The sequence below is a fragment of the Scomber japonicus genome, chromosome 17 (assembly GCF_027409825.1).
Source record: "Scomber japonicus isolate fScoJap1 chromosome 17, fScoJap1.pri, whole genome shotgun sequence".
Lineage (NCBI taxonomy): Eukaryota > Metazoa > Chordata > Actinopteri > Scombriformes > Scombridae > Scomber > Scomber japonicus.
Genome location: NC_070594.1, coordinates 11,117,275 through 11,189,363, shown reverse-complemented (window position 1 = coordinate 11,189,363; position 72,089 = coordinate 11,117,275). Strand labels below are relative to the sequence as shown.

The following is a 72,089-nucleotide window of genomic DNA, read 5'->3' as shown; positions in this document are numbered from 1 at the left end:
AGCCTACATGTGACAGCTGGAGTTCCCATTTTTCACTGCAAGATGTTACATATAAAACATTTTTATTAACTACCTCCTTAACTACTTATTAAATTTAATGAAGTTGACTAACATAAATGCAACAATATGAATGAATAGAATATAAAGTAATCAGCCATCATTTAGATTTCTATGCAAACTCTTTTTTTCAATTAAAAAAATAGATTTTAGGTCAAGGGAAGCTATTCAGGATACTTTCAAGGGACTGAAAAATATGTGTAAAATGGTGGTTACATGGCAGGAACAGCCAAATGCAACCACTGGCTACTTTTCAGAGGCCTAGCTAAAGTGTAAACATTCAGTTTACTGTAAAAATGCAATAAGCGCCAGTGAAGAACCTCCATCATTGGTCATGTGACCCCCGTCTTGCAAGTTGTAATTAGCCTTATCCCAGAGCGATGCTGCTGTATGGGCTCTAATTATTATTATATCATTATAATCAGGCAGCTTGAGATAGCAGGAAGAGGCAGAGTTAGCTGATTTATTCTGTGGATTTTTTTCCCTTGAGCGTGTGGCCAAACTTTACAGATTGCATTAACACCTGGCTGAGATTCAATCATCATCTCCAGTGGACCATTAACATGTTTTTTCCTTATCCAGCTAAGATATTCAAATACAGATTGCATGTTAATGCCACATGTAAATTGGGGCTTTATGACTCTTCCCTACTTGTTTTATATCACATTTAAACATTGCAATGGAGTCATCAAAGATGTAAAACAAGAAGAAAACAAACCAGTGCCTCAGCAGGAGACATGTTAACTGTTTCCAACTTGTGGTCCTGTTCCACTCACTCTCAGTCGAGTTGCCTACTCATGATGTTTTTAAAGAAACTGACTCAAGATAATCTTAGTAAATCCAGGGAAATCAAATGTAACATTAGCCTGTCATTACCACTGCCACTTGTGGCCAGACTGGCTGTTCTTTAACAAAAGTTGTTGGCAACAAGTAACTTTGTTTTTGTCTTCATCTGCCACTCTCTCATTTTTTCTTGTCCGTCAGCTGCACCACATGCTGTCCATGTCTTCAGACTTTGATCACAACCATCATTTTATTAGTAGAGTTCTTATTACTTGGAGATAGATGTGAGATAGTTCACCACTAACTGCAGTTTGATTACCTCATCATAATTTGGCTCACTGGTGTCACTCTGGACCCTCGTGGAGCCAAAGTACTTGATATGTGCGTGTGTGTATGTGTATGTGTGTGTGTGTGTGTGTGTGTGTGTGTGTGTATATGAGTTTGGCACATTATTTTTGGAGTTTGTGGGTTCCAACAGAGGTGTGTGTGCTCGTATGTGTTTGTGTGTGCATATGTGCATGTGTGTGTGTTTTGGCTGAGTCACAGTGGTGCTGGCAGGGTCGAGACGGGCTGGGCTGCGATGCGTTAAGTTTGGACGGGGTGGAGGAGCGGACGTGGGAACCCTCTCTCCTGTTCTCCCATCTGTTCTGCTCCATGGAGATGCAAGAGGTGATAGAGGTGCTGTGAGTGTATGTGTGTGTATGTGATGGGTAGAGCTATAGGCACATAAAATCACACAGACATGTACAAAAGTATAGAGGTATGCAGGGAAACACACAGAAAACACACACGCTGTTAATCATATTCATGAGGTGCAAATGTTGCACACTGCACATGCAGATGCACACACACACATGCCCACTAAAATATTAATCAACAACCGACTAAAACTACTAAAATTAACTCCATATTGTGCTCAAACTGCGCACATTCCTACACACATATGCACACAGACACACACAAATGACCACTCTCTCACATACACACACACACACACATACACACAGACACCTCTGAGCCACAGATGGTAGAGTGAAGGGGTTAGGGCTTCCTGAGGTCTGTGCCTGAGCATCCTGTGGGCAACATCTCCAGAGCCAAATCTCGTCTTCCTCCTCCTCCTCCTCCTCCTCCTCCTCCTCCTCCTCCCATTCCTCTTCCCTCGTGACATGACACTCATTCATCACCTGCAGGCAGGGATCCTGCTTTACAGCCATTTGGATGCAGGTGGTGCATCACTCTAACCTTGGCTGAAGGTTCGACTCCTTCAGCGGAGGTTGTGACGTGGCAGAGTCCACCCTCTTCTACCGTTTTCACCTGTTTTTTTTTAGGTTTTTTTTACTTTATTTAGACTTACAGAGAGAAACAATTAAAGGGAGATTATATTTTATTGCAGCTTAGGGCTTGTAAGGCCATCATTTCAATCAGTTATCATTTTTTAATGATCATAACTAATTTTTTAATTAAAAAAGTTAATTGCTGTGATTTGGGGACATTGTGACATTGCTACAACAGAGTCTGACAAAGCAAAAATCACAAGCACTCAGATGATGAGACAGGTCAGGCTGAAAGTGAGCATCTCAAAAAATGGAAACAGGAAAAAGTGTACAGCTGTGATAACTAGAGTACAATAGAGTGCAGCAGGTCACACTTGAACAAGGAAGTCAATCTGCAACCTGTGATGGATATTTACAACGGGCAGTGGATACCATGTGCCTTAGTTTGACAAATTTAAAACCTACCAATCATATAACTGTTAATGTCATGTCAAAGTTGCTTTTACTCATGATCTGGTGTTCTCACATTTCAGCAACTAACTACAAGAGTACAATGTTATCATAAAAGACACTGAGAAAAAAGAAAACCGATGAGATCCTTACAATAGATAATCATTTCTGTGATGCATTGTGGTGCACAGGGGCATCATGGAGTCAGTTTTCATAGGGGGAGCATGTAACAAGTTGTTACCACTAATTATCTGCTTTGGTTTCTATGCTTATTATCAAACTTCCCTCCTATCAGTAACTAGAACTGTAGCTGAATTACAGTTACTAATACTACTGTATATTGTATACCAATATTAAACAAAAAGATGTTAGTGAGAAGATGTTAAACTCAGGGGGAACTATAGCTGGTTAACTAGCCAACACTGTCAATTATTTAAAGTGAAGTAAAGAATGCTCACAAAGAAGTAACTACTGCTTTGGCTGACACTATTTAGTTTCTGAATCTTTGTAAAATAAAAATCTCGTCATGGCCATCCTGTTTTGTAGGACACATTTAAGTAGTGCAAATTTGTTTTGACAAAAGCAATAATTTAGTTGCTGATAATAGCAAAGGACAACTGCTTTCTAGCTGGAAGGAACAAAGGACTGTGTATAGCATAGTTAAATATGAATAAAAGAAAGGCAGCTTTTGTTGTTAATTAGGCTAATTAAAACAATTATGGTGACAATTTCTAAAATTCATACAATCTCAAATATTTGAGGGGGCATGTGCCTCACGCCTCAGGTGGTGCACATCCCATGTAATTATAAAACACTTTGTTGACAATTTTGTAAATGAACTTAGTTGTATGGCTTTATCCAAAGTGCATCTCATTCACCCCTTTACACAGTCTCACACCGATGGCATGCAAGGTGCTGGTCTAAGCATTGAGAGGTGTTAGGGTTCAGTGTCTAGATTAAGGACACTTGTGCATAGGAGGAACCAGGGATCGAACCATCACCCAATACGATGAATGACATGACTGCTCCAGGAGGAAAAGTCTGCCATGTGGGTTGGGCAGGCAAAGAACAATGCTGCTGGAGACTTCAAAGACAACCAAATGTAAAGTTGGGAGATGAAATCAACGCTGACATTAGTTAAATACTGCTAGCAGCTGCTTGTGGTGTCCTGTAGTCATTTTGGGTGCATCTGCCCATTTCCTGCATACATTAGATTAGATTAGACGTTCACAGTTTGTTGGGGGAAATTGCAAAGAACTGGATGTACTATATAAAAATAGGGCATATCTAGATTGTTGAATATATGAAAGCACTGCAAGAAACAATATATAGAGATATACCAACAATAAAATAAAGGGTGCTACATCTTCTTCCTCTTACAGATATGCTGACTATAAGCACATTTATATGTTTGCAGGTGTACCGGCAAATATAGAGAATCACATTAAACACACATACATATATTCAACTGTGACTACATAAGATGAGAGAAAACATGTAGTCTTAAGAAATTCACCTCTAACCCCCCCACCCCCCACCCCCACCGACACACACACACACAGATATGTACACACACCCTTCTCCTCATAATCCCACCTCCCCTGAGTCTCTCCAAACAGGTGACATCCTGTGCTGTTCCTGGTTTGAAATAATCTCATACAACAGATGGGTCCTTTTCCCCGAGCCTGCCAGCCAGCCCCGCACTGCACCGCGGGCATTCATGGCAGAGAAAATACGAATACTACCCACGCCAAGAGAGTGGTCCAATTCTCATAGCAGTGCCCACCATTGCCGCCACCACCGCACACAGCCACGTACCACTTCAACAGTATAGGTTTCTTGCTGGGCTGAGGTGTTAATGCATGTGTGGATTTTTTTCATTGTGAAATGGTCAGTGAAACTCAAAAGAGCTGCAGGTATAATGCAGCAGCGACCGGTAAGAAACCATGCAATAGCACAGCATAGAAACAAGCAGAAGACCAGCAGACGGGCAAGCAAGCAGGCAATCAGTAATGAACTGAAAAGCAGGTATGTGTCTTGAGTGCGACTTAATTCATCTGTCCCCTTGGGTTTGCCCAATCAGCTAAGCCCCAATCTGCCTTTACTAACACCATAAGGAAGAAGATAATAAAGAAACTGAGAGACATGGTGAGGGAGGGACATAAAATGGGCTTAGGATGTCCAAAATTTGAAAAGGGATTTCCCTCACTTTTTGTGTAAGGAGATATAAACTGTGCTGTTGGACATGTGGACACAATGTCTAAGCTTCAAGTTGACTGCTATTTGAGACCAATATTGCTTCCAACTTTCATGGAGCACCCTATAGTCTTGTTTACCCAAAGAACACTAATCCAAGACCAAGTGTTGCCCCTTTTATTCAAGAAGCCCATGTTGTGCTGTCCCCTTTATAACATTCAACAAGTGGGAGGACACAGTACAGTACAGTTTGTATTCCACTTCCAAGCTGCTAAGCCAAGCTTTTTACCATTGGCTTCCACTTCACTTGTTGTTCATGTCATTTCAACATTTACTTGAACTGGCAGCTCCTGTACACTCAGTGCTATGATTGTCCTGCATAATAGAATAGAGTTGAAACTTGTGAAGTGTTAGGCATTTTTTAGGGTGTACCTGGTTTTAGTAAAAATCCCAATCAATTGTCCAACAGACAACATTACAATGCCTCACAGTTTGAGTACTTCTATGGCTTGGATAAGCAAAAACTTCTCCTGGTTAAATCATCAGTACAAAGGTTCTCATGTACTTGATGCACATCAGTCAACTATGATCGAACAAAACCTCAAATTACAGAGCTTAAAATTCTGTGATATACTAAATATTATGATGTTGAGAAAACTGAAAACATTCACGAAGCATTTTGAATACACCCGCACGTTGATTTGCACCCGACTGGCCCATTGCACTGTTGATGAGGCTCATGGCTATTGTAGTATTTATATGTCCGTCATGCCAAAGTGACAGACATCACAATTTCTCAGAAAAGATCCATCAGAGTCCCGTGTTTTTGTATGTTGAGTAACGCTGAAGATAGCATATAAAGAAAAATTTAGAAATGGGAATACTCCTTCTCATCCTCCCACTTTACAACCTTACGTAGGAGGGTCTAACTAGTTCTAGCGGTCTCTTTTTCATGGGCTCAGTTGTGGTGATGCCAAATGTCCAGACTATATCAAAACTCACAACAGCAGGTGGTGCGACACTCCTTACGGTACTCCAGCTGTGCCCTTCTGATAAGTCTGAACTGAAGTTTTCTTTATGTCGTGTTGATAGCCAACTGTTAAAGCTGATGGATATTGCATACAGATACATTCCAGTTTGAAAGGCCATTTCTCTACAACTGCTACCTCCATTCAGATGCTGAAGTGCGAGGTTGAGTGGGAGTGTGTGCGTGCGTGTGTGTGTGTGTGTGTGTGTGTGTATGTGGGTGTGGGCGCTGGCCAAAAAAGCTCACTGCATCCTAAATTAATCACGCCACTTTAACATCTATGTGTTCTCTGCTGAGCCAGCTCTAAAGTTAGAGTGTGTGTGTGTGTGTGTGTGTGTGTGTGTGAGAGAGAGAGAGGGAGAGAGAGAGAGAGAAAATGCTAAGCAGCTTCCCAGAGTCTTAGCATCAAAAGGGAAACTCAACACAGTTAACAAAACACTCCTCCTTGTCCTCATCTTCCATTATATCCTTTTATATTCTTCTTCGAGCCAACCACCTCCTCGCTCCACCTGCCTCACCTCCTCATCTCACCAACTTATATGCTTCTCCATCAATCCTCTGTCCTCCTCCTCATATCCCGCCTGTTACTTGATTAATATCACCTCAAATCTTCCCTCCTCCCCAATATTATCCCGCCCTCCTCTTTCTACCTCCTCCCTTCACCCCTCTCTGCCATCCTCCATTTGCTCCCTCTTTTCTTACTCCCCTGTCCTCGACCCGCATCCTCCTCCCTCCTCCGTGCCCTCTGAGCACTGTTGTGTTACAGCTCAGCTGGTGATGGCGTGCCAGGAGACTGCTCCTTTTGTGCCCCGCTGAAAGGGACTCAAGGCTTGTGAGTGTGTGTGTACGAGTGTGTCTGTGTATGTGTGAATGAAAGGGTGTTTGGGGAGGAGTGGGAGGGGAGGGAGGGGGTCAGAAAGATTGACATGGGCATCCATCAACGGTGAGCGTGCAATGTGCCTCTTGCTGTCACAGAGATTTCAGTCGAGCTTGTCCGCATCAATTATCTGTGGTAGATAACTGGCAAATAACTACACACACACACACCTACTACTACTCCCCTTCCACGCCAAATACCACATGCTGCTGAACCTGCAGCTTCCCTAAAATTTTATTGATGCCTGGCCCCCTTCTCACCAGCACACACGCATATAAAAGCTCAACAACCTTAAACTCATCTCTCTTTCAGCACCAGTCATAATAAAGACACAAAAGAGGGCTGCGTGTTTTGAAGCCCAGTAGAGCATGACACTAAAGAGAAGAAGTAGCCTTGTTAAAAGCTCAAGCAACTCTGTCTTCTTCTGTGTCTCCCGCTAATGGATGGGTAAATTTAGAAATATAGTCAAAAGAGAAGAGAGGAGCAAGGGAGGAGGAAATTGTTTCAGCCTGAGGAGTCTTCTTCTTCTTCGTGCAGTTGAGGATTGTAAAGAGCTTTCCTTAATATGCTGGAAAAGAGTTTAAAAAGAACAACCTGCTCAAAGTGTTTTAATCTAGAGCAAAAAATAGACACTTTTCCTCAACACTGTATCTGCTGTTGGCATGTAAGAACAATACCTGCTGGTGAGTTGAAGTTAAAGTGCACATGGCAAAATGGCGGTATGATGGTTAACCATAAAATATGACAAGATGAAAATGACAGAGGAAAGAAAGGACCTGTGGGGGATGATATCATCATAATGATATTCATCCTAATGTACCATCTGGAGTAATGGCTTTTGGATGGTCCTTTGACCAAGCCCCAAGCTACAGTGATTTAATGATTTATTGACAGTGGCATGTCTTATAGCTATATGACTAAATAAAAGCTTATAATCACACCATTCTGAAATCATTATTTCATGCACGTGTAATGTAGGCCGTTTGGCCAGAAAATGGGGCAAAGAAACACCTAATCCTGATCCAGGATCATACGTGTCCTGGATAGTACAACTACTGGACGGCCATCTCTCATAATTCAGACAATTCAGACTCTCTTGGGCTCATAAAATTCATTACTGGGAACAATGTTGAAAGAATGAACTCACCAGATGGCAGGGAATCTTCTTAGCGCTTTCAAGGTGGAAAGAACAATGTTAGGTTGTAAAGTAACAAAAAACACAATGTACTCCAATTGAGGTGTTTCTTTCTGGTGGAAAATTAGATGAGAAAATCACTCCCTATCTGTTAAATACAAGGCTAGCAGCTGGTTTGGTTAGCTTAGCTTAGCTAAAAGACCTTAAACAAGGGGAACAAATAGGCTGGCTCTGTCTGAAGATGACAAAATCCACTGTCCAGCACTTATAAAGCTCACTACTACAGTTATGGCTCTACTGTTTCACTTCCTGAAGACTCCTGAAGTCAATGCTCCTGGCCAAGAAAGAGTATACAACATACTACAACCTCTCCTAAAACTACAACTTGTTTTTACCATTTGGTGGTTAAACCAACAATATAACAGGCTTATTACCCTCAGACAGAGCCAGGCTATTTGTTTCTCTCTGTTTACTGTCTCTTTATCTAATTGGCTGCTCACATTTAAAGGACCAGTGTGTAAGATTTAATGGTATGTAGCGGAGAGGTTGCAGATTACAAAAAAGTGAATACCCCTCACCCTCACCCTCACCCCTCCCTTTCAGGTGAACCTACAGTGACTGTGAAACTCACAAAAAAATGTGAAAAGCCCTCTCTAGAGCCAGTGTTGTTCTTGGCTACTCTAGAAACATGGCAGCGCAAGATGGTGGTGTAACTTGGCGAAAAGACTGTAAACAGTGGGAAACAAATAGCCTGGATCAGTCTGAGGGTAACAACCTTGTTATATCATTTGTTTAACATTATATTCCATTTGTTATACAAATGGTAAAAACAACTTGTAGTTTTAGGGGAGGTTGTAGTACTATGTGGTATGCTATTTCTTTGCATTAACTTAAGGAGTCTTCAGGAAGTTACATGAAAGAGCTTTTTTGGGGAGCTTTATAAATGCTGGTCAGTGGATTTTGTCACCTTTGGACAGAGGCCACACCGAGCCAGGCTAGCCTTTCTTCCCTGTTTCAAGTCATTATGCTAAGCTAAGCTAAATAGCTGCTGGCTGTAGTCTCATTTAACAAACAGTGAGGGTGGCATCAATCTTCTCAACTAAACAAAACAATTTTATAAGCCAATGGGTGAATGAAATTACTACGTTTGGTTATCAGACATAGTGCAACAGTCCTAGATCTGTCATAGAAACTCCTTGAGCTGGACAAAGAGGCTCAAACTTTAGGGAAGTGGGCTTGTGGAGATAAAGTAGATCCGTGCTGAACACATTCTCTCCTCCCTATGAAAATACCACACAGATACCCTTGAACAAGGCATCTGTGCTAGGAGCTGCTCCAGTGAAGTTGCTCTATGTCAAAAGGATATGTAGCAGCTCCCAGGTGTGTTCAGTTCTGCAACTGAGTAAAGAAAAGCAGGACATTGCTCAAAGAGCAAATGCGTTTTTCAATCCATGAAGGTGCAGCTTAGAACATTTCCACACCATTTAGATATCTAGATAACAAACATTCCCTTTATGCATGTGATCCAAAGCTAAAATATGTCACATCTGTGAAAAAGGTAAACGTGGCATGTTTCATTTCATTCCCAATGAAATGTTCCAGTGCGATTGTAATGGTTTCGGCGACAGCCTGCACGCATGTCTCCTGCCTGCCATAAGACACTCAGGCACAAAGACGCACGCCACAGCCATGCAAACAGGATTTTTACACTCCCAGAGAAAATGAGATTATTTTTTGCCATTGAGATTATTCCAGGCAAGCATTCATGTTGTGTCTCAGCCCTGCTCGAGCACATATTGCACTTCTGTATATCCAAGAAAAAAAAAGAGAAGATAATATAATAAGAATGAGAGTCAATTGCCTGGTTTCACCTACAGGGCTGAGCGGACTCGGCCAGGGCTTGCTCATTATTCACGTCATTCATTCTCCCTCTGAACATGTTTTTGTGCATCTCAATGCGAGGAGAAATGAATTGTCTGCCGGGCTGTAGTTTAAAATAAACAAGCTGAGCTTTCAATCCATTTCTAAGTCGGAGATGGTAAGCCCTGGCAATGGCCACTTTAGCCTGTGGTTGATAAGTGGTTATTGTGGACAGGGGATGATACAGTGACGGCAAATGAGCAGCTGCAGACAGAATCCCATCCTCCAAGCCCCATCATAAACACAGCAGTTCATCTTCTTAACATCCCTCCTGGTGAATATGAACAAATTAAACCCCAACTGTGGCTCATCATAACTTTAAACCATTTTTATTCTATTTCATACACAGATTACAGCTCAAGCAATTTAACTCTTTACACTAAGATTCATTAAGCTCTGCACCTGGAAGTATTGATAAAGCACGTAGATGGAAACACTAAATAACTATTTAAGTGTCATCTGTCAGCTTTCTTTTATGTTAAGAATTCTACTGTTACTGTTAATCTTCAATTGGTTTTTTCTCAAGCTTGGAAGCAAAATATACATTTTTGAGTCGCTCAATCTCAGTTTCTAGGGGTGACACTGATTAAAAGATCACCATTTAACAGGTATGCCTAGTGTAGACAGCAGTACAGACACTGTAGTAGTTAATTTCCCATACTACTCCTGTGTGGCTTCAAATTGCAGCAATTGGATTTTAATCTGTGTACCACTGATTAGTCATTTGGCTCCCCAGCCGCCGTGTAATTTGTTCCACAACAGAGAGCGGAACAGGCACGTGCGCACACGCAGTTACACACCCACACATACAGTACACACAGTTAATAGTGACACACAGGCAAGCATGCAAACGCACACACAAATACACACACACACACACACACACACACACTCATACACCCAGACGCTGAGAAAGTTGGACGTATGAGAAGGGGACTGGCAGAAAGAAGAGCAGACAGAGAGAAAGAGCAAACAATGGTTTTGTTCTGAGAGATTCAAGAGTATCTCAGCACCCTCTCATGGTGACTAAGTGCACATGATACACTTAAAAACTAGATTGATTGTCTGCTCTGAGTGAGCGTACAGATGTCCAGAGGGGATGGACAAGGTCGTTCACTCGAGTCAATCCGTTTGGACTGTCACAGCAAAGTGGCTGGGACTCCTCCAGCCGTAGGTCAAGAGCCTAGCAGGAAGCCACAATGGAGAAGAAGAGAGTCATTACACCTGACAGGCAAGGGCATAAGGGTGGGCTTTATGTGTGTGATTGAGTGTTAGTGAACTCAGCGTATGATCCTTTGCCTTTTTTGGGACAGCCATTAAACTTTGCTGTTGATAGATTCAGCTCAAACTGCTTAAAACTTAGCATGAAGTTACTCTTCAGCACAGTGACTGTCAATTGTGTTCCTGCATCAGTGAGACCTACACACATGGTTTCAGCATGCTTAAGCATCCTAGTATATACTTTTAAAGTTTGACATTTCAGAAGTGAATTACATACTTTTAATTGATCTGAATTTGTAGTGTGTACTTAGTTTTCTTTCTCCAATTAACTAATTATTTGCAACACATAGACATATTATCCAAAACACATGGCAGCTCACTGATGTATTTTCTGGGTAACTTACTTGTTGCTAACCAGTATTAAATCTACTGGAATATCTTTGCAGGATTTACAGTTCAATGATTTATTTATCTGAAACTTTTCGACTTGCAGGGAGCATTTTCACATAAATTGACCTAAGATTTTGGGCTACAGTATAAAAATCACATAAAGCATGGTACATCCCCTTTTAGATGCTGAGATTACTCTGGATACCCTGGCTCAGTTGGATTTGAAATAAATGTTTTCAAGCTCTGCAGTGCACAAGTTTAAAAAGGAGTGGGACTTGTTTCCTTTCACTATATTAACTTGCCATTTCAGAATTTCTGGTACTTTGGTGCTTATTTCATGTTAAGTACACACTAGAAAACCCAGCATAGGAAAAATTAGGTAAGTAATAAGAGTGAGGTAAGAGATAAGAGATAAGAAGTCGATTATTAATGGTGTACAGCATGGCTTTGACCACTAGATGGCAACAGTAACCTGCTCACTGTCACTTCTACTACTGTGCAGCTCCATAGCAGCAGTATTATTACTGGGCGAAGTGCTCACTGTCTCACACTGCTTGGTAACTTTTGAATGATTGGACGTTAGATGTTAATTCTCCTGCAAGGGCTGGAGATTAACACGTGCAGCCCTCTGCTGTCTAGACTGGTTTAGAAAATAAATAAATCAAATTTGAATAATGATAAATTAATGTTGCATTTACTTGGGTCAAATAATGCACTTGTGAATAATTATGAAGGCATAACACCCATTTAAAAACCCATTTCTGCAGGTCAAATGGTAAAATGTTAGGTAAAACTCAAAGTATCACAGCATACCATGAGGCATTATGAGGCTAATATTTTCAAAGTGATTTGCTGACCTATATTAAAAGACTTTTTAGCCAATTTAGGTCAGCAGAAATTAGTTGTAAACAGAACATTAGCATGTTCTGATGTTAAGTGGATATGGCAAATGTGTCAGGAAACAGTTGCCTGTTTACACATCTGGCAGACATGGAGCGGCTACGCTTCAGCTCCAATATTCATGGTAGTTTCAGCTACAGTCTTCAGCTTTAGTGTTCACCTACTACTAAGGCTCTTGCTACATATTTATATTCACCATAGTCTATATGTTGTTCTATTGTGGTGCTAGGCAGGTGGCGTACAGCAGGTTTTTAGAGCTTTTTCACTGTTGTCAGAAAGAGATAAGGAATTATTAGTGGCATAGGCGAGATTCCACTCATTAGCTCTAACATAGCAAGAACAAAGTAACTAATATAATAATGTGTAGAGTGCATTACTTGCATCACTACAACATCATCAATTGTCTTTGACGTACAAACCAATTAATTATATGACTCACACAGTGTTAGTGGTTACATAGCAAAAGAGGTTAACAACATTATTCCTTCAGTTCAAGGATTTTAAATAGATTGTTGATTGAGTGGGACCTTGCTGAACAAAAAAAACTTCCCCGTGGACCCTGTGGACCGCTACTTAGCAACAGCTTTTGCAGGTTTTATCCAAGTTGGAACATTTAGAAAGCGGTTACGGTCTTTCAGTGTTTGAAACTTTGTGAAAATGCATCATCATACCAGGTCTGGGAACAATGGTATCCAAGGCATCACATTTGACTTTACAATTTTGACCTTTAATTGTACAGGAGCTAGCAAGGTTTTTAATCTGTCAGTTTGGTTAAAAATAAACCTTTCAGAGATAGAATTTTAATTATGATTCAGTTTTAAATGCTGGAACATGCGTAGGATACAACATTTTGGCCAAAATCAGACCTACCTTGTCTATAAAATATAAGATTTGGAAAATATACTGAAAGCCTGTCGTCCATTCCTCTTCACACAGTACATTCCTCTGTTGTTACCTGATTAGTGTGATTCCCAGGGGATCTCTCCACAACCATGTTTTCCTTCCTTTTCCAGAGATACCTGTTTGAATACACCTTTTTCTCCTCAATAACATCACATGTGTAATTTCCCCAGAGCCTCTATAGAGGGCCTGTCATGATCACATGATGTCCCAAGTCCTCAGCAAGGATGAGAGGCTGATATCACGCTGCTCCGCTTCCTCACGAACCATGTCCAATTTGAAGAGCTCCTCCTCCCTAAACAATGAAACTGTGAACAGTCATATACAAATCTATGTTGTACCTGGTAACATTACTCGCTTTAATGAGAACGTTCTCATTGCAAGCGACTAGTTACATCAAAGCTTCCTGTGTTGCATATATTTAATGTGTCTCTTTGTTATTCAATATCTCTTAAAATGGTTTGTATCCTTAAGAATGGTATTGTATAATTCTGTATTTCCTGTTTAATGTTGCTTTGAATCACCTTTGTTTAAAAGGTACTGTAAAAATATTTCTGGAAGATACAGAGATTAGTTATGTCTAAATGTTTGCTTTTCCTTGGTTCGTAAGCTTTGACTTCATCACTTTGTTTACTCACCCTCAGCGTCCAATACTAAGGGTCATGCTTGTAAGATACTGAGAACCTTTCAAGATACCACACTCATGTCTGAGAGTGGCATCAATCTTCTCATCTCACACTTGTCAAGAAAGCGAATGAGTGTATTTCCCAAAATGCTGAAGTCTCCCTTTGATTTTTGGGAAGCACATTGGTCTCTGATGTGCCAGCATCATTTTCAGGGTGTGCTGTTGCTTTTTTGCACAAGGCTCAGCCTTCACTTGTTGGTAACTGCCCAGAGCTTTTTTCTCACATCTAAAAAAAAACACAAGAGACACAAAGCAACCCTCAGGATATTCACACTCATTAAAATGGCAGTCCTCCAAGTTCTCCCACTGTCCCATTTGATGTATGCTTAACTCCTAAAGGAAGCATCAATACCAGTGCCAGTACCAATTGTAATGGTTCATAATGGGTCCAAAGCCAAATTTGTGACTATCAAACAGTGTTTTTCTCCATTATGTGTCACAAAGGCTGGCAATCAAGGCACTATTATTTTGATTTATTACACGCTGCATTGAGGTGGTAATGTGCTTTAGCAATGGGAATAATATGCAATCCTTTATTCTATAAATGCTGTATTTCATTACCATACAACCCAGTTTCTGATGTCAGTATATTAGACAGCTTTTTCTATTTCCTGAGTGCAGCCATTCACCCGTTTCAACAAGAAGAGGTCCCTCTTTGACTCTCAAAACCTCTGTCTGGATTATTCTTTCATTTTCAACGCTACATAATTTACTTTCACCTTGTGATATATGATTTTGCTGTCAGTCAGATGTCTGACATCTTTTCTAGTCTCTCTTTTTTTGTTTTGCGCACTGACTCACACATTGCTACATAATTAGATCTAGCAAATCCCAAACGCAGCCACTTGCAAGCTGTTGAGCGCTTAGCAACTTCATGGTAGATGTATTTATTTTCAATATCTGCAGCAGATTCACCCTAATCCTCACCCTTTCTTTCTCTCTCTCTCTGTCACACACACACACAAGGACGTTAAATCAGGATACAATCAGTCCTCACCGCCCATTACTTCAGAAGCTCAATAGCTCTGTTAAGACACTCAAAACTCCATAAGCCAATCACAAACTTTCTTTTCTCACAGTGTCACATGAAGATGTTAATTGGACAGGCAGTCGAGGTGGATACCTAAAAATAGAGATGACACGGTAACACCTTTGCCAAATGCTGGGCCTACATCTGGGATCCTTCAGGAATAGAGGCTTTGAGGGATAAGAAGATCAAAATAGCACTTGTGGCTGAAACGTGAACTGCCTTAAACAGTGCAATCATACACATATACACACACTCACGCACGTATACACACACGCACATTTCTATCAGTAATATGAGCAATTTTTGGCTCTTCAGCAGCAGGGTAGACCAGACTCATTTCTCCCGCACAAGAGTCATTTATGTCTGTAAGCTCTTTCTCATCATAACCACTTGTTATCTTGTTCAATCTAGTTTCTGTTCAGTTTTCATCTGTTTCATGTCTTTGCTGCATTTCCACTCTTTCGGTGTGTGCAACCTCCTCTGATGCCTGAACTGTTTGATTGACAAGCCAACTGATAATGAAGTGCCAATTCACGTTTCTGTCAGGTAAATTGAAGACAACGGGACAGCCACTACTGGCATTACTTACATGTGCATTTGTGATTATGGGAGAGCAAATTCATAATTTTTTCCATGTTTCTGAACACACTTCACACTACACTTCACACTGCCTTAAAATCTGCTGACCTTAATAACACAGGAGGGTTACCATGGTGCTTTTAAAAAGCTCAATCAGGCCTTGAAATTCATCTTCAGAGGCCTTGAAAGGGCTTCTGATTCCCAACCCCCTTCCCCTTCTAGACACAGATGTATCTCCACCTTCGTCCTTCCCAACCTTTGGCTCCTCCATCACTGCCACACCTCCTACACCATGTTGCCAGGGAACAGTGACTCCTTGAAGTTGTGTGGGCGGATGGCTGGACAAGTGGAGGGGTGGATGGAGACAGTAGTGTGAGGTAGGGGGAGATAAAGGGCCCCTAGCTCCTATGCTCTTGGTTCTGCTTTGCTTTTTAATCTTCGCGCAGTCCCCATTGACAGTCAGAGACTGTGTGAGCCCAATTTCTCTCGCACCACATGAGCTGATGACTTTGAACCCATTTTGTTATTATGTGCTCGTGCAGAAAGTATTGTTTTTTTTATAAATATTCGTGGTGCATTGAGTTCAGAATCTGTCTAATGAGTCAATCATTTCATTGGGGGATTTTCTGTTTACTCTATACCAAAAAACAAGTAGTCCTGTCAATGTGAGGGAGGAGAGCAATGAACCACCAACAGCGACAGGGTGAAAAGATCAGTTCCCTCTGTTACTACTACCCAAAAATATGCTCTCATCAGACTCTATATCACATTACATTAATGAAGTTTTTAATCATATTACCATTGTTAATATTTTGATAACACAGTAATAATATAATTTGATCCATTGATCAAATGACCATGTGGAATGTGAAAAGGGTCACAAATAGTGACAAACCCACAGAAAATGATCAACCTACACTGCAGTTCCACTCAATTCTACTGTCTAGTGTTTTAGTGTCTTTCAGCTCAGTATTTTGGTTTTGCCCACACCACAATTATTACACACATCATTAGCATAATTCCAGATGCATTTAACAACTGTTTTCAGCACAAAAAAACCCCCACCACATTTGATAAATCTACTCCATGCCAAATGCCCAACACCAAAAACAACAAGGTAGAGACTAGCTGGGGAATATGAAGGCAGAGTGAATATTGGACTTACTTTCATGTGTAAATACTGTAGGCAACTGTTTGCTAACACATCAACTATATCCACTTAAAAGGTGATGATGCCAGTGTAGTGTTTGCTGCTTTTTCTGCTGCCCTTAAGTGGCCAAAAAAAATCAGTTAATGCAGGTTCAGGCATATTTAAACTGACTTAAAAAGCATTTTCTCCCAAACATCATCAGTTCCACAGAAAGGCCAGTCTTCTGCCCATTATATCAGTGATGCTTACCCATGATGAATCAATAAACATATCAATAGTCCTACTGCTTATGAGCAACTCATGCTTAGTTGTAAACGCTCCCTGTGAGTTGCTATGGACAACACGTGCTACAAGCAACACGTGCCTGAAGTGCTGACTATTAGGAAATTATAATATTGCTATGAAATTAACTTGCTTTTGGTATTTATTGGCTGCTTCTGTTGCTTTTAATACTTAGCATTAGAGGCATTGGCCTAATGAAGTCAGATTGGTTTGTGACATGCTTGAGTGTGGCTGATTTGAGGTAAACCCTGAGTAGAAGTTACTTGAGTAAAGGTTTGTTGAGCTTTCTCAGTTAACACCTGTGGTATTTATTAGTTATAGATGCTGTAATTTCATAGCTCCACTTCTAGTTACACCAAAAACCTCACATATTTCACTGATTAGTTGGGTTATTTTCACCTAATCAATTTTGTAAATGGATTTTCGTAGTACCTGATGTCTACATACTGAAATCTTGAGTGCAACTATTGAAATCAAATAATTCTTTATGAAATAGTCAAGAATCATTGGCAAAAAAGAAAAGATGCATTACCATACATATCTAATCAAAGTAAAGTTATTTTAACTTTCGGGAAAGATAAATGGAAGAAACAGTTATAGTATCTCCCAATAAGCATTTCTAAAGCTTACTAATTAACATATTATATCCAGTGTAAGATGTGATTGAATGAGATTGATGTGCTGTAAAAATGTCTTGACCAAGTCTAGTGATTTCCTGGAGTCTCCGTTGGTTTCTTTGCTCCAATTTGTCTGCAGATTAAACAAAAAAGATATAATGTGTTAATTACTAAACTTTAGAGATGATGGTAGGTCGATTCTTTTAAAACTTTGGACAGAGCTAAGCTAGCTGTTTGCCCCTACTTCCAGTCTTTATGCTAAGCTAGGCTAATCGTCCGCTGGCTCTAAGCTCATATTTAGTGTACAGACATGACAGTTGTATTGATCTTAAGCAATAAAACAAATAACCTTTTTTTCCCCAAATTGATGGTGTCACTGAACATGTTAAAGGCAGCTAAAAGAAAGCAGTGAACTGCAATTGAATACCTTCTAGTAAATCTTAAATCTTGGTTTACACATGTGAATACATTAGACAAGTTTTTTAAAATTTTGTCATTTTCATTGTACAAACATGCAGTACAGTTCAAACATAGCTGTAAAGAGAGGACACAGGAGCATTGGTACAGCTTGTGAGCTCAATCCCCTGTTGTAATATCAATTCAATAGCTTTGGATCCCTGGGTCCCTAAGAAGGTTTATTACAGCGCAGTGCTCATGGCTAAATGCTAAGAGGCTGGATGAGGAAGGGAGAAGTGTTAATTTACAGCTGTTGCAGTGACAGCACAATCACTGAGGCTGGGAGAGAACATAAGTTGCTTTCATTCCAGCTGGATTGCGGTGATGATGATGATGATGCTTGGTTGGTTAGTTAAGTTAATAATACAGCTCGGCACTGTAATTGATTTCTTAGTGCTTAATTAGTTGTTTATCATTCAGGAAAAACACTCTTTGACGCAAAGCCTAGCTGATTTGAATATTGCAGTTTGATTAATACATTGGTCAGACATTCTGAAAAAAAAGCTTTTTTGTTCTTTGTGCTTTCAGTTGAGTTTGCAATGACAAACTGTGTTTGGTAATAAACTCATTCCACAAACAAACATTTGATAGTCTTAAAGTTTCAGATTAGAGGTTTTCCTACATGCCATATATGTATCACCTATTAAAGGGCTGATAGACATTTGTGTTCAGTTGCTTTCATTCTATGTGTATTAACAGATATTATAGTGTTCAGTTGATTGTGATTGTAACCCACTTAATATTCCTACATGTTCATAATTCCTGCTAAACAACGCTTGTTTAGTGGTCTTTTCTCCAGGCTCTAGTTCTAACAATAAGCTTACTTGCACAACAACATCAAAGGTGATCTTTGGGGACTGTTCCTCTTCATTTTGCCTCATCCAATCTGTTGGAGGTCACTGCTAGACTTGTTGTTGACTTTCACCAAATTGCTGCACAAAGCTTACTTGCATGCACTACTGTATCATTGTAGGAAAAAACATTTTAGTGCTGCACCTAGAAATGAGAGAGAGAGAATAAGAATGGTTTGGTTCATTTCAAAAGTTGTTCTCATGACAGTGATTTGATACTTTATGAAGAGCATTGTATTTCTGCAGCAGGAAGATATTACCCTCTCAAAAGTGTATTCTGTCTTGTATATTGCACTATCAAATGTTTCAAATTTAAAACAGTGCACAGCCCTCAAGATAGGCAGCACTTAAAGAACCAGTGAGCAGGATTTAGTGGCGCCAAACAGTAAGATTGCAGATTGCTCACAGCTGAAAAATTCTCCCCTTCCCCTTCAAAGAGTGGACAACAGTGACCACAAAACTTGCAAAAGGCCCCCTCTAGGACCAGCATTTGGTTATCCATTCTTGGCTACTGTACAAACTTGATGGTGCAACATGGCAGACTCCGTGAAAGAGGACTCACTCCCTATGTAGTTATAAAGGGCTCACTCTAAGGTAGTAAAAACACAACAATTTGTATTTTCAGATGATCACACACTGAATTAAACGTACTTATGTATATCATTTTCCATTGCTGCCAAGTTTGTTTCACTATATGCCACACACAGTACCTTTAAATGATGAATGGAAGTGATTAAAAATTATTCCACACCAATAATTTTCCATAAAGTATGCACTCAACAAAAGAGCCATATTCCAATCATGGTATTTGTTCAACAATTGGGGAAATATGTGTATTTGCTTAGCTGAGGTTTGGCTGAGGAGATCAATACCACTCTTGTGTCAGTTGCTCTTCTAAATATGAGGCCATAGCTTAGCATGAATACTTAATGCAGGGTTAAACAGCTATCATGGCACTCAGTATTTAGCATGCATCTGGTTTGTTTGCTAAAAACTTAAGTGTAAATCTGACAAGTTGTGTTGCCAATTAACAGAACGCTAGCCATTTCCCCCAGCTTCCAGTCTCCATGCTAAGATAAACCAACTGGCTATAACACATTTCTCACAATGTCCAACTATTATTTTAAGAACAACAGATATTTAAGATTGATGAAGGAACTATTCTGACACCGTGGGGGTCAGTTTGTTCACTGTTTACAAAAAAAGAGACATCTTTTGTACAGCATCTCTATATTGATTGCTTTTGCAAGCATAAATCTGTTGAACACATGCAATCAATGCAATCAGCTCTGGACCACATGAACCGCAGCTGCGAGTATCTGATGTTGCTGGTGGTAAGCCAGGTCCTCTGAGCATTGTGTTTGGTTTTAGTCTCTGGTTTGTTTGTTACTCACTTTATGACTATGGGTGCATTGTGGTCTCTTTAGTGATCCTGAAATTACTGATGTATCACTGATCTGTGATAAAAAGTGTAAAAAAAGAACCATCTGCTACCTCTAAACCCTTACAAAAAACAGCATCAGTCTTCAACACTTTCTCTGAATAACAGCAACTTTTCATCGCCTCCTACTGTGCTCAAGCGCTACCCTGAAACCATGGTGATGATATTTATTATAGGGATGCGGTGTCAAATGTTAGATTGCCAATGGCTCCAACTGATGCAAAGTGCTGCTACCACCTTTACTTTGACATCGTCTTATCTCCCTCCTCTTATGGTTATCATCCTTCCATTGACCAATCTATTCATCTACACTGTACATTCTGTTACGACCGCTCTCTCTCCCTCTCATCCTCCCATGGTGCTCTTTGACAGCCCATTCCACCCACAGTCCACCTGTCTAAGGTGGCACGAAAGTGACACAGGGTCCATCCTTCTGTACACACAAACAAAAACTAGATACCAGCTATTTCGTCTGAGTATGACAACAATTGCTTTTGCTTTTCTCAGTGGATCCTTGACTGATTTAACACTGCTCTTGTGTTATTTTTCCTTTCAGAGATAACTTGCCGTGAAGACTTTCTCCCAGGCGGCTGCATCTCCCAATTTGCTTGACCAGGCATCATTTGAATAACTGTTGGGAAGCTCGCATGGGTTCCATATTAATGATTTCATATCCTGTAGGGTGCCATGACTAGATGAGACATTAGAGGACCAGTGTCAGACTCCAGATGTGATTGGTAGGCCGAAGTGGGCAGTGTGGCATAACACGGGCGGGAAAAGCTGCTATGATACATCAAAGGGTCAGCCACTGGAAATAGCCATGGCAACCAGTCCGCCTCACCATGACATCGCCACAGAGGGCAAACACACGGCGTGAGGTCTTTTAGGATACCATAAAGCATTGACTCAGATATGAAATAGACTGTCTGAGAAAGACAAAAAGCTCCCTCAGACACACACACACACACACACACACACTATATATACACACACACACACACACACACACACACACTATATACACACTACATACACACATATACTCTATATTCAACATTTCTCTCTAGAACATCTTGTTGATAGAATATTGTCTACCACAGTGCACTGTATGCTCTTCTGCACTTTACTGTTGTTTATATACAGAACTTTATAACCTAGTTTCCAGTTACTATGGTTACCCCATGCTCAGCAAATGGGTGTCTCCTTATCATAGAGAGAGAGAGAGAGAGAGAGAGAGAGAGAGAGAGAGAGAGAGAGAGAGAGGTGTTTGCTATGAATGTATTTGGTAAAACTCAATTGCATCTTGTAATTTAGTTGAAACAGAATAAGATTTTAATTTGTTGTTGTCCAGTTAAAAGAAAAGCGAAAAACACATAAACACTGACAAAACACAGAGTTATAAAATGATACGAAAGCAGAGATGCAGTAGTAGCAACTGTGCTGAATATTCAGCCTGAAGGATGACAGTAGTATTGTTAACTGTATATGGTTCTATGGAGACACTGTGTGTATAATATGTCAGAAGTCATCATTAGCCTTGAAACAGAAATAATAGAAGTAGGTCACTCAAAGAACAAAGAAAAAGATGGTTATAGTTAAAGCACTGATCAAATGAATGGAATCTAATAGTTCAAGTGGGAGCCTTGAGGTACATGGGCAATGAGCTGCCCTTGTTTTTTGCTGGGGACCCATTTTAAATGTTAAGGAAGACATTTGAACAGTTGTCTACAAATCACTCATTGGGTTAGTCTTCACTCTCAACATCACACCCTGGTACTAGATTCTCTCTCAAACCTTTCTCAGATCATCACCTTTGCAAGTTACATAACTAGCACTATCCAGTCCTCGCTGTCAGATCTGTATATACAGTCAGTTAGATGTACAGCAACCTTCATCAGCCCCTACACACCCTATCCATTACTCAGTTCAGCTCCTCCCATCAGGTCGATGTTATAAAACCTTCTTGCCACAACTACTACAACTAAATATGAATATACTAAATATTCAAAAAGTCATTCATTGTAATTGCCATTAAAATTACAAACAAGCAGTGAAGGATTTATTAATCTCTCATGTTTGTACTTTGGCACTTCAGCCTTACTGTACATCTTACTGTAGTCATGGACTCAGACCTGAATTTCAACAAAGTCATCCCACAAACAATCAATATATCAATAATTAAAAGACTTATGTCTCAGCAGGATTTGAAGAAATTTGTCCATGCATTTATCTTCAGTAGACTCAACTACTGTAACTGAGTCTTTACAGGTTTCCCAAAAAAGTCTATCAGACAGCTGCAGTTGATTCAGAACATTGCTGTTCAGGTCCTCACTAAGACTAAGAAAATGGATCATATCACTCCAGTTCTCCGATCCCTACACTGTCTCTCTGTTTGTCGAAGAATAGACTTTAAAATACTGCTGTTGATTTCCAAAGCATTAAATGGATCAGGGCCAAAGTACATTTCTGATCTGCTGCTACGTAATGAACCATCCAGACCTCTCTGGTCGTCTAGGGCATGTCTGCTTTCTATCCCCAGAGTCAAGACCAAACATGGAGAAGCAGCATTCAGTTTTTATGTTCCACATATCTGAAACAAACTCCCAAATGACTGCAGGTCTGCTCCAACTCTCAGTTCTTTTAAATCACAGCTGAAATCCACTGTAATTTTTTTCTCCTGTTTTATCTGTCTTATTCTATTAACTTGATATTATTACCAAGACACATTTTAATTGTATTTAAATGTCTTTTATATCCTGCCTTGCTGCATTTCATGTTTTATATTGTTGAAATGTGCTATACAAATAAACCTGCCTTGTCTTGCCTTGCCTATTTCTGTAGGGGCTCTAGAGATGGCAATATTGGTCTGTTGGTTGGTTGGTCCACAACTACTGAATGGACTACCGTGAAACTTACTACAGATATTAAAGTGTCCAAAGGATGAATCCTACTAACTTTGGTGCCCCATGACTTTTCATCAAGCCATTTTATCGAGCCATAATCCACTATATGAGGCAAGATAATATTATAACAGTGCTTCCAGCAAAGGAATTATCCATTTTTCTTGTCCCACTCCACAGGGAGGTCAAAGGCCAAGGTGAGCTACAGAACTCTGCCCTGAAGCAACTGGACTTAAAGATGTCTTGTTTAAGGATGTCTTGCTTAAGGACGCTTCAGCAGTGTGGACCTGGAAACTTGGTGACCGAAGCTCTTGAATTAGGGACTCCACTTTAGAATTCTGCAACATTTATGTGCCTGCATGAATATATGTGAGCAAATCATTAGACCATGATCCTAATGATGCTGCTTACACACCGTGGTAAAATGAGGTGAAGTACCCACTTACAGATGTAGAGGCTGATGACAAATGGCTGTGACCTTGACTACATGGTAATGGTGGAGTCATTGTTGCCAGTAGTGAAGCCACAACAATATCATTGCATCAACTAAGCCTGAGATCATGTACAGTGAGACCTTATACATGTGCATTGTGATTAAACATGACAAAATGGTTACTGTTAGGTTACGGCAGATCTGCTGCTGTGGTTTCAATTTGTCTTAACACTGAGCTCATAAATCTGCCTTATTTGAATATTTCAAATGTATTTCCATGGAAACAGGACCAGAAAAACAGTACATTACATAAAGTGATTACATGCTTCAACATCCTATAAAAATTTATATATCCCATCAGGCCTACTTAGTGCAGATTTTGTTCTTAGTAGAATTACACACATTAATCATAGAAAGTTAAGACAACCTCTATCTGAGATACAGTATGTATAGCTTACAGAATATTGTGTATCTAAATCACCTTGTGTGTCTCTTGTGACGACAACCAGAGAACTAAAAGAGGGGATACTATATTTCTTTTAGCTTCTAGTTCATATCTAAAATATATTTAAAGGAACTTCACTGCTTATTATCAAATATTAGCCAGCTTTCCACAGGACACTGCAGGACATTGCTTTTATTGTATTTGATCTACAAGCAAAACTGATTTTAAAGTGATTTTACTTCAAACACAACTCACAACTTGGATTGGGCTTGCTTTTTAATCTCTCATTTTGCTGTCTTAATGCTAAACTTAGCTAACCAGTGGCTGGCTATAGCTTGTCGTACAGATGAGCGGTATCAGTCTTCTAATTGAATTCTTAGCGAGAAAGAAGTGTATTTCCTCAAATGTTGAATGAGTGCCCACTAACCCTGAATCACCCTCATAAGGTAATTTAAACCAATATAGCTTATAAAGTGGCAGGGTAGCAGACAGTGAGTTGAGGCTATGTCAAGTCAAGAGACAATGATGACACTAGCAGTTACATAAAATGCAGTGAAGCAAGTGAAAATGATGGACACAGCAAGGCCATTTATTGCTAGAACTGCAAAGAAAGCGGCCTCTACAGTAGGTGACAACAGCAAAGTCACATATAGGCAAGGTTATGCATTTGTCGTTGTGTCTGTTTGTGTGCATAAATTAGGAAATGACATGTATGCACACCCACATGCTTGCTTGTGAATGCCCAAACTCAGTCACAGTTAATGACCTGTAATCAAAGCCGTATATGCACAAGCATGAATCCATAGTGTATGTGCGCTGATTCTTTCTAGTGATCAGGGTTTTATCAATTTAAATTTTATGCCAGTTTATCAAACTACAGTCACTGAAAACAGGAAGACCTCAGGTCTCAGTCGACAAACTCTTTACTGCTTAAATTCGAACTGACCCCTAACTGCAGGAAACACAGCATTAGAAGGAAGCTTTACAAATGTAATGGGGGCTGACTCAATACCCATCTGTCTAGTATGATTTATTTTAGTTATAAAACCACCACGGTCCCAATAGTCTCCTGTGATTCATAAAATAGAACATAATGGTAAATTAATCTAATATTTATATGCAGAATGCAGCTAGCTATTAGTAACCCTTGGCAACAAAGTCCAGCTCCAATATAAAGTCGGAGAGTTGAAGGTATTTTAAAAATAAACTTGAAAAAACATCAAAATAATGACCTCAGTGTTGATTTTCACCCAAGCTCAACTGTGAATTGTCAGTGAATGTGTTTTCTAGTTTTGCTAACACTCTTGGAAGAGCAGCAACAGCTTTTCACTGTAATTGACAACAAGAGAGTCTGGCTGGAAGCAGTCAGTTTGGCTCTCCATAGCTATGGGACTGGAAACAACTTCCCAAAAACAGGCTGATTTAGTACAAAGGAACACACATTGAGAGGTGTAACTTACAGTTTCCACAGTGAGAAATGTGAAACACAGATATTTAGAGGAAACAGATCTTATTCAATGTCCCCGTCCCTGGGGTGGAATTAATGAAATAATTAATTGCACGTGCTTTAGTACTGTATAATAGAACAGTGTACTATAAACTATGTAATAGTATATCATATATTATATTATACTATAGCATAATACAGTATTAAAAAGGTACTATATAGATATATTGTATAGTATAGTAAAGTATAGTATAGTATAGTATAGTATAGTATAGTGTAGTATAGTGTAGTGTAGTGTAGTGTAGTGTAGTGTAGTATAGTATAGTATAGTATAGTATAGTATGGTATATTATAGTATAGTATAGTATAATATAGTATGGTATGGTATATTATAGTATAGTATAGTATAGTATAGTATGGTATGGTATATTATAGTATAGTATAGTATAATATAGTATGGTATGGTATATTATAGTATAGTATAGTATAGTATAGTATGGTATGGTATATTATAGTATAGTATAGTATAATATAGTATGGTATGGTATGGCATAGTATAGTATAGTATAGTATAGTATAGTACAGTACAGTATAGTATAGTATAATATAGTATAGTATAGTACAGTATAGTACAGTACAGTACAGTATAGTATAGTATAGTACAGTACAGTACACTACAGTACAGTATAGTATAATATAGTATAGTATAGTACAGTATAGTACAGTACACTACAGTACAGTATAGTATAATATAGTGTAGTATAGTATAGTATAGTACAGTATAGTACAGTACAGTACACTACAGTACAGTATAGTATAATATAGTATAGTATAGTATACGCATAACAGTTTACTTATCACTGATAGCTGTTAACAGTCACTCCAGACCCACATCAGTTTCTATGAGAGGACAAACAACACTGCAATCTCCAAATAATTACCACTGAAAAATCAATACTTTGCTGTGCGGTATGGATTCGGCCCAGTCTATAAAATCAGTCATGATGTGGCTGTAATCAAGGTGTGAGTCACGTACAAAGCAAATAATCAAGTAAACTGTTTATGTTCACTTGTGTTATTTAGTCTGATATTTCCTGTATTTATCAATTGCTCACACCTCTTTAATGACTATAATAACTCCTCTAACTTCTCGTATTTCCCCATAATGTTACTATTTTAACAACCGTCATGCTCCCGATTGTTCAATTTTGTCTAATGTCTAATTCCTGCAGGTGCTTGTCCTATAATAAAACTACTCCATATTTTTCATTTATTTCGCCTTCCCACACACTCATAACTGTGGCTTAGATGACCAGAAGGTGTCTTATGTGACCAAAGATTGGCAAATCAGTATGTATGAGCATGAAACATTTGCATATATGAGAAAGCAATGTTATTGGTCATGATTAAGTGAATCTTCCTAAATTAATATATCTCATCATATTTTCATTTTTTCAATGAGATTCCCCATTAAAGTAACATCTTATTTATAAAGCATCCTTTTACATGTCCAAGATAGATTAGATTGGTTCCACATACACTGTTTAAATATGCTGTATGTTATTTTGAGTGTGAGATTTTTTGCACTCTTGTCTTGTTCTACCCACAACATGGGAATAATCATGAAAACTGTCCAAGCTTATGAGCAACTTGCTATTCAAAAGGCAGCTTGTTGTTATGTTTGCAATAATCATTCCAGACAGACTGCAAATTCTTCTTCTTCTGCTGAACATCCTGTCCTTAGGAAGTGTTGAATCATGAGCTAACCGTGGCTTAATTAAACAGAAGTAGGAATGCAATTGTTTTCAAGTCACCAAGCAAGTAATTAAGTCACCTAATTATCAAGAATAGTGTTAATAATTGCACTTTCCTCTTTTAGTATTTTTGTAAGGAAATGCCCAAACTTACTAATTTTGTTGGCTATTGATTTTAGTTTAATGGAGTTTGTCAATTACACTCATGAGCTAAAATATTTCCAATGCATGACAACAGATTATTTTTTTTACTTCAGGTTACTATTTTAAAACAGGTTCACAAGTCTTCTCATGCATCACATGTCATATCTTCTATAACAACTAATGTAAATGCACATTGATGTACTTCATGTAATTTACTTTATTAATCTTCGAGGTGAAATTTAAAATGTCAAAGCAGCAATACATGGCACAGACATGGCACAAAGGCAGCAAACGTAGAAATCACACAAAATACCTAAGAATACATAAAAACACACCCTCCCACCTTCAGCATAAAAAAGTTAAACATACTAAAAGTGTACATTATGGCAACTTTAACATGACCTAAAAAGGCTGCAGCTCTGTCCATGGTTCTGAAACGGCCTTCCACTCGTCATCATTTTGTCAAACTCCCAATTTTACAGAAATAGCTCTCTTGTTGTCCCTGCGATCTTGAATAATTTATTTCGAACCGACGTTCCGTTGTGACATTTGCTCTCATCGTCCCCGGGTAAGCATGGGCAGGAGCATGAATCCCTCATCAGAGCTCGAAAATGTCATATGATATTGATCTCACTATGCAAACACGCTCTATATTGTCAGGATCAAACCTCGAAAGTTGGGGTCAGGTCAGACATTGGCAGGTCAGTTCGGACTCATTATCAGATTCGGGTCTTATGAAATTTGGAGATTATTAAAGAAATGTAACATATCTAGAAACATGGAGTTTACATGAAGTGATGAATGGACAGAGGCTTTAAGTTTCTTAATGTGTTGGTGGTCAATCCACGGTGCGTAAAACGCGCGCTCCGGGGTGGGGACTTATTTGGAGAGGCAGGACCAGAGAGTACAACAGCACGACTCTCCGTATCCACAGGTTGCTGCGGGGCTCTCATCCTCCTATCTGAGAGTACAGCCGGTGGAGATTAACTGAGAAGGGGTTAGAAGACACTTTGGCTGAAGGATTTGGATTTGGACCACAAATGGACGCTCATGAGCAAAATGAAAAATCCAAAACCTTGGACGAATCGATTAGCACCTGCCTAACAATTACATTATATTGCGCAGCACTTTTTTCTGTCGCCAACCAACCTTTTGTCAACGTTTCTTCCAAGGACTGTGCGTTTTATTCGAGAGCAACATGCCACAGGTCCCTCACAGCAGCTGCACCACGGTGACAACAGCAACATAATGGCATGTAGGAACGGTTGCTGCTGCGGCTCCGGTCCAATAAATGAAGATAACGCGAGGTTCCTGCTTCTGGCGTTGTTCATCATCATCTATCTCCTTTGTGGGGCCGCTGTCTTCTCAGCGCTGGAGCAGCCAAAAGAGCGAGAGGCGAAGGAGCGCTGGGCGCAGAGGTTCGAGCATTTTAGTCAGAAGTATAACCTGAGCAAGAAAGACTTGAATAACTTCCTCAGGAACTATGAGGAGGCGAACGTAGCGGGTATTCGTGTGGACACCATCAGACCTCGATGGGACTTCTCCGGCGCGTTTTACTTCGTGGGAACTGTGGTTTCGACCATTGGTGAGACACAAAAAGGCGTTTAAAAACCTGTAAAATGTAATTTCTTAGTCGGAGCTGTCACCCATTTCTGAAAACATATGCATTTGAAAATGTAATGTCTCTTATAGGACATTTCCATTTATTAACTTGTGCGTGTGTTTTGTGTGTTTTATGCATGTGATTATAGCATATTTTCTTTACACTAAAATAGTGTCTTGCATAGTGTGTTTTTTTACGGAGACACTCTAACTACTAACTACCATACCAAGACCAAGAGTTACTCCTTTATCATGAGCCAAAAAGACACATTTTATTCTCTCTCTCTGTGTATGTATTTTATATTAACTTAAACTAATCTGTGAACTGCAATTCAACGTTCACATAATGCAAAGGAAGCCTGTTAGTTACCATCACGACAATCTTTGCAAAATACTTTTTTCACATAACATATTTTGATCTGTCTTTGCAGAAAAAATACATGTGTAACAAATAACATTAATGACATAAGTGAAATGAAGCAATAAGGAATGATCAGTTAGTGTTTGAGGAGTCAGAATGCTCCTGTGAGAAAGGTCTGTTCATGAATAGAGCTTCCAAGGCCTATTCCTTTCTTGTTTGTGTTCATGCATGTTTACTCTTGAGTGATTCACACACTGGGTACATTATCTACTGTGCAGCATTTCTTAGCCTTGATGTCACGCTTACAATCTGAGCGGAAAATAATAGAATGCAATCATCAGAGCAACATTTGCTCCTGACAATCTGTTCTCAGTGTCAGCACTGGCTGCTGTGTTCAGGATGCTCTAGACAGACTTTCTGACAGCATTAGAGGCGTCAATGACCTTATGGTAAACAAGAGTCAACAAGAGGAGGCATCATAGTGGCCAAAATAGCAAAGTTGTACACGGTGACAATAAATCAATTGATATTTTGTCGTTGATACTGTTCGTCTCTTTTCATTTTCTTATCACCTGATTCTTTCAACATCTTTCACTTGCATTGGAGCGAACTGATTCATGATGGTTGACATCTTGGCAGGCCCTGTGATTGGCTGTCTGGTTCAGACCATATAAATGAGAGTGATGGTGATGGATGATGAGAGCCATAATGAACACATTTTCCAACTGAGCACATTTTATACTGAAATAATCTCTTCATTCAGTGTCAGATTTTACTGAGTGGAGGTGGCCTAAAAATCTTCAAGATTCAATTTTTATTTCATTTTCATTCATACTAAAAGTCCAGGCTCCTCTGCGCATATATCTATCCCCCCTGCAATAAAGAAGACATCCCAATTTTTGATCTCACAAACTGTCACATCTTGATGATTTGTCTTTTTTGAATGCATTGACATGTGGCTCCACACTCATTGGCTATAGCACTACAAGGTGCAGTGTGAGGTTGTAACACTGTAAGTACATGATGTATTTGCTGATGTAATGAGACTAATTCCCATCTCTGATCTTATGAAGCAGCACCATCATATCATTACTTAATGATGTCATTATACCCCTCTATAGAGATACTGTATGTGTGATATCTCATTTGTTACTCAGAAACCAGTTTCTCAAGTTAATCAAAGGGCTTTTCTAATATTTAATTCATGTTAAGTCTCATCAAGAAAATCAGTTTTTATCCTTGTCAGGTTGCTTTTTCTTTTTTCTTCATTGTATCTAACTCTTCTGTCTCTCAGTTTAGGAATCAATAGCTGAAGTGTAGTAGCTGAAGGGAAACCCAACAAACACTTCATCAATGATGCCCTCTGATTTTTTTTGCATCCTCAAGGAGAGCACTGTGTGCGTCACAGCTAGAAGAGCACAACAGAGCGTTGAATCTTTTGAATACCTAAAACCTATGCATAGACAGAGCATTATGCACATATACTATATCACATTTAGAGTTCCACTGATTCAGAGATTCCAGTTTCTGAATGGCAAAAAACTGTGATCTGCAAAATCATGAACTTTATTTCCCTAAATTGTCTTTATTAAAATATATAACACTGTGTATAACTTGAGTAACTGTTACATTTAAAGCAATAGTTTGATATTTACGGAAAGAATGAAATGAGAAGATTGAGATCAATTCCAGTTGTCTCAATCTAATTTAACTTTCAAAAAGAAGCCAAATATGTATATTTCTCAAAATATTGTAAGTACTGCTTTAAACATTTTTCTTGTTGTTTTAGCAAGAAAATCATGATTCAAATTGCAATTAGAAAGAAAAGGTCAGGACTGCGTAGCACAACCCAGCACCCCCATCAACACTTACTGCAGTCGCTGCTTTTTTGCCACGCAGATCTCATGACACAGATGTCATACTGACACAGAAGCACACTAGTTGATCCCCTTTCTTTAATGCAGTGTATAATTTATTAAACAGGTCAAGTGACTCATACAAACAATGGGGAAAGAAAAACACATCTATAAAATCCAACCCATTAGGCTTTATCACTGTGTTTGGAAGATAACGCTACCTCCAGCTCAATTAGCACCTTGAGAACCAATTTGAATGTGGAGGCAATCAAATCCTCCACAAGAGGTCTGCCTCCAGCGCAGTAGCAATTAGTCATGCTGCAAAGTATGTTTTTTCTTATGAAACAAGATACACTAACACTTATTTGTTAGTAGCTTGCTGCTGCTGTCTCATTTTAAGCTGCCATACCTGTCAACAAGCAAATCGTGACAAAAGTACAGTAGATATTCAGATTTTCAACAATTTAGTAAACTTGCGAGGTGAGAAATTGAGAGCAGACAGACAAGTGGTGCACTTTAGGCACTATATGAAAGATAAAAAGGAGACATCAGTGGGATGGGTGCATTCAATAGAGAGACTTCTCACTTTGGCTCCCATGTTTTTTCCCCTGCCGGTTCACAATAGACGAAAAGCGACTTGGTTTCCCTCCTGGTGCGAACCAGTAAAATGGACTCAAACCCCAAAAATAAGAGAAAATGATCAAATTGAGAATGACTGAAAATACCTCAGCTCTTGCTGATGCGAGTGTGAGTGACAGAGCGATTGAGAAAGGTAGAGGGAGGGAGAACGTGTCACCAATAGCAACCAAGTAAAGTGAAGCAGTTGTGTTGTCTGGGTATAATTTTCACTTAAAAGAAGAGGAGATCAGTAATTAGCCATCATTGTTTGTTAATGACAGAGAGGATGTGAATTTGGTTTAAAAGGTAAGTCAAAGCAGCTGGAGGCAGTGACCCCACTAATCCTCCCCCTGAGTGGTCCAGTATGTGTGCGTGTGCCTGTGTGTGTCTGTGTGTGTGTGTGTGTGTGTGTATGTGTGTGTGTGTGTGTGTGTGTGTGTGTGTGTGTGTGTGTGTGTGTGTGTGTGTGTGTGTGAAAGTAGAAGAGACTTTTCCAAGTGAAAGTAATGCTTTGATATAAAGGGATCATTTTATTCTTTTCCATTATTCAACAAGTGGCTGCTGTTCAGGGCCACTTACACATTTCCCATCTCCTCCTAGTGTTCACATCTTTTAATCTTGTCATAGTAACAAGTAAAAGAGATTTCTACTTATTCAATGCTGTTTCTGTATATCTAAGGGTTTGGCATGACCACTCCTGCCACCATTGGAGGAAAAGTCTTCCTGATGTTCTACGGCCTGCTCGGCTGCGCTGCCACCATTCTCTTCTTCAACCTCTTTCTGGAGCGTGTCATCACCGTCATCGCCGTCGTCCTCAAGTCCTGTCACGAACGTCACCATAACAAGGCTGTGCTTCCACAAAATGGCCGGCGTTTATCAGAGGGGGGTAGACCAGGTGGAGCTGGTGGAGCTGGGGGAGGTGGAGGTGGAAAAGGACAGGATCTTGCTGGCTGGAAGCCTTCAGTCTACTGTGTCATGCTCATCCTTGGAGTGGCAGCCATCTTGGTGTCCTGCTGCGCCTCACTCATGTACTCAGCAGCTGAGGGCTGGGGTTATCTGGACTCACTCTACTTCTGCTTTGTGGCCTTCAGTACCATCGGCTTTGGAGATATGGTGAGCAGCCAGCGGGTTGTTTATGAGGGCTATGCCACAGCTGTGTACCGGTTGGGCAACTTCTTCTTGATCTTGACCGGTGTCTGCTGCATCTACTCCCTCTTCAACGTCATCTCCATCGTCATCAAGCAGGTCCTCAACTGGCTGCTGAGGAGGCTGGAGGCCCCCTGCCGCTGCTGTTTCCCCAGGAGGGGTCACCACCCTCATCGGCACCCCCGACGGAACGTAGTGGCTCCGGGCCACCTGCGTGCCCGCAGAGACCCCTCCATCGAGACAGATGCCATCAACGAGAGTGAGACTGACACTGGCCGCAGGATGTCTGGGGAGATGATCTCCATGAGAGACTTCCTAGCAGCTAATAAGGTGAGAGCCTTGAGGCTGGAGACCACAGCTTGTGTGACTTTCCACCTGTCGAATGTAATCACATGTTATTACTAGAAAGTTATTCAGGTATTTTCAAAGGTAATTTGATTAAACGAGTGGCAGAAAAATCATTAAGTTAATAATCTTCTTGCTCTATTGTTGTGCTCACTGCAGTCAATAACTCTGCTCTCAGTCATCTCCCTCACTTGATGATACTTGATTACAACATGATTGTCAGTGCCGGAACCTTCTGTGAACTTAACATACGTGCAACATATAAATATCATAGCCTGTGTATTCCTCTTACTATCATAAATATTAAATCTACTTGGTAATTAATTCAATAACATGAAAATGTAGAAGATCAAAATTGAGCTGTGATAGTTTGACCCAGGTTGTTTTGAAAAGAGTATATTAGCCTTAATTAATGGCTTTATTAAGAAATAATTTATAGGTAATTTGAGTTGCCAGGTTGTGGAAAATCCCCCTCCAGCATTAAACTTGTTTTTATCTTTTTTGTTATGTTTGTTTGTTGTTTTTATCTCTTTAGTTCATCAAGAGAACCCCTCTAGACTGCATCACATCTGGACCAAAATCCATTTATATTATTAACATTTACAATTTCAGACTTGATGGATTACTATGAAAAACATCTATTAAGGACTTACTAACATTTACAACTGCATTAGATTATTAGAAAATGATTGTAAGACATTATTTATAATGGCTTATATTTGTTCTATAAACTAGATGTAAATTAATTAAGCATTGTAACAGAATGAATTCATGCTTATAATCCTTTACAAAAGACAAATGATCAGAAAATGCTACACAAATGTGAGATAGTGTGTTTGATGTTTTGAGTCGTCTATAGATTCATTTTTGTTGCTGTTTTGAAAATGTCTCTGAATGCTATCAGCCTCGCTGCAGTAACCCTTTCAACAGTCCTTGTAGACACTCAAAGGTGTCCATACATTTACATAACTCCTACCCCCCAACCTTTCAGACATGAGGGATGAACAGAGCATGCTGCTGAATGGTGCTCTCTCACCCTATGATTATTCTACACTTGGTCAGGGACAAAATCTGAATTTTCACACTTGACAAACAGCTTGAATGTTTGCACTGAGAAAATCAGAAGGTGAAATAAATGGTAAGATGTTTTAGAGAGGATGCGATCAAAGTGACAGAAACATGGGGTGATGACACTAAACACAGACACAGATGAGTCCAAATTCAAACACAGTAAGTCATTTTTATATTCAGTGAAATTACAATGTCATTATATATTCAAGTTTAACAGTCGACTTCACTTGAAGAGAACTGTACATAAGTACATTTGAATTATCCCATATTAAAATGCTTCTTATTCACTTCACAGCTGCTCTTGAGATACATTTGTCATTTATTACAGATGAGTAAGACTAGGCAAATTGAAAATCGCACTCCCTCACACTGGTACACACAACCTGATTTGAATAAAACACATTGTAACTCGGGTACAAATGCACTTATTCCAAATGATTTTAAAGAGCTGTTTAATGTCAGAACTTTTTTCACATGTTGCAGAAGTCATTGCAAAAGACAACATGCTTTTTGGACAGTGAATACGAGGAAACCAATAAGAAAAAATCTGATATGATGATGATAAAATCTGTAGCTACAAACATGTTATGAATGAGTCCCATTGATTAAGTTAACAGTGTGTAAAACAGCTCCACTTTATTGGATTTATTATCAATTCATCACAAGTAAAACAACATTACACATCCATTGTGTACATTTTCTATGCATGGCTTTGTAAAAAAGGAAAGGTAAAATTTGTTTTCTATTGATAATCCATGTTCAGTATTTGTCATCTCTGTTTACACCAGAGGAGAGGAAATTATGCAATATGCTTACTCTATATAGTACACCTATGAAATCTGACGTGCCTGCCACTAACATTTATGGCTTCACAGGTCACACGTACTGCCTCTAAACACTGACAGTGAATCCTTCCTCATCTTTTGATTTCTGTACCTCATCTTTCGATTTCTGTACCTCTGCCCCCCAGGTAAATTTGGCTATTATGCAGAAGCAGCTATCTGAGATGGCCATCGGACACCCGCGCCAGTCCAGCTCCAGCTCGCGTCAGAATGGTTTCTCGGGAGGTGTGGGCGCCCTAGGCATCATGAACAACCGGCTGGCAGAGACTAGTGTGGACAGATAGGATAAACAGTGTGGATCCTTTTTGAAAGGATGCAAAAAGCTGAGAGGATGAAACTAGTGAGGACATGTTGGCACTGAGGACTGCCCTCCTGGAAAAAAAAAGACAAGATATGGGGGGTGGTGTACAAGAATGGACTCATGACTACATAATATATATATTCCATCGACACACAGGTTGACCCACAGCAGCTACTATACTGCCTGGAATCAAACCATTGTAGCACAATTTCACATCAAGAACATGGCTACATCAATGATGTATGATAGTTTGCTGAAGTCTCACATCTGGACCAGGCTCAGTGGAGGAATTTTCCCCTATGAGGATTTCAGTTTCCATGGTGATAAAAAGCCTGCCTAGAGCTCTTATATCTAAGCTTTAAAGACCTGATTCACTACATGCTACTTCACACCTAACTGCAAATTCCACTCATACACAGTACATTTCAACATCCCTGACCACTTCCTCACTGTATGTCACTGTAAAAGATATTAATGAGAAAAAACATAGCTTTAATAAACTGTCTGTTTCTTGGTTTTGTGTACAGTAGTCATTACATAAAACAGGCTGAGATGTAGAGAATAAAACAAGAAGCCCAATTTGTGGATAGCTGAATGTGTATCTTGAACACAGACAGCATCATTTTATAATCAGATTATCATTGATGCTCACATCCAAATCATTCTCATATTCTGACTAATGTTTTCGAGCCATATTATATCCTGTTCAATGGTCTCTATCATTGTCATCTGTTCAATGGCCTCTACGCGCAACCCACCCAAAAAAAAAGGAACCTATTCAGAAACCAAACAGACCTGAACTGAAGCTGAATGCATGATATTGTCTGAGATAAAAAACCTATTATATAAGACTGTTGTTAAATCTTTGTTTGCTGCACATTATCTAAGCATACTGGTGGGGCACAGATGCAGACATGAGGACATTTTCACACCCTGATGTTGTCCAGAGTCCAGACCTGTAGGTGGTGTGATATTGATATAAATGCAGTGAAAGAATTTGGGGCTCATTATTTGATTTTAGCACAGCAGTGTAAAGTGATTGTGTGTGTGTGTGTGTGTTTTTTGTTACTGTATTCACAAAGCAAAGTGCAGCAAACAAAGAGCAGATGAAACAGAGAGACAAGAAGATTATTAGTAACGCTCCTGTGGAGTTGAATGAAACCTGTAAGTAGCCAGGAGGGAGAACAACTTGTAGACACTGGAGTGTGCTCGACATAGGCAGATAGTATAGGCCTCTCCATTCGCTTTGTAAATGCATTGAAGAGGGCGCTGGAATTACAGGGTAAGAATCACCAGCTGAGCTTTTGTATGTGAGGAGCAGAAAGCTGACCTCCCTCTGGCTTGTTTTGATATAATGACAACGTAGTAAAACCAGCAATGAAAGAATGTGCTATAGTATTTTTGTAAGGGATCAAGAATTGTTAGTATCATTTCCAATGTTTTCTAGAGTAGTAATAAATCTGTGAGTCATCTGAATGTTGCAAAAACATCGTTGTCAGTTCACAGCACAAACTGAGAAGAAGGAGGTGAGATCCTGAAGTCACAGTGCGTTAGAAAAACATATGATGTGAATAAAAAATGGATCTGTATAAAAACAAAATAAACGAAAATGTAGTTGACCATCTGCTAAACCCCTAACCCCGAACAGTAACTATGCATTGGTAGCTTAGCAACCGTAACTAGGCACAGTAAGCTTCTCATCTGCTGAGGCTTTCATCAGGTCATGGGTTATAAACAAGGTATTGTCTTTTTCCTAGACATTCCAAAACTCAAGAATATACTGTATAAGGCAAATTGAAAGATGCTTTTATGTAAACTGCTATCATCAGCATGCCCAGCTAACTGAGCGTTACATCCAAGGCCAACGAGAACATAATGAGTTTTATTGGTTTGTTGATTACAGTTTATGTTAAATAAAAATCCTGTTCAAGACTTCTTCCTTTTTCCCCCCATTTCAGTTGGCTTTGAATGTAGGGTAACTTTAGTCCCTGGCCTTCTCTTTATTGGATTTGGGAAAGTTTATATCCTAAGAACTCCAGCCATGCCTTAAGCTTTAGCCCCAGTCTTTTAGTATTACGTATGCATGCATATTTAGAACCTATTTTACAAGATACTCATTTGGAAACATGAACTCAGCCAAAGACGACATTTTCAACCAACTCATGGAGTGAACATTTGCTTATTTAGCTACTTAGCTATAGCTGTTGAAATCAGCCAGGATTAGTTGTCATTTTAGACAAAAAGACTGCTTTGTCTACCTCTGTCTGAAAACAATGAGCTATTGTTTCATGAGTTGCCATATATTTTGAGAGGTATCTACAATTGTCATCACTGTAAACTACATATGTGCTATGTGATAATAGAAATCTTGAAAGAGCAACAGTTACTTGGTGTTTGGGGCTTAGTGAATGATCAATTGCAGCATCTTCAATTATCATTCAAACTTTTTTTTGTAGTATATTAAATTGTTCCACTACAATTTTATCACCCTACATATGGACATTTTGCTCTAAGAGAGGGAGAAATAACACAGGCATGAACAAATCCCTAAATAAAGAAATCCAATATTTTTAACGGAATAACAAAATTTAACAAAAATAACTAGCAGCCTCCACACTTTGCTATGGAGACAATTCTGTCCTTGCCAGGATCATTTGAGACAAACAGCAAAAGATGAGATTGCTTTGCCTTTGCCAGAGTTAACGGAAGTACTTACTTTTCACACATTTGCATACACACACACACATACACACACACACACACACACACACACACACAAACACACACACACACACACACACACACACACACACACACACACACACACACACACACACACACATATATATGTTCATGTGCACACAAGTGAGAATCAGACCATATGTCAGGGAAGCTGTGCCTACACAGATAATAATAGCCTTGAACAATTGCTTGTGTGTTCTTGTTTGTTTGTGTGTCTCCATACATGCACAAGTACCTGAGTGTGTACAACAGGGGAGCCTCAGGACAGATGTAGGTATACAAAGACTCTTTGTTAAAGCTCTTTTATGAGTCATGACAACTCTCCAAGAGTTATTGACACCACTGTCGTATCTGCTGCATCGGAGACAATTTGAAATACACACAGTTGATTCTACATTGATGCATAAGTGGCCTCAGTGTTACTCAACCACTCATTGTTCAGTGGAAATAAACCTAATTGGCGGGTATTTATCACATCATTTATTATGTTCACAAAATGTGTGAAAATTCTGTGTTCCTGAGAATAGACATGATGAATGTGTGACCACACTCAGAAATTTTGAGAGCAAATGAAAGTGTTTGTATTTTCCTGATTACATCTATGATTTTTGAAGGGGAAAGCTGTATATTACACATATTATGTAATGTGTAATATGCAATACTATACTAAAATTAAACAACAGGCACCTTGACAAAAGTCCAGCTAAGTTCTGCGGGTGTTAAACAGTTCTTTTGCACATACACAGTAATTTCTGACCAGAGGGATTAGCTGCATAAACAGTGCCAGCCGTGCACAATTAGTTAATTACCTTAATCACTTAATTAGGATGGGTGGAATGCATTGTCAATGTTGTGTTCATAATTATTGATTTATCATGTGGAGCGAGCAAGCCGAGCAAATAGTCTCTGTGAAAATGAAGGCTGTGAGATCCAGGTGGTACGTGGTGCTAGTCAATGATATGCAGAGTGAAGAATGCATTTGTACATAAATCAGAAAGGATGAGAACATTTCATCCTGTTTACTGCTGAACACCCCGGTCAAGACTATGTTCAGTACTGAGGATGCTGTCATTAAGGATGTACATCAAATGTGGGCGTTTCAATAGTCTGCCAACATTTCCTTGATGGAATTATCCACATTGTTTCTTTATGACATACAATTCACTTTTTAACTTGTTGAAAACACAGCTCACAGTTTGCTTCTTTGCCTGCTTGAATGTTGTTCCACATGATGAATAATCAGCCATAATGGGCAATAATGTACAATTAACCATGACACAGCATGCCATGTGATGTACATTAAAATGTGTTAAATAAAGTTGAAAGAAAACCTTGTATTAAAACATTTAAAGTGTGATAATCCAGTGATTTTGGACAAGTGAAATTACTATCTACACACAGATGACTGGAGCATCAAGACTTGAAGGTATGATGTCATCAAATAAGATGTGATAGAGCATACAGATGTTTTATTTTATATATTTAAACCAGTTTTCTTCTTCATGGTGTCCAATAGTAATTTCATCATTTCCTCTTCTATTGCTGCTGTTTAAACAAACCTAAAATCGAACAAAAGTTGAATCTGCTGTCACAATCAAAAAATAAAAATGCCAATAATATTAATAAAAACATTGATTGGACAATTTGAAGTTACAATTTAAACCTTGGTTGTATTTTTTTAGTGTAGCTGCAAATATATGAAGTCTTTCTTTAAACTGTTCAAGTGGTTATTATAGTTAAAGAAAATTAAGACTAAAACTAAAACTCACAGTGAAAATGTTTGTTAACTGAAATAAGAACTAAAAAGGATAGTTATTTTTTAAAATGAAAACTAAATAAAAACTACAAAATAATGACGTAGTAACTTATGACTTATTAGTATCTCATTATTTTGAGATAGTTTCTATTTTGAGATACAAAGTCATAATTTTGATATAATAAGTCATTATTTTAAGACAGTTTCCTTTTTTTTTTTAGACACAAAGTTCTTTTTGGGAAAGTTTCTCATTATTTTGAGATACAAAGTCATAATTTTGAGATACTTTTTAATTTATTTTGATTTACATGATATTTTCTTCATCACATTGGCTTTGGCTTGGGCTTCGATATATAATAACCCTGATCCAAACAGCACAAGTTTCTAAAGTAATTTAAAAAAGGTGAGGGTAAACATGGTCAGCAATTATTTATGACATTTTACTCCACAGTGTTTTTGCCCCTCACGCGTTTGTCCTCCGGAGTTGCCGTACGCCGTGACGTCACTGCAGAGCGTCAAGTAACAATGGTAAGTGAGCAAGCAATTTTTCTCTCCGGCTCTCATATTTATCCTCCTAAAACTCATTTCTTCAGCGATAAAACACAAAACACGGTCCTCGAAACGTATATATATGAGTGTTTACGAGTAGTTTCAACCGGCTGTGTGTGTCACTGTATGCGGTAATAACGTAATCAAAAGTAGGTTACAGCCTGTTAGCAAGAAGGCTAGCTGCGTTAGCCTTGTTGCTCGGTATCAGCTAAGTCATTCATATAATGTTTGATTATAGACAACGATCTTTCTCTTCTGTCTTTTCTGTCCAGAAAGTTTTGTCTTCTTGTTAACACAAGGTAAAGTGTTAACTACATGAGCTAACTTGAATTAGCTTGCAAACTGCGAGAGTTATTAGGGAAAATGTCTCTATAATGGCCGCAATGTGTTTACTCTGCTATACTGCTGTTAATGTGAGTTTTAATTAACATGCGTGATTAACGTGTTTTTTAATATGTATTTTTAAGGGTCAAAGCCAGAGCGGAGGCCACGGTCCCGGAGGAGGCAAGAAGGATGACAAGGTGAGCATGACACAGCTTTTAGCTCATCTCTCAATCTGCTTGTTTTGGTTGTCAAACGCTGATCTTTTGATTTAGTTATTTGTTCATTTATTTCTTTATTTTTACGTGACAAATATGGCAGTACTTATGTTGAAGTTTACAGTAATCATCATAATCACCATATTAGTTGTGGAGTTTAATAATATGATAGTGTGTTCTTCCCACTCCCTGGCCAAACTAAAATAAGATACTCCTTTTATTAGTCTGACAGTGGGGAAATTTACATTATAACAGCAGTAAATGGATAGGTAAAAATGAAAAGAGCATCAATAGAAAGAATAAAGAACATTGAATAATAGGTATGTACACAAGCAATTAAAAGACAATAATAGTAAAAAAAAAAAAAAAGTAAAGGAGAAATATAGAAACTTGGTAAATTGGTGTTGAGTGATGAGGTACCTGAGTGTATTATTGTTATTGCGCAGGTTTTAAAGTGAAGAGATTTTCCATTTTTTGACATTTTGTCATTATACTTTGTGCTTTTTGAAGGATAAGAAGAAGAAGTATGAGCCTCCTATTCCCACAAGAGTTGGCAAGAAGAAGAAGAAGACCAAGGGACCAGATGCTGCCAGCAAACTACCTTTGGGTAAGGAACTAAAAAACTGAGGGATGGTAAACCTATCTGTTTTTGTGTAGCTGTCCGTTTCGCTCTTTGGTCCCCTGTCTCTGCGACTTCCATTGGTGTAACTTGTCAATTTTTTTGGCTGTAATTTTTGATCCTTTTGATTTGTACAGTCACTCTGCTCACATGCTGCTCTGTATCTGTCTTTCAGTAACCCCTCACACTCAATGCCGCTTAAAACTGCTGAAGCAGGAGCGCATTAAGGATTATTTACTGATGGAGGAGGAGTTCATCAGGAACCAGGAGCAGATGAAACCCCTGGAAGAGAAACAGGAGGTCAGCCTTTGTTGCTCAAACTTTGTCCCATTTGCTGTTTAGGTGAAGTTTAGTTAGTGTAACATAACTCTTAACTTTTCTTTACAGGAAGAGAGGTCAAAGGTGGACGACCTGCGAGGGACCCCCATGTCTGTGGGCACTCTGGAGGAAATAATTGATGACAACCATGCCATTGTTTCCACCTCAGTGGGATCAGAACACTATGTCAGCATCCTGTCTTTTGTGGATAAGGATCTGCTGGAGCCAGGCTGCTCAGTCCTGCTCAACCACAAGGTACTCCGCGTTATAATAAAGAGACTGATTCAAGACAATAATTTGAGTTATGTAACTTCTTGACAGTGTGTCTTAACTATTTCATTGCACACTATGATTTTAAAGCTTCTACCATTTGTAAAAAGTCTTTGTAGATGTCTATCATTAACTGTCTATGTGTATAACCTGCAGGTTCATGCTGTGATTGGGGTGCTGATGGATGACACTGATCCTTTGGTGACAGTGATGAAGGTGGAGAAGGCCCCACAAGAAACATACGCTGATATTGGAGGACTGGACAATCAGATCCAGGAGATCAAGGTATATCACAACCAATAAGCCTTTTTTTATTAGATAAAAAACAACTTGACAACATTAAGTTGAACACAGACTCTACAGAGAGTTGAATCTTTATCAAATCAGAGCTGCACACATTAACTGCTGGCCTCCAGTGGATGCAAAGTAACTCCATAAAGGTCTACAACAAAATAAAAATATAAACAGCAAAACGCATTTCACAGCATAAACACAGGGTTATCATTTTAAACCTGGATGAGTATTTAAAACTGCAAATGAAGTTAATTTATTATTTAGCTCCTAGTTGGCTGGTAAAACACACAACTTCTACAAGTCTATTACAAATCACCAGAGCTAGGGTATAATGAAGAGTAAACTGCAGTTATATTTTTACTTAAGAAATGATCATTCAGCATTTAAGTCTATGCTCAAAAACAACCACTAAAGTAATTTGTCACCTACAATCTATGAATCAAATGAGACCCTCACCCCTGTGGACTTGAAAGGTGGCTGTTAAAAGTAAGATGGTAGTTTTGTCCCTCATAGAAAACAGTGACTCCTTCAGCTTGAATTCATGTGTGTTTTATAAATGCATTTTCACAACACAAATTTTCCTCAGTGTTTCCTAATCTGTGTGCGCTCAGTTTGTTTGAACTGCTCCAACAGTGAATAACACTTGAATACACTTGATTCATTTGTAGCTTCCATGCTGTCTTGTTACGTCACCTGCAACTGCATTTGCCTAGCAACCAGCATAAAGCAAATTGAAAGATAAGATGCTTGCGTTGGTGAGGTTAAATCTGTCTAACATCTTTTCTTTAGATGCTGAGGCTGACTATGTGGTTGTTTGTTGGTTTTTAATAGGAGTCAGTGGAGCTGCCTCTCACACATCCAGAGTATTACGAGGAAATGGGTATAAAGCCTCCCAAAGGAGTCATCCTGTATGGACCTCCTGGCACAGGTGAGTGCTTTAATCAAACATATTACCAGTTGTTCTCAAAGCCTAAAAACTCCAGTAGAACATACTACTATTATTCTAACATGTAACCTTTCATCTAGCCTGCCTTCTGCTTTAGAGAAAAGAAAACAGGATTATTAGGAATATATATATATATATATTCATATTAGGTTGAATGCATTCAATAAAAGCTGAACAATTATAAACAATCAATTCTTAATATCTACATAAAACAACCAATAATCAGAAAATTATCTATTTATACCAAGTCACCTGCGATAATATTTATGTAGTTATTCATTACATGTATGAAGTGCCGATTAACAGACGGCAGATTGTATGACCATTAGAGCCATCAGTCTTCACTGCTGCACAATCAGGAAATCCTCATAACTACGATCATATTTAAACTATTAACTAATAGTTATAAGTCATTTCACCCGGAACAGCTTCAATGGACAAACAAATTTGTAGCACCTATACAAAAGTATAACATTTTAAAGTATTTTTATTTTTGTGCATTTTGGGCCACTTAAGGAGAAGTCATCAACTTTTGACATTTGCTGTTAATTATCAAAACGGTGCTAATTTGACCCAAATAATATGTAAGGGTTAAGAAAGGTTTCATCTCAATGGATTATAATGGTTATACCCATTCTTAAAGACAGCACCCAAGTTTGTGACACATGTTGAGGCCAATGGGTCACATTTATTGTCTAATAAGGGGAGACTCTGGAAGGTGTTGGTGTGAATGGAGAGAGAAACTTAATTAGTAACTGTGTTAATGGACGGACTAAATTGACTTTATTACCCATCTAGTCCAATGATCTTCCTAAAATTACACATCATTTATTCATCATCATACAGAATCAGTACATTTCTTCTCCAGCCTTTCAGACATAACACGTGTTCCTGTAATCACTCAACAAGAGCCTCTATTATCTTGGAACAGTGGGTGATTCAGTGCTCCTAATGGCACATGTTAGTTTTGAACCGCTAACCTCTTTTTTTTTTATTAGTTGCAAATTATATCCTTCCTCCTGCCTTTCCTCCTTTTTATATGATCATCATCATCTATTACCTCTTCATAATAGATATAGGACTGTTTTATAATACCTTAGTCAGAAATATTGAATCACACAACAATTGGACATTTTGCAGAAAGTGCACACATATAAATATCTTTCAGTGTCGGTACTTACCTTTTTTTTCATCCGCAATTTAAGAAAGCTTTTTACCATCTCATCTGTGTGAATGTTATGTAGCAGCCTGGAGGTGAATGACGCAGATGTGACAGAACAGTGATGTGTTAGACCTTTTATATCTGCTTTAAGGTGTACCAGGGCACAGTATGATATTTTGCCTGTGCTTTATCCTAATAGCCTCTTTACAGTAATGGCAGAATCTATGAATGAGGGAGAATGAAGCCAGAAATAATCTTAAATAAGAAAATGAAATGGCTGCAAGTTTTTCATGAAACAAATTCAAATAAGATAGAGACAGCTTAACCTTTTGAAAGTTAGGTTTATCTTTAACCCTTACATACTCTTAATAGACTCATAATTAGTACACAGATTCACATTCATTAGGACCTTTTAGGATCCAAGAGAACATTTTATAGAATATGAGAAATAAAACTGGTGTTGGGGTTTTTTTTGCATATAGAAAAATTTGTGTCACCTGCACAAATACAAAAAGAAATGTATGCATTTTATTTCGAGTCATATTAGTGTTTTTACAACTCTTTAATGTAAAGATGTGTCAAATTTGACTTTAAATAGTATGTAAGGATAAAAAAGTCACAAAAAATGTCACAAATTTAATTAATATTTAATAACATCTGGTTATCAGACAGCTGGAATAAAAACATTTGTGTTTTAACGATGCTTTAGTAATGTAGTTTTTGTATGTCAAAGATATACTTGGAAATGTGTGTTTGCTGATTTTGCTTCTGTTTGATCTGCACCAGGTAAGACGCTGCTCGCCAAGGCCGTCGCCAATCAGACATCGGCGACCTTCCTGCGCGTGGTGGGCTCAGAGCTGATCCAGAAGTACCTGGGAGACGGGCCCAAGCTGGTCCGAGAACTGTTCAGGGTGGCAGAGGAACACGCCCCCTCCATCGTCTTCATCGATGAGATCGACGCTATCGGCACAAAGAGGTACACACACACACACACACACACACACACACACACACACACACACACACTCATGTCTATTTTAAACTGTTTCTGACATGTGAGAGACTGAATCAGTGATAATGTGGCACCTGTGGTATTGAGGAATCAAAAGTAGATGACAAGGTGTTGGATTAGTAAATGTGATGAAGTGTTTTTCATGTCTTTTAATACCTAACAGCACATTAAGTGTTTTGATTTACTCCTGCAGGGTTTTCTTCATTCTCTAACTCAAGTTACAATCCAGATGAGTTACCAGGTGGCGGAGGCAACAAACAGCGTTAAATTAAAAAACATCAAAGCTCTTATTTGTCTGTTTATCCGTTGCTGTAGGCAGCAAGATGTGAAAAGACAGTAATGTTGTTAGGTAGGCTGTTTGTTGACTTAAATGAAGGAGCTTGTAAATGACTTTGACTGGATATTGACTGCCTTTTAAATAATGAATGAGTCTGTAGATGTGGCCAGGCTTTTTTTTTTTTACTTCACATAGACAAACAAATTAGTTAGTGATAACAAGACCGCTTGATGGATAAGGTGGAAGTCCTCAGTCTGATAATGTGAGGTGATGCAGTGGGATCCACATGATTCTTAAAACCAAATGTGTGTTTCCTGTCTGCGTCGTGTAGGTATGATTCCAACTCCGGCGGTGAGAGGGAGATCCAGAGGACCATGTTGGAGCTGCTCAATCAGCTGGATGGCTTCGACTCGAGGGGCGACGTTAAAGTTATCATGGCCACTAATCGGATAGAAACCCTGGATCCAGCCCTCATCAGACCTGGTCAGTGGGAGTCTGATTGGCCCGTATCTGTTTCCCTCTCTCTCTGTCTGCTCACTAATGTTTGGGAAATAGCTAGTCTGCTTTTGGAAGTGAATTCTCATGGTTTTTTCTCTCTCTCTTTGTAATTTCAACAGTTCATTATTCAGTTAACCTCAGAAGACATTAACAGCTATTTATATATTCATTTAGACCTGCACTGCTTGTGCACTTAACAGCTTAATTAGCTGATAGTGGATCAGAGCTGCCATTAAAAGGCTTTATCTTCTCTGTGAACAGTTATCATGATGTTTTGTGAAGTTCAGGGTAAACATGTTGGCTGAGGAGCTTTCTTAAATAATAATAATAATAATGAATGAATTAACCAAATGTGATCTGATAATGCAACACACTGCCGTGTTGACGAATCAAATGGGCTCTGAGTGACTGTTACTGGCATTAGCCTGCAGGATAAAATCTCAAAATGTAAATGAGCTAAAGTGTATGAGGGTTTTTAGCAGCAGTTTGTGATTGTCATTATTGTCTTCTCTCCTCCTCCTCCTCAGGGAGAATCGACCGTAAGATCGAGTTTCCCCTGCCAGATGAGAAAACCAAGAGGAGGATCTTCCAGATTCACACCAGCCGCATGACAGTAGCAGATGATGTCACCCTCGATGACCTCATCCTGGCTAAGGACGACCTATCAGGAGCAGACATCAAGGTAAAAGAGAAAGGGGGAGCCAGAACTGAGATGCACCATCAGATGATTTGGGATAATGTTCACAAATTCAACCTTCATTGACCTACTAGTATCTGTAGGAGTTGACCCATCTCATTATAAGAGTGGATTTGGCAGTATGACATAGGCTGTGTCCAGTCGAGCTGCATCCTGGCACAGGAGATGCACTCTTATGTGTGTGTTTTTTTTAATTTTTTAATTTGTTCTGGGCCGGTTCTGCAACTGTGGCCGTTTATCGATCACGTGAGTTGAAAAGGTCTTGGCAGCTCACCAGCAGCTCACACTGTGGCTCAGCAGAGTGGAGCGAACAAGATTAAGCTGTTTTGAGGGTTTAAACAACAAAGTGGGTTTTCTTAATTATTCGACTGTCAACGTTATTAAGTGCTCCATTCAAAAAAAGATCTGAGTTTATATTCAGATCTTTGCCTCTCATTGGCTCAACTCTGCTGCCCTCATGTGGGACATCACAGAATGACACTTTGAGCTGGTTTCTAGCGTGTTGAATGGTGCTTAAATTATGTTAGTTTAGATTTATCATAATTTATTGTTATGAGCAGCATTTTCAGTTTTTTATTTATTTATTTGAGAGGTGGCTTTTAAGTTCATCCTGTGGTCATCTTGAATAATGTTTGTTATGATGGTTTTTAGCTGACAGGTTGTCATGGTTGAATAAGAGTAGAAAAAAACCCACCTACAGCTGCCAGTCAAGCTTTAAAACTCAAAAGAGTTTTGGAGGAGTGTTTAGTTTTAAATCATGTCAATACAGTATTGTTGTGTTTCTTTCATTCCTGCAAATCAGCTATGTCCACATTTCATCGGGTTTCCCACGATAGTGCTTTTTATATAAGAGTTACTAGTTTACCCTGTTCGGCAGGAAAGCTTAACACACAAACTAAACGACAGCACAAAGCAGAGCATTGTGTTTAGTTCTCACTGTGTCACAATGAGCACCCACAGTCATTTTTAACATATTTCTACTGAGTATAGTATGCCTCTTTTCTTGTACAGACACATTTATTAAAAGTGAAATTAAACCTCTCCCTCTCTGTGTCTCTCTCTCTCTCTCTCTCTCTCTCTCTCTCTCTCTCTCTCTCTCTCTCTCTCTCTCTCTCTCTCCTCTCTCTCATCTCTCTCTCTCTCTCTCTCTCTCTCTCTCCTCTCTCCTCTCTCTCTCTCTCTCTCTCTCTCTCTCTCTCTCTCTCTCTCATCCTCTCTCTCTCTCTCTCTCTCTCTCATCTCTCTCTCTCTCTCTCTCTCTCTCTCTCCTCTCTCTCTCTCTCTCTCTCTCTCTCTCTCTCTGTGTCCTTCAGGCCATCTGCACAGAGGCAGGCCTCATGGCTCTGCGGGAACGCCGTATGAAAGTCACCAATGAAGACTTTAAGAAGTCCAAGGAAAACGTCTTGTACAAGAAGCAAGAGGGCACACCAGAGGGGCTTTATCTCTAACCTTCAAAGTTTTATATTTCCCTCACTCACCCCTACATCTATCTATCTCTCCATCGCTGTGTGAAAGAGAGGAAGCCGCAACTGAGTTGTCTGCCTCCCCAGAGAGAGTTTTGATATATTTTGTGCATGTCATGTCTGGCTTATTTCACTCTCTTGTTACCGTTATATGTTTAAGACAATAAATAAAACAACAAAAAATAAAAAGTCTGTAAAGAAAGTGCTTGTCGTGTATTAGTCATCTTTATTTACTGGAGCGTTTTGGCTCCAAGCACCCTCTCAAATCTTGTTTGTACAGCGGCAACATCTGTTGACGTCTGTTCCTTATTAGATTTCTGTATATTGAGTTCATCTCTGTGCTGTAATATCTTCAGATAATTAATCACATGAATTATTCAATTAGTTCAGTCTCTGTGTTGTCGACCTCTGTGTCACAAATTGAATCAATTGTATCAGTATGCAAAGTTATGTTTTTATCCACCCTTGTAGCTGTCCTCATGCAATCTGTGGGTGATAGAAATGTTATTTCAAGATGAGATATGAAGCCTGAAGAAAGTGCCCGTGCTCTCCCTTTTAAAAGAAACCACCTTCTATTAATTACTGGTATATTCCATGTGACTCCCACACACTTGATGACAGCAGAGATGCACATAATTAAAATCTTGTGGTTGCAGAATGAGATGAAACACCCTGACTATAGCATTTTACTCGGACATTGCCTCCAGGAAGCTGCATAATGTCAATGCACAAATGTCTCATTCTGAAGTATTTAAAGGGACTGTTACTAAGCAAAAGAAAGAAATCAAAGTGAGTTTCGGTGCATGTTCTGCTTTCTGCACATTATAAAATATCTGCGGCTTTGGTATGAGTATGAGTGCCGTCTGTGATATGATTTTGCTGTCTTGCATTTGAATCGGCCTTTGAGTTATTACAGCACGGTTAAGTAAATCCAGCTAAGCTTCCCTTGCTGCAGTCTGACATGCAGAGAACAGTAGCTCTGATTTAATTCCTCTTGATGTGGAGCCATGTGTAAGTCAGTGCTCAGCAGAAAGTGGCCCCCACGCAGCAAGCATCGTACCACTTTCCAGGGCCATCTCTGAGTGCCGCTGCTGCTGTTGCTGCTGTTGCTGCTGCTGCCGTTATTGCTGCTGCAGCCCCCTCCTCGGAAACACTCTCTCCTTATTAAATCAGTCACGCATTTCAACTGCAGTTAGGCAGCTACAGCTCATTCAGACTGCTGCTGTTAAGAGTCCTAACAGAACCTAAAAAAAGCTGAACATATTACTCCACTTCTTAGGTCTCTGCATCGGCTGCCAGAATTGACTTCAAAATGCTGTCACTTGTCTATAAATCACTTAATGCTTTAAAGCCAAACTACACCTCTGATGTACTTCTGTCCTATGTACTCAATAGACTTCTTACATCATCAGGGACCAGGCTGCTACCTGTTCCTAGGATTAAAACTAAACATGGTGAAGCTGTGTTCAGGTATTGTGCCGCACATGGCTGGAATAAACTTCTAGAGGATGTTATCTGCTTCAACTGTGGCTAAAGACTTTTCTGTTCACCTTTGCCTTTAATTGCTGCTAATAACTGCACTCTGACTCTTAAATGGCTTTTATTATTTTGTATGTCTCTTATACTCCCCCCCCCCCCCCCCCCCCCCCTCGCCCCCAATCTTTTAATCCTTCTATGCTATTTCATTTGGGATCTATTTTATGTAAAGCACTTTGAATTGCCTCGGTGCATGAAATGTGCCATACACATAAACTTGCCTCGCAGCTCGTACATCACAGCGCATTCAGCAAATGGAAGGAGAGAAAAAACATTTAAATCAAGTGTGGCTTGTCAGGCCAGAGAGGCTGGGGCTGGGGGGGTGGGGGGGTTGGGGGGGGGGGCTACAAGCAGAAGGGTGTGCGCTCTAATGAGGCATTTGCCCTGTCAGCTCAAGGCAGCTCTGAGTTGGGTATTTCTAAACCGCCCCCAAGAGCGTACAGATACTGATGTGGGGGGGGGGGGGGATGATACAGCAGGCAGGGCTGACCATGGTGTTGGCATTCTCTGAAATGTCACATCCACATCATTGTTATCTCAGGATGTGTACAGATTGTGCTCTACTTACTAGGTCTCCGCTTAAAACAGCAAATGAAAGATTACAAATGCTAAAATACATAAAGGGACCAAAACAATACACACACACACACACACACACACACACACACAGGCTACAGTCATACAGAAGGGTTAGGGTCACATTAAGATTAAGACTCTCCACAAAAAAAGAAAAAGTTTTGTTATTGTTGTTGATGCAAATATGTTAAAAAGAATCTACCTTTTACAGCAAATCGACCTAAATCCTGCAGGTAGTATGAGTATCCTGATATATTCCAACTCAAAGCTGACTAAATCCTCAATACCTCAAACCCTTTTTATTTGTCATGTTTAGAGGCAGCGAAAGGTTTACGTGTGGAAAGGCCATTTCTAACCGCTACTGGTAAAACTGGGTAGTTTTTTATTGTAAATGTTATATGTTGCTATGAAAAGGGTTATGTGTGAGAAGGACACTGAGAGATGCAAAGCAGTAAGATATATATATGTGTGTGTGTGTGTGTGTGTGTGTGTGTGTGTGTGTGTGTGTGCGTGTGCTTATGTAATAGTTATTTCCTATTAAACAGGGCAAAAACACTGAATACATTGAGGGAGAAGTCCTGATTAGTTCCAGCGGATTAACAAATGAAACAGCTCAGCTGAAGTTAGAGTTTCTTGACCTGATGAGACGACTACAAACAGCCTGGTCTCTGACTCAACTGCAGGGATTTAATACATTCTGCTAAAATGTTCATATATATCTTTAAATGGTTCACAAGTAAAATTGAGTTTGTTTTTTCCCAGCATTTTAGGGTTATTTATTTGGATCCTAATAGCAACAGCTCCTCTTTATAGGGTCAAAAGGAAGCAGTAACTACAAATGTATATGATTGTGTAAAGCAAATGTGAGAATCAAAAAGAGTGAATATAATAAATATATGTATTATATAAATACATATACATACAAAAATGAATAAATGAAACAAGGTGCAGTACTAGTACTAGCAGCATACAGTCCATATTCCAGTCTACATTACACATTTCCCCATTCAGTTCTTTACATAATAAACCATATAAATCATCTAGCACTTCAAATATCTTTAGATATATGTAAGACTTGTTAGAAACATCTGCAGCTGTGTTTTAAAGTAATCTTATTCATGAATTTTATGATAAATGATGGTAAACTATTCCACTGAATGGCCACCCTGTCAGGAACACGTCTCTTTAAAGCGTTGGTTCTGGGTTGTGGGAGAGCTGCCTTATTATCTACAGTAGCCTATGTATCTACTTTTAGTGCTAAGAACGATGCAATGAAAATGCAAATGATGCAAACACACCTTTTACAGCTGTGGATTTGCATGCAAGACACATTGTCACACATTTTATCAGTCTGTATAGAAATTAAATATCCCTACCAGACATTTGTGTTAAGGTGTGTATGCAAAAACTTTGAACAATAAGGTGTGCTTGATTTGGTTTTTCCACCAAAAATACATTAAAATGGCATCTAGTCCATTTCTCTTTGAATATACAATTTTTTTTTTTTTTCAAAAGTTTAACCCCAGGACACAAGATCTCTTCTAATTCTTGGTAAAGTCCACTCTCAGTATTTATGCGCTATACCTGCAGGCTTTGAGTTTCCACATCACACTTTTGTTAATTAAATATTGGATGATGATTGACTTCCAAACTAGTTGTGATTTCATAAATCATGCTTGTAGGCCAACTCTTTAAAATCAGATTTTCAGTGAGCACAGAGAAACCTTCCTCTTTGCAGCAGATGAGTATGAAAACAGCCTTCTAGCGTCAAATTCTGCACATGCATCATTTTGCACGGGAAGACTCAAACATCTGACTGTATGAACATGAAGAAAAACACATTTTTGAGTTAATAGTCTTTTGTCTACTGAATTAAATAAAAATACAACCCATCATGCTGCATCTACTGTCTCACTTCAGCGTGCCACTGCAAATGACACCTCTCCCTCTTATAAAAGGCATTGTCTGAAGACTACCTGTGCTTTTTCTATGAATGGCATCTCTTCTTTCCTTCCTTCCCTTGATGCCTGCATGACTCCTACAAAACCACTGGCTCATGATTTGTGCACTTTGTCCGCTGGGTGGTGCTTTTGTCAGGTACACTTCACACACTCTCAGACAGGCTGGAGAAGGACTTGTGTGTATGCACAGTATTGTGACAGCACTGCCACACCATCTGCTTTGTCAAATTCTGCGTTGTCACTGTACCTGCCGAGGTGTGTATCAGTTTTATTTGGGAGGCAGACACAAGTTAGAATGAGCTAAATTGACACAGAGCGGATTTTTTTTTTAAACATTAAACGCAACACACGGCCAAATTAAGTAGACAACAACCCTGCCATGCTTTATTGTTATTTCACGTAGGCCTACCACACTTTGTAGTAGCCAATAGTAATTCTGCGCACTTCCTAAATCGAGCCTATCAAACATTTTACCCCGCACCAATGAAAACATGTCGCATTTCCCCTCCGTTTTCACCAAAAACTAAAATCTAAATATTCACACATATTAATAAAAAGCACTGGAAACGCGGCCCTGGTCATTGCGTTGGTTTTTTTTTAAGTTTCCTGTATTTATATTTGTTATATTTCCATCAAGTGCCACTGCCTGGTGCATTGCAGGTCCCGTGTAGCCAATCGATGCAGCCGACACATAGAGTATAATATTGCAGGTCTGCAGCGACCAATGAGAAACGACATCACACACCGGCACAGCAAATTCTCCAGTGCCAACCAGGCTACGTCTTTACACTAGAGGTATCCTTCCGCGGCTGCAAACTAGTGCCTCGTTTGTGCGGGGAATCTAACTCTCTTTTGGGAAATAATACAGAGTCAAGATGATAGATGGCAGCTTTATATGATATTTAACATGTTGTATTAGTGATTGGATATTTCCTTGTGAGGCTCATGATTATATATGTTCAGTAAAGTTGTGAGGTCTTGCAATTATCTGCCCTAACTTAAAGGCACAGTCTAGATTTTTTCAACAGTGTGGTTATAGTTTTTAAAATTGCAGCATATGGCAGTTAAATTACAGGGAAACTGATAATGAAACATGTCAGAAGTTTAATCTGATATATTGAACATACATTTGGACCAATAGGCAGTTTTTGTCTCTGATTAACTGTGATTACTGACATGTTTTCCTTGCATACACATTAGTCACTTAAGACTGTTGTTTTGTCTTTGCAATAATACAGGGATGGTACAGACATGACCTATTGTAATGACTGGTGGTGATTATCAGGTGGTGGAAAATTAGTTTAAATTCCCTACCCTAACCCACACAGACAGGTTTTTCTAGTCTTTCTACAAAAGAAACAGTCAATAAAAAATCCAATCATACAAGTTAGTCTAACCTGACCACCTATACATGACCTTTTCTTGGCTAACAAAAAAAGTAGAAAGACACTGGTGATAGACTTATCCTTAATTCGCTACTGTAGGCCTATTGCAAATTTGACTAAAACTCCTCAAAAGGTTCTGAAACAAACAAACAAACAAAAAAGACTATTCAAAAGTTACTTTAGTCTCCAGCATATATCGTAGTAACTACATAAAACAGAGATACAGGAATTAGGAAGTGAGATCTGTTGCCTCAAGTAGCTAGAGGAGTAGAGCCCAAACATCTATGAGAGCAAAACCATTTTTTTCTTTCTTTTTTTCTCTCATAACATTCATGCTTTCCTTAAAGGACCTTGTCCTTGCATGACTTCAGCCTGGAAAAGCTTCTTGTGTAATTGTTTTACCTCCCATGAGAGTCCCATGTGTACTGTAAGATGTTTAATGTGTCCACTGATAATACAATGCTTTGCTGGCCTTATTCTAAATGGACAGTCATTCTTCAAAAGATGGGATTAGTACGTTATTAGCTGATGCAGACTGAATTCCCCCGTTGTGTAGATTAATATGAGTGTAAGGATGCTGTCAGTGCACTGCAGCCGGACTGATTGGCATGTCTCCTGCTGCTTAGAGGCCTGCGCTGCTGCAAACAGCCCTGAATTGAAATAAGGAAGTGAGTGATCAGTGCTAGTGTGGCGGAGGGATACATAGGCAATCCCCCATTCTGGCCACGGCCAATATACACACTCCTAACCCGCCAGTGGAGCTCCATCTAAGGAACGACCACACTCCTAGTCTGCCTCCACAGACCAACAAGCACACAACCCGTCCGACATGGTATGTATCGCCATTCATTCTGAATACTCGGGGAAATGCCTTTTTTTTAATTGTTGAAGGGGGAAACAAACTTGGGTTATTTACAAATGCAAACGTGGTGCAGCTGAAATGCTTTTCACGCTCCTTGTATTTGCTATTCAGTCATTGATTCCCTCTTGTGAGCTGTGCGTATGCAGAGAGGAGACGGAAAACGCCCGCAAAAGGCGCATTTTTAAGCACTTTCAGGGAGTTCATGTAAAGCTCTCGCTATGAATGATATATGTTGTTTTTCGGCGGATTTATGTCTGAGAAGATGTTCGCCTTCAATTTAGTATCGTATTTCCCCTCATAACTGCGCAATTAATACAGCGTTATTGGGCTATTCGGCTATATCGGGTCAAGGAGCTGGTTTACAGCTGCATAACGTTGGGTGCAGACAGAATTCATTCTTATGGACTAGTTAGATTGAATGGTGTCGGAGTAAGTAGCAAGCTATTCTGGGTTATTACGGCATAATTCTGCAGCACATAAGTGCATTAGAGTACAGTTTACAATCCGCCTTAGGAGCGCAGGCGTGTTGGGAAGCCTGCCGAGGGTTATTAGAAACACCGTAGAGCTCTCTGCTTGACATATTTCTCACATTTTAAGACATATGTTGGAGAGGTTGGTCGTGTTTTTGTCCTGTGTAGTCGCTGTCCACTCGGTTTGGGACACGCAGTGCCCCCCCTCCCTCCCTCCCTCCCTCCCTCATCGTGAAGGAAAAACGAGCAGGCGGCGTTTGGTTTCCCTTTTTCTAGGTTGCACCATCAAGCCGTGCCGTACCGAGCCGTGCCATGATGGGGGGTGGGGGTGGGGGGGGGATGACAGTGTCTCGTCAGTGTTCCGCAACGGAAACTCACCATATCCTGTAATTACAAGGTTATAGCTACATTGTATCGTTTGGCTTGTACAGGCTAAAACAAAAAAAAAAAGAAGAAGAAAATAAAGAAGGAAAGAAGAAAAGCTCTATCAGACGCTGTTCCGCCTTCACTGCGGGCTCTGAGGGTTTATTCTTTGGCTATGTTGTCTATTTGTGTTATGTCGGCTGATTTGGTTGCCTCTTTGCAAATTTTTCGATGTAATGCAAATGTGGTACCTGTGTGAGTTGTCCAAGAAGCTCTTTCTGACACTGGCCACCAGAAAGCATCAACAGCTGTGAAGTTAAGTCGAGTTTTTACACACACACACACACACACACACACACACACACAAATCAATCTGACATAACATACTGTGAAATATGAATGTTAAAAGACAGTCATGCTGCACTTGATGTATACATTTTGCAGAGGCTACTTATTATTGTGTAATAGCTAAAATGCCAATAAACCATGAGGTTTTAATAGGGCTTGGTGACTTGCAAAATATATTAACTTGCAAAATGACTACACCAGTCTAACCCAATTTCACCAGATGTTGGATACATGCGATTACATCCACACTGACATCTGCAACCAGCTAATGAAACAGGGCCCCTCCACTGGCTACGTCACACAAGGAGAAATTACCCAGTGGAAATGAGATGGGATGTGGAAAAGAGGCCTTCAAGCTAATCCATTGATTATCAAGCTTGATAGATCATTAATGGCCCGAGGGAGTCAAGAAGACATAGACCCCCTCCCCCCGCCCCCCTCCACCTCTGCTGTGATCAAATATCCCATATATGGTATTGAGCAGCGATGCAGGTTCATGTTGCAAAGCAGCGCAGTAATTGGAGTGTAAAGTGGAATTGTTATGGAGTTAGCCTGCGTATCAGCATCTTTGAAAAGTTTAATCCACAGGCGTAAGCCCCTTGTCTGCATCAATACACCCATTGAAGTGGAAACAGCCTCCCCCATTGAGGTGGAAGTATCGAATAAGTAGTCGGACTGTGCTAAGGCCATATCCTATTCCTGTTACGCTCTTGTTTGCTGATGCATGTTTAGTAACTTGGGGGACATCTGATCCACTGCAATGAATAATTTATATGTTTGGCGGCAACACCTAGCCATGTCCCATGTTCCTGGAGTCTAGGAGCGATAAAGTGCTCTCTGTGGTGCGGAGGAGTACCCAGCCACCTACCACCACCAGGCCATATGGTGGACCAGCGTTGTCTGCAGGGTGTAGTAGGGAGGCCGGTGTTGTTTACACCCATCCTCTCTCCCTCCTCCCCTCCAGACACGGCCCGGCCCCAAGGCCTCACTGTCTTTTGTCCAGCCTCAAAGAGAAGAGGCGTTCAGCACTCTGTTGAGCCCAGTGTCCCTATAGAAAGAGAGTGTGTGTGTGTCAGTCACATTGACTCTTTGTATTTGTGCCAGTGTGTGTGTGTGTGTGTGTGTGTGTGTGTGTCACACCCATCTGTCTGAGTGACAGCTGGTTTTGCACCTTTCATTCGGTGATCATACAGAGGCTACTTCAGGAATTGTTGCCACACATCACAGTGACAGATCAGCAGCTATGATAGGGCGTTAAGCATTGATGAAAGGTTACTAAAAAAGATAATCGTTGGTGTTCTGTTTACACCATTTGGCATCCCCTGCAAAATTAATCCCAGTGCGAACAGGAAAGGATGCAGTATGTTTGTACAAGGGTGATATGACATCAAGTGTGAGCACAAGATATTCCTCGCTGGCCCAGTGAACTGCCACCTGCCTCCCACAGTCCTGTTTGGAGCGCATTGCCGGGGCCAGCTGCCCGGGCAACAGTGGGAGTGGTTGACCCACTCATGCCAGCGAGCCACTGCCAGCAGAGCACCCCCCTATCCCCAAACACACACACACACACACACACACACACACACACACACACACACACACACACAAAGAGGACAGGAGGAGAGCCTGGCAGCAAACAACCCTGTCCATAAGACACTGTGGATAGTGAATCACAGGGAGTTTCCTCTGAACAGTATGTCACATACACAGAGAGGAAAAAGAGATACGCAGAGGGGAAAGGTCTGGAGGAGGAGTTGGTATTGGCTTAGGTCCAGCTACCAAGGAAAGAAGGAGGAAAAGAGAGAAAAGGAAGGGATGGGCTGGTAGTGGGCCTGGTGGTGCAGCAGCACTGTGAGGCCGCGACAACTTGGGCCTAAGCCAGGGGAGGATCCATAGCAGTGAGTCACCAAACCCCACACCCAGTCTACTTAGAGAGACAGCAGGGGACAGAAAGAGACAGCAAAGATACAACAGGAGCGACGCACCATGACAAAGAGGGTGACTAAGGGGAAAATAGGAAGAGAGACTCATCACTGGGGAAAGAAAAAAACAACACACAAGCTATGACAGAAAGATGGCGCCAGAAAATTCTCCGATGAGACAAAGAATATTGGTCAAGCTGGGTGGTGTGTTGGTATCAGTGGGGCTGCTTTGTCTCTTGACAGTTCCCACTCTCAGATGGAAAGGAGGCAGGAAGGGAGAAGAAAAAGCAAAGCACTGTTGTGTGCGAGGCAGGTTATTGAATCATGTCAGCTAATCATATGAGCGCCGCTGAGGTTATCCATGAGCCCTCGCTGGCTGTATCGATCCATCTTGTGGCCGCCGCTCCAGCCATGACGAGAAGCCTTTTGTTTTTGAAACAGCCAGAGTAAAAGGTCAGCCTGCAGTTTGTCATGCGGCAATCAGCTCGATCTTAACCATTCTAACCGAATCTAGTAATTATGCAACAAATTCAATTCACTGGCTTTTTTTTTCATGAAACACAATAGCCTCATCTCCAAACAGGGCCTTGATGAGACTCTGGTTTCCACATCCATGGGATTTAATGTTAACTTTGTTATTGAAAGTGTGTCCTGTTTTGCTGTATCCAAAACTAGATCACTTACACAAACACATAAACACACCGACGGGGCTGCAGGAATTTGCTTTGAGGCAGAACTGGCTACTCTGACTAATTCACAGGAAACATGGGGATGGAAAGTATTGGTGTTGAGGAAGAATGCCATTAAGAGAGAGAGAGAGAGTGTGTGTGTGTGTGTGTGTGTGTGTGTGTGTGTGTGCGCGCACATCTGTGACCGCTCGTGTTTGTCTGTGTGTGTTCCTTCTTTTCTGCCAAGCGCAATGATGTCAGTGTGGTCTGGTAACAATAAAAAATAAACTCTTTCTCACTAAAGCACTGATGGGAGGGTACCTGCGCGAGTTATTTGCACCACAAGCTGTATTCACACTTTACTGCTGAGGGTGTTTTGAAATCAGTGGCTCCCTTCACAAAGAAGCTTGTTTCATCCTATGTTAAAGGCCTGGCAGTGAATGCTCGCTTCTGAGCCATTTAAAGCATGTGTGAGTCACTATCAACCATTAAAGAGCCAGTGTAGGGAACAGGCTGGGAGGGGAGTCAAGCTGCGCCAACCCAGCAGGCCCTTTTTTCCTGTTGGTAGGACCATGGAAAACACTCCCATGCTGATATGACCTGAAACAACCCCGCCTAAACATTTTCTCCTGGTCTGGAGACAGCAGCTCACCCGTTTTATTACAGCACCTTGTTGCACAGCGGTCCCTCTTGTGGGACAACCAGGCCCTAGCCTACTTTTGTACATGGTGTGAGTCAATCCCGTGGAGCCACTCATCACCTGGAGGTTAAATTTCATGCAGTGCCTTTGTAGAGCTTTCCAGAGTTAGCTTGTGGTTAAGTCACTTTCTAGGAGTCTTTCAAACAACCTTTCAGAAACAGCACAGTGAGTTAGTGCGATCCGTGTGACCCAAGTCCGATGAATGATTTTCAGCATCAATTGTATCGATTGAGCATGGTATAATAAAGCTCAGAGACAGAGAAAAAAAAAGTATTTATACTACAAATGTAAAGAAGCTAAGTTACAAATATTGAAACAACTAATTGACATTCCATCCCCAGGGCATTGGGCACTAGCTAATGGGGCTAGTGGTTCATTTGGGGTATTGTCATTGGCAAATCTTGGCAGTCCCACAGGTATGAGTGGATTCTGCCAGAGGCCACTAGTGGTGACCCAGCACTGAAGCCAACAGACCCCTCGAACACTGCTGCCAGTGTTGAGATGTGTGGTAGTTGGTGGGCGGGGATGATGTGGAATGTGATGATGAAACGGTTTCGGAATAATTGCCTGTTGAGTAACTTGTTTGTAACTCTCTCCTTTCCCTTTCTTTCCCAACCACAGGCTGACCAACTAACAGAGGAGCAGATTGCAGGTAGGAACAGAGCGTTTTTCTCCTTTACATCCCCCACACAGGCCTGTCTGTTTTTTTTTTATTTACACCCTTGCTTGCTGTGTTATTCAATAAAGTTCCTGTGTCACAGATGGAAAACATGAAATGAAACAGAACATTGACAGATTTGGCATCTGCCCTCCCTTGGTAGATCATTAGCCTTTTTATATTCCATGAAATAAGGAGAAGAAGTATTTACAGCATGTCATGAGTCAGTCATGAAATCCATGAAGCCATAGTGAATAGACGGTTTTACAGGCGAGTCACGAGTAGTTTCAATCACTGAGGCACTTCCATATTCTTGATAAATAAATGATGTGAGCTTTGTACTGAAACTGGAGGCTGCACAGTTTCTTCTCAGTCAAACCCCCTCTGTGGCTAATTAGCCTGTGCTAAGGCTCCAAGACTCACTATTGCCTGCACTTCTCATTTCCTGGATGGGTATTTATGGCCTGTAGTTTAGGAGCAACCTTCTAATGCACACATTGAAACTCTTAGTCAAATCTTTCCGCTTGTTTCAACTTCCAAAAATTGATGATAATGAGATGACAATCCTGTGTGGTTACAGAGCTCAGCACGTTTATAACTTCAGTGTTCTTCATGCCCATGTGGGCCAATTTACAGACAAGCTCGAACTTAGTTAACACAGCCCCTGTAACCATGCCACTAACAAGAATCGATTAACCTTCTCGAACTCGACTGCAGCATCCTAATATAACCCGTTCCAGTAACTGCACAGCAACAGTAATTTAACCTGTGCTCTCACCTCCTTCCTCACCCACAGAGTTCAAGGAGGCTTTCTCCTTATTCGACAAGGATGGTGACGGCACCATCACCACCAAAGAGCTTGGTACCGTCATGAGGTCGCTGGGACAGAACCCCACAGAGGCCGAACTGCAGGACATGATCAATGAGGTGGACGCTGACGGTCAGTATATTCATATTCCATATACCATTGAGTCTCTCGTTCCTGATTCAGTACCAGTTAAAGGTTTGGACATGCTTTCTTGTTCAAGCGAATGGAAAGATGTGTCCAAACTTTTGACTGGTACTGTATGTCAGTAATAAATATATTCTCTTATAAAGAGGTTATATCAGATGTCATATAAGGAAATAAAACTTGAATTAAGATGAAACAGTCTAAAGGAGTAGGAAACCAATTTAAAATCTACAAGGCGGAGGTTTAAATGGTTGTTTTCACTCATTCAAAGTCTGTGGTTAGCACAGAGTTGGTTTTAATATTTGAGTTGATAAGATGATACGTCCGTTTTTATCACCAAAATGAGCTCTAAATGTCCTTAACGCCACAATCATCACCCCTTCCTCCTTTCCAATTTTCTAATTTCAGTTTTTTACAAGGTCTTAGGAGATGTATGTGAATTGAACTGTTATTTTCAGTTAACATTTCATCGCATGACTTAATTGATAAAACCTGTTCTAAATGCATAAGGGATAAGATAGAGCATCCATAACTGCCTCATCTCACATAGGGGTGGGTGAAACACTTCAGCACCAGGTCAGTTTACAGAGCACACAGGCTAGAGTTATCTTTTTTTTTTAATATAGGGCCAAATGACAACAATAGTTATCTGAAGGCACTTCTCACACAGAGCAGGTCTAGACTGCACTCTTTAATCTAATTTAGAGAGACCCAACAATCATCATGAGAAAGTACTTAATTAATCTTAACTTAAATACATCAGTTGCCAGCAGGTTTTGATTTAATATCTAAATAATTACCTCTGTGAGGCGAACGTGAGGTGTATTATGAACTGTCTACATTGTCAATCAGAGACTGTTAACACGGTGGAGCAGTGATCAGCAGTATCAAACGAGACTGATTGACCAACACAAACTACAGCATTAAAGAACTTAAACCAACTCTGAGGTGAAGACAAAAATAACCTGCACCTGTTCAGCATCTTGTACAACAATGGCTTTCCCCTGAGCGAACGGTGCAGCAGAGAGGCTGCTCTCCACTGCTGGACACACAACATTAATAACGCAGTAGAGCACTCCACCCCCCCACCCCCCCACTTTATTATTCTCATACAGGCAGGAGTAAGTACGATGCTTTCAGATTAATTAATTCATTAATTGATTAATCTGAAAGCAGTTAATTTTTTTAAGTAAAAAGGCTTCAGACCATCATTTTAATTGCTGGTTATGTTTGTTATTGTATTTCATTGGAATTAGGACACCAGTGAATGGTTTGGCACACAGTATACTGGAGCAAGAGAGTCAAATCTCACTGTGAGATTCCCAAGATTCCAACCCCTAGTCTTGAAACACATCAGTGGTGTTGTTGCCCATGTCCCTCCCTTTCCTACCAACTGTCAACCAACTGTCCGAGCCAACTGCCAGCCAGCTTTATTTTCAGATGACATGCCCCTCTGTGTCAGCAGTTTAGTCACTGTGTGTTCAGCTCCATCATAGTTTGACAATGTCAGAGATATGGATGTGCAGGAGGTGCGTTCAGTGCCGGTGAGTAGAGCACGCCAAGTGTCAAAAGACTGCCAGTATTAGAGTATTAGCGCCCCGTGCTGAGTGCCATAATTCAGACAGACTCTTCTGTTCACCAAGTTTTTATCCTCCGCTGCGGTGTCTCCCAAAGGCACTGTGACTGAAAGGCAGAGGAAGGGAAAGACAGACATAAAAAGAGAGACAGAGAGAGAGTAGTCTAAGAATTTGTGGAGCCGGCCGTCCTTGGGCAGTAGAGTTGAGGATGTTAGCTGTCAGTGGGGCCTTTACCCCAGTGGTGCTCTGTCAGCTTATAGGATTTCGTAAATGGGACCGCATTGATCAGAAGAAATCAATTGCACCGCAGCTTGGCTGCCCCTTTATTGAAACGTCCTCCCACCATCCTCAGCGCCCTCCCCCTACCCCTCAGTTACACCCAAGAGCAAGCATACACACACACACACACACCATCACTAACATCCCCTTGTTCTGCCTCTGCCTCCCTTGGCTGATGCAATCTAGGTCAGACAGCAATGAAGCTAGTAATGGAAAATAAAAGTGGTTACATAAGGCCTCTCTGTGCTTTGCACATCCAGTACCCACATCGGCAGCCATGGGATGTCAGCTGGCCCATTGAAAATCAGCTTTATTTACCAAACAAGAGGGCTGTGGCAATGAATTACAATGAATGGAGAGAGGTTGGAAGGCTTTAGCTTGAAAAAAAAAGCGGTTAGAAGAAATAGACTCTTGGCTATTTGATTGTAAAAGCCAAGCCGCAATTTATGAACAGTGTGGATTACAGTATCGTATGAAATTGCTGCTGTCTGTTTATCTTCCTAACACACAGAGACAAGCTAACTGCACCTGCTTTAAAAGATACAGGCCTGCTAGTGTTTTATGCATTTCTGACATAAAACAGATCATCTTTCTTCAAGATTTGCTTCATTGATTATTGCAACTGCACAAAAAATACATCACATATGAAACAAGAAAAAAATAACTCATTTAGATCAGTATGACAAAAATAACACCTCTAGCTGAAGCACAGCACTCATCATTACACAATCCCACCCTTCTTTCTTATCTGAGGGATGGAAGGGGGCTTTATGATGCAGGAAAACGATGACCACACACACAAGTGCACTGAGATGCCTCAGCCTTCTATAGTTTGCGTCAGCACCTCTTATGTGTAATCGCACCATCTCCCACTCGGTTCACTCCTTATATTCTCTCCTCTTCACATCTCCCTCATCTCCATCTCCCTCTCTACCACCCACTCACTCCCTCCCTCCCTCTCTCTTTTCTCTCTCTTTCCCTCCCACCATTTTCTCTCTCTTTCCGCCTGCCTTCCTCCCTATCTTCATCCCTCCTTGCTTCCATCCCTGCCTCCCTCCTCCTCCTCCTCCACCACAGCAGCAGCAGCTGGCCTGAGGTGCAGTTGAGCAGATATAACTTGAGGGCTGCCTTGCTTCTCTAGTCATCGTCCCCCTCAGATGATAGTTTTCCAGTTGCAGTCCTACCCTATTCCAAGACTGGGACAATCCCCCCTACCCCCACCCCCCAGCCTCCCTCCCAACCCCCAGTGGCAGCATGTGTTCCCTCGGTGCTGCTGGCTGTCTCTGTGTGTTAGATAACAGGTCCTTAGATTGTAACCTCGGGCCATGAGATCACCATCTGCCCCATCACATTACTGCATCCCTTTTTTGTTCTACACACACATCCACTCCTGCTCTCCATTCTCTAGTTCTCTCTCTCTCCAAGGCGTGCTCTGTCATTGGTTAATCTGTGTGCAATCCCCCCGCCCTTCTGTCCCACCCCAGGGCTAATCCTCTCGAGTACTATGCCCTCAGTGTCCCTGACCTTCACTTTTATCCCACCACGAATTTTTGCTTTTTTTTGTTGTTATTTTTTTTTTAATTACTACACACCACACACTTAGTCCTCACATCTCCAGGTCTACATACAAGCAAGACAAACCACCACAACCACTCCCACCCTTCCTCCTGTGGTTGCAGTTGGTTAGCCGCTGAGCTCCTCATAGATCCTTCCACTGTCAAGAGGGTCTGATCCCCTGGTAATCCTGTCTTGACAACAGCAACATGGATATTGATCCATCTGCACGCATACATGTGCCACCAGCATAGCAGCTGCCATTAGCACCACATTAAACAGTAGCACTGACTCTTCTATCTAAATCTGAAATCCACCAATACATGAAAACACAGTGTCTGATAGTTGAAGGGAAAGAGGGACAAAAAGAGGATGGATAAAAGCGGGTAGGAGGGATGGAGCATCACGACTGAAGCTCCCAAGACCCCTTCATGTCCTTCTCCTTTCCTCCCCGGCCAGGGTTTCTGACAGTAGCACCAGGAGAGACGAGCCTCTGATTTATACAGGCTCCCAGAAGGCCAGGCTGCTCAGTATACATCTACATTATGGATGACTGGCCACGGGTTCCCCCTGCAGTCCTGCTGCGCTGTGTGTAGCATATGCAACCTCTTCCCGGGGCTTCCCTGAGGAAGAAGGGGAAGCACACATACACACACGCTCACTCAAACACATACAGTATATTTTCCCCCCTCTCAGCCTGCAGCAGCTGTTTATCACAGAAAGGAAGGTGTTTGCTAAAATGATTCGAGGGCTGCTTTACCCTCATTACAATTACTCATGTCTCAAGTTGCACCATCACTGCCAGGACTGCATCTGGAGAGAAATAATAGCCCATACAATGATTTAAACGTTTGTGGCATACAAAAATATGGGGGGAAATAATGGGGAGGAGCGCTACATGAATATTTTGGTCGGGTGCTTTTCATCAGCTAAATGCTGGGTTATGTTATCTCTACTTATCTGAGTTTGCTTTTTAAGTAATTGCAATTTTTGCTGATTAAATGTGCCTCATTGATCACCCATTCCAGGTAATGGAACCATTGACTTCCCTGAGTTCCTGACCATGATGGCCAGAAAAATGAAGGACACAGACAGCGAGGAGGAGATCCGTGAAGCTTTCCGGGTATTTGACAAGGTAAATAAGGTTCATGTTTTAAGACAATATTCAGGAAATTATCTTTGAACCTCCATGCTTATAGAAATGCAGAGCAAAAAAGACTTAATTGCTGCCAAAATATCACCTAAGATTTTTTTAAAGAAGCATGATGACTCTGAAATGAGTTTAAAAAAAACTTCCTTATTGCCACGTCAGTCTAGTTGTTAAAAAGTCATCAGTTTCCAACTTCCTGCTCATTTACACCTCTCACCCTGTCAGCTCATTAAACGACCTGGTGGGAATTTCTGGCCCCACCACTTGTCACCCGGTGGGATTTTTTCAGTGTCACGCTTTTAATCCCAATGCGACATGTTTCCAGGATGGCAATGGCTACATCAGCGCTGCAGAGCTCCGTCACGTCATGACGAACCTGGGAGAGAAGCTAACGGACGAGGAGGTGGACGAGATGATCAGAGAAGCAGACATTGACGGAGACGGACAGGTCAACTATGAAGGTAAAACAAACACAGCTGTTTTTGCACCCTTTGGTGCACACACCAAAATGTCATAGTGCACAAATAACTTTCTAGGCTGTAGTGTAAGCTTTTATTAAAGAGGCGGGCCAGAGCACTTAATTTTCCAAGCTGTGTATTTCTCTAAGGGCAACAGCAAGACAAGCCAGCCACTCTTAATATTAGTTATTAGATAGGGGCTATAGATGGAGACTGCTGAAACAGAGATAAGAAAGAGCCTTCCTTCTGAATCATCATCAGTGTGCCAGGAGCCTTTTCACTCTCTTTCTTGCTGCCTCTCTCCTTCTTTCTCCCTTCCCCCTACTGTCGCTCCCATGGCACATTACACGAGAGACTGCACTCATTTTCTAGAAGGCTGTTGATATATTATGAACAGTCCATAAGTCTTGGCTGAAAAGTGCCCTACTTCTACACTCCCATTATGCTACGTACAGAATATGTACTCTATTTTGTATGTGTGTGTGTGTTGCACTATGCATATTACCTTCACGTTGCTCCACAACTGTAAGCACAACGCAAGAGCTTTTTAATCAAATGGGTTTAATGAGATGAATATGGAAGCCGTTTGGAAAGGGGACACTAATTAGGATGTGTGTTCTGAACCTGCTCAAGTTGATTAAAAAATTAATAAAGCATTTAACAATTTAGCAGGTGACTGCCCTTACTGGCAACAGCCTGTGCCAAACTCTCTGCCCTGAACCTGATGTCCTATTGTCTTTTGTCCTCTCTCTCTCTCTCTCTCTCTCACTCTCTCTCTCTGCAGAGTTTGTACAGATGATGACTGCAAAGTGAAGCTTGCCCGCCCTGTCCTGTCCCCTCTTAGAAGAAAAAAAAAGAAAAAAAAAATCCAAATGTTTTACTTACCTCTTGGAAAGAAAATGTTCATTTATTCATACTGTTTCTGTATAGAAAATAATTGAATGTTGAAATAAAATATCCTTCTGTCCACACAGGAAAATATAAAAATATACAAAAATATCTGCATGAAAATGATGGTTAGTGATCCTGTCCCCTCCCCCCGGAGATCAGTTTAGCATCAGTACTTAACAAGTAAAAATAATAACAACAAACCCTGTAACTACTACCTTCAGACTAAAGCAAAAGCATTTGGCAAACTCCTTCCAGCTCCATTTGCCAGTGGTAAATGTCTGGGCTGGCCATCTCTTCTTTCTCTCTCTGTTTTCTGTTCTTCATGCATGCAGCTTGAGACCGGAGCACTAACCCTCCGCCCCCCCATCCCTCCTCCGGGCTACCAGAGCGTGCTGATTCCACTATAAGCTGTCCTCTTGTTGGTTTGGTACAGTTTTTTTGTATTTGGAGAGGAACCCTGTACTGTTAAGATGAGAGAAAATACCAGGTTCTAACTCAAGCGTAAAGTGGAATGGGACTTAATTGTATGCTAGATAAAAAGAGAAAAAAACAATGTACAAAAAATACATTTTCAAATGTTTGGCATGTTCTTTTGTTTTTTGTTATGTTATTTGGACGGCCATCTTAGTAGTTGTGCGTCCTGCCCTTTTAAAGGAGGGGGGACTTAAAGAGTCTTACGGTGAGCTTTCTTTTTTTCTTTTTTCTTTTTCTTTTTGCTGAGATGGAGTGTCTGTCCTCTTTTCTTGCAAGAGAGAATCACTGGCCTTCACTTTTCTTTTTCTTCTTCTGTTTCTCGACTCAGACAAGAGCTTAGTGAGGGGTGTACTGTGTTCGCAGCACACGCTGTTAGGAGTGTCAGTGCACCAATCTTCGCAACTGTTCGTCTGAGTTCAGTTTACATTCATTCCAAGTTGTACATGCTAGTCTTTATTTTTTTTTTCAAATAAAAGACCATGAACTTTATCATGTCTTATGTCATTTTTCTTAATAATTGAAATGCTTGATTGTGAAAATGATCTATAAAGACAGCATTACAAGTCTGTATGTTGTTTACCAACTAGACAAATGTGTTAATAATAAATGATTATGAGCATCTTTCTCGCATGTGCAGTGTCATTTGGTGATGTTCATTGGGTGCAGGGCTCCCACTGTGTAATACTGTGCTACATTACATGGCAGTGAGGTTGTGGAGAGAGTGAGCTGCTCACAGGGGAGGGAAAGAGGCAGCGGAGAGTATTTGCTCTTGCGCTCAGCCGTGGATATACATACACATCTATGACGCCTCTCCTCTCTCTCTCAAGACCCGGCCGGTTGCTAGGCAACAGGAACATGCTGTAACTGGGATGTTGGGGGTTTTTGAAAAAGCAAGTGGGAGTTTGAATAAACCCTCCTGCTTCTGCTGACGACTCCATGTTCGCTTGTCCTAGTAAGGCAAACCAGGCCACAACACTACTGCCATACACATGCACACACACACACACACACATACACATTGAGAACAGGACAAGCAGAAAGGTCTCTGCCATGCTTCCCGACACCATACAATCTAAATGTCTAAAAAGTCAAGCAAGAGCTGCATCGTTTTACTATATTTGGACTGTAATTTGACCATGTTTGGAAAGGAGCAAAGATAGGCTGAGGCAGCTCACCTACACATACCCCTGGGCAAGATCAAGCATGAAGCGAATACTTGCCTTTATCACAACCCTATACATAGGCATACACATACCTTATTTCTTCTTTTATTACACAGAGATGGGGGAGGGTTCTGCTTTTTGTCAAAGGAAATGCAAAGAACATTCCCTGAATTCCTCATACACTCATTATCTCTGTAGATCTGTTTTAAATTAGACGTTGTGTAGCTTCTGTGAAATGAGCCCTGCTGGCATTAATCAGATAAACTGAGGTTGAGAGAAGAAAAGGGTGAGCAACAAGAAACATTATGAGAAACCCTGCCCAAATACTGCCAGTAACCCGAGAGGTACATTATCTATGATTTCTTAAATAAAGCCATAATGATTGTATTTTTAAGGAAAACCACTCAGCCTTCCTTCCTGGCCCCTCCCTGCAGCACCAGCTGAGCCAATAGGGACTGCTGTGAAGTTGATTGCCAGCTGTGACTGAAGTGCTGCTGTTTTGTTACCTCAGATGGTCAGGTGCTAAAACCTCAAACTCTCAGTGAAAATATAAATGAAACATGTAGGAATATTAAAAAAAAGACTGTAAAATAAATTGCAATATGAATAAATACAGTTAAATCTATAAAGGAACCCATATACTGTGAAATAATTTAATACATTATTGGAACTCCATTACAATGAAATGTTATTTCATCATTCTTACTTTCATAATAATAGAGTTTTGCAGGAGTTCATTTTAATTATATTCATTATTTTCTGAACAGTCTGTTTCATATTGACACAGGTGTGCCTTGTAAAAGTTCCCTGGTTTCTTTCCTTCTTAATGTGTTTGAGTATTAAGATGTAGGTGTATTCAAACTTTTGACTGGTACTGTACGTAGCCTTGTTCAACTGAATAAAAGCATAGATTTACTGTCTGTGTCTGTCTGTATTGGGCTTATGTACATGGGGAAGCTAATTGCTTGTTGCTTTCGCTAACAGTAGCTAGCTGGTCAAGGATTAGCACATGTGGTAAGCTGAAAGGTGAGGGGTCGGACACTAACTAACAAACAACTTCTTACTTAATATTTAATACTTTGGACTTAGCTACGCTTTTGCAAAAATGAAGTCAATTTGAATTTCGGAACTATTAACCAGGGTGAATAGTAAATATGATGTCTGAACTATTGAAAATAATATAATATATATCACATTCACATCATCTCTACAAACACAAGAACATAGAACAGGTGGTTTGCAAAACAGAAGACAAACCCACTGGGATGACACACAGCGCTTGCCATACGACCAATGAGGCTAAACTAAACACCCTGTCAACCAATCCCACGACAGAGAGGGCGTGGCGTTAGCGTTTAGACTTGCGGGCTCCCTGGAAAAGGCCTCTCCTCCTCTCAGGGCTAGGAAGGGACACCTGAGCACCCTCGGGGTTAAATTAAGAACATCAATATTTCACGTGTAAATGAAGCAGCACACTGCAGAGGCAGTAATGCGAGAAGGATTGACCGGGCAGAGATATCATGTATCTGCGGCCCCTGGAAAGAACAGGCACACTTGTGAGACAGGGCCCATGAAATACAGCAAGAGCGTATGTCTTTGCAAGGGTGTGTGTGTGTGTGTGTGTGTGTTGGCGGGTGCAGACAGGACATGAGTGTACTGACATGGAGCCCTGTTTGTTAGTGTGGTGTCCGAGCCGTATTAGCAGGTTAAGGAAGGGGATGAGGTGAGCTGAGCCAGGCACAACATCAATATGGGGAAGCTTCTGGCACTTTCTAAAGGAAGGGATCTATTCTCTCCAAACTTAAAGGTACAGTCAGTGTCACAAGCACTGTAATAAAGAACGGCAGAGACGACCTTTTATAATGGCTTGATCTTTAAACTTTCGCATTCATGCTGTGCATGCACAAACACACTCACACTTGAGCACACACATCCAATCTGCTTTAACATTTCTCTGTATTTCGTGTTTGTTGACTGCATGGACCTCACCTGGAGGCAACAGAAGAACCGAAGAACACCCCACCCCACCCTATTTCATTACTGTATTTCATCTTTTTCCTTTAAAGCCATCCTTTCCTATTCTTTATTTCACTGTATTATTCATGCCAAAAGAGCAGAGACACCTACAGTAATTAGGTTGTATGGATTTAGCCATAATGTTTTTGCAGCCTCACTGGTTATTATGGGCCTTGGAGGGTCGTTTTCACCGTGTTGCGCTAATGATGACTACAGAGGTGGTGGAGCAAAGCACCGCAGGGGGTTTGGCTGTTCTTGCTCCTCACACTCTGCAATGCAGCGTGTCGTCACCCCCTCCTCCATTTCCCCCACCAACCACCACCCAGCACCATCCCAACCTCTCCCAACAAATCCGGGCTAAACTCCCTCTCTAAATCAGTCCCGGTGCCTTTTCAATTACTGGGAGCAGCGTGGGTTTCTCACTAACTCTTTCTCTCAACCTCTAATAGCCCCCATCTTTCGCTTTTTTATCCTCCTCACTCTGTCATTGCCTCTGTCTTGATTTCTCGCTCTGTCTCCCTCTCTTGTCCTCTCCTTCTCTCTTTCCCCCTCATTTACTTTGCTCTCTCGTCTCTGCCTGCCCCATTTGTCTTACAGTGCATTTTCATTTTTATGGACTCCAATCACTCTTCAGTTTTTTCCCCCCCCTTCTTCTTCTTCCTCTTCCTCCGGCCCTCCTTTATGTTGCGTCAGTGTCACCGTCACCGTCTTTGGGCTTTTCCTCATCGGTGCCAGGCCTCCCTCTATTTACCAAGAAGAATAGGCTCATCCATCTTTGATTGTTGTGAAATATTACGGCGGTGTCACGACAACCAAGCCTCCCTGAACCTCATGCAATATTCAGAGGCAATGATATAAGATTCCTGCTAATGAAAAAAACAGCAGGCAATGCAAACAGCCCTTTAATAACGGCTTGGCAGAACAGCCTGCACCCTGTTCAGCTTCAGTCGGCAGGTTGAGTCGAGAGGCTGAGAGATCCCGTACATCAACACAGGGTGCCTGGGGTGAAGGCACCAGTGCTCATGGACCTGTTTGCTCCATGGGGCCTTTCTATGTAAAAGCATTGTAGGGGCAGCCTTCAGCATGAGAGTTCATATCCTGCCAGGTAACTCCCTGCCCCCCTTTGAACATATATATATTATACAAGCAGGGACAAGAGACAACATGACGGTGAGTGGGCCAGTAAAGCTGTGCTAGAGTTGTTGTAAATAGAGTGCACAGACTACTTTATATTTCCCCTGCTTGTGCTCTGGATATCCCCTCGCCCTGTGATGCACACACAGTGCAATGAAAATGCAGAACAAATGCATACACATGCAAAAAGCAAATACACCCCCTCACATGTATGCACAAACACACTCCTCGCATACACACAGGCTAGAGGGGGGTTGACTTAATGGCAGTGGATTGCGTCAGCATTAGCAGCTCTTCCAATGGGGATAAATCCCCCCCACCCCCCCACTTCCACCCCCCGGACTTGAAGAGAAAAAAGAGAGAC

At 40.5% G+C, this 72,089-nt stretch overlaps 3 protein-coding genes across 3 annotated transcripts; all 3 read left to right on the top strand.

The window, feature by feature from the left end:
• The first annotated feature begins 28,592 nt into the window (after positions 1-28,592).
• On the top strand, positions 28,593-35,469 carry kcnk13b (potassium channel, subfamily K, member 13b). The gene is made up of 3 exons (XM_053337152.1): positions 28,593-28,929; positions 32,461-33,257; positions 35,314-35,469. Exons 1-3 carry the CDS (start codon positions 28,593-28,595, stop codon positions 35,467-35,469), a joined length of 1,290 nt encoding a protein of 429 aa, XP_053193127.1.
• A 5,476-nt stretch (positions 35,470-40,945) lies between these two features.
• On the top strand, positions 40,946-48,833 carry psmc1b (proteasome 26S subunit, ATPase 1b). The gene is made up of 10 exons (XM_053336781.1): positions 40,946-41,054; positions 41,583-41,679; positions 41,867-41,991; positions 42,079-42,264; positions 42,436-42,564; positions 43,405-43,501; positions 45,468-45,657; positions 46,302-46,453; positions 46,996-47,150; positions 48,479-48,833. Exons 3-10 carry the CDS (start codon positions 41,932-41,934, stop codon positions 48,611-48,613), a joined length of 1,104 nt encoding a protein of 367 aa, XP_053192756.1. The 5' UTR covers positions 40,946-41,054; positions 41,583-41,679; positions 41,867-41,931; the 3' UTR covers positions 48,614-48,833.
• A 5,980-nt stretch (positions 48,834-54,813) lies between these two features.
• Positions 54,814-67,901, top strand: calm1b (calmodulin 1b). Its single transcript, XM_053336495.1, has 6 exons — positions 54,814-54,918; positions 60,041-60,071; positions 60,874-61,017; positions 65,468-65,574; positions 65,915-66,050; positions 66,832-67,901. The coding sequence occupies exons 1-6, from the start codon at positions 54,916-54,918 to the stop codon at positions 66,858-66,860; spliced, it is 450 nt and encodes a 149-aa protein (XP_053192470.1). The 5' UTR covers positions 54,814-54,915; the 3' UTR covers positions 66,861-67,901.
• The last annotated feature ends 4,188 nt before the right edge of the window (positions 67,902-72,089 follow it).

What these genes read in the sequence shown, in the direction of transcription:
- calm1b (XM_053336495.1), top strand. An exon ending in CAATGAGGTGGACGCTGACG is followed by an intron (nt 61,018 to 65,467) that starts GTCAGTATATTC and finishes CACCCATTCCAG; the next exon opens with GTAATGGAACCATTGACTTC. An exon ending in CTTTCCGGGTATTTGACAAG is followed by an intron (nt 65,575 to 65,914) that starts GTAAATAAGGTT and finishes ACATGTTTCCAG; the next exon opens with GATGGCAATGGCTACATCAG.
- psmc1b (XM_053336781.1), top strand. Translation starts at nt 41,932, where the DNA reads ATGGAGGAGGAGTTCATCAGGAACCAGGAGCAGATGAAACCCCTGGAA. An exon ending in CAGTCCTGCTCAACCACAAG is followed by an intron (nt 42,265 to 42,435) that starts GTACTCCGCGTT and finishes TATAACCTGCAG; the next exon opens with GTTCATGCTGTGATTGGGGT. An exon ending in ATCAGATCCAGGAGATCAAG is followed by an intron (nt 42,565 to 43,404) that starts GTATATCACAAC and finishes GGTTTTTAATAG; the next exon opens with GAGTCAGTGGAGCTGCCTCT.
- kcnk13b (XM_053337152.1), top strand. Translation starts at nt 28,593, where the DNA reads ATGGCATGTAGGAACGGTTGCTGCTGCGGCTCCGGTCCAATAAATGAA. An exon ending in AACTGTGGTTTCGACCATTG is followed by an intron (nt 28,930 to 32,460) that starts GTGAGACACAAA and finishes TGTATATCTAAG; the next exon opens with GGTTTGGCATGACCACTCCT. An exon ending in ACTTCCTAGCAGCTAATAAG is followed by an intron (nt 33,258 to 35,313) that starts GTGAGAGCCTTG and finishes TCTGCCCCCCAG; the next exon opens with GTAAATTTGGCTATTATGCA.